The sequence below is a fragment of the Choloepus didactylus genome, chromosome 18 (genome assembly GCF_015220235.1).
Source record: "Choloepus didactylus isolate mChoDid1 chromosome 18, mChoDid1.pri, whole genome shotgun sequence".
Lineage (NCBI taxonomy): Eukaryota > Metazoa > Chordata > Mammalia > Pilosa > Megalonychidae > Choloepus > Choloepus didactylus.
In genome coordinates, this window is record NC_051324.1 from 25,870,965 (window position 1) to 25,934,234 (window position 63,270).

General features: G+C 49.3%; 1 protein-coding gene, 1 long non-coding RNA gene and 2 pseudogenes across 8 annotated transcripts; 2 read left to right on the plus strand and 2 right to left on the minus strand.

The window, feature by feature from the left end:
* Positions 1 to 5,232: 5,232 nt before the first annotated feature.
* Positions 5,233 to 20,144, minus strand: LOC119513925. The gene is made up of 3 exons (XR_005212721.1): positions 19,775 to 20,144; positions 9,000 to 9,162; positions 5,233 to 5,345 (listed from the first exon to the last, which is right to left on the minus strand). It is a non-coding gene; the product is annotated as an uncharacterized LOC119513925 (long non-coding RNA).
* Positions 20,145 to 35,568: 15,424 nt separating this feature from the next.
* On the minus strand, positions 35,569 to 54,499 carry LOC119514182 (NAD(+) hydrolase SARM1-like). Of its 7 annotated transcripts, none has more exons than XM_037809819.1 (2): positions 53,613 to 54,499; positions 35,569 to 37,030 (listed from the first exon to the last, which is right to left on the minus strand). In XM_037809819.1, the coding sequence occupies exons 1-2, from the start codon at positions 54,080 to 54,082 to the stop codon at positions 36,922 to 36,924; spliced, it is 579 nt and encodes a 192-aa protein (XP_037665747.1). In that variant the 5' UTR covers positions 54,083 to 54,499; the 3' UTR covers positions 35,569 to 36,921. The 7 variants fall into 7 exon arrangements, 5 of the variants coding, with proteins under 5 accessions (XP_037665747.1, XP_037665750.1, XP_037665748.1 ...); XR_005212754.1 differs by lacking the exon at positions 53,613 to 54,499 and adding an exon at positions 37,467 to 37,685 and having other exon boundaries at positions 36,913 to 37,030; XR_005212755.1 differs by lacking the exons at positions 35,569 to 37,030; positions 53,613 to 54,499 and adding exons at positions 41,981 to 43,694; positions 48,752 to 48,817.
* A 1,292-nt stretch (positions 54,500 to 55,791) lies between these two features.
* Positions 55,792 to 58,686, plus strand: LOC119513944 (annotated as a pseudogene).
* A 1,150-nt stretch (positions 58,687 to 59,836) lies between these two features.
* Positions 59,837 to 60,993, plus strand: LOC119514701 (annotated as a pseudogene).
* Positions 60,994 to 63,270: the final 2,277 nt, after the last annotated feature.

Below are 63,270 nucleotides of genomic sequence, written 5' to 3' on the forward strand. Positions count from 1 at the left end.
AGTGCATCCCTATACACACACACACACACACACACACACACATGCACCCATGCACACACACACCCATGCACGCACACTCGTGTGTGCACACACACACCAGCCCCCTGGCCCCACACAGAAGCAGGTGGGAAAAAACTGAAAACAGAAGCTGTGGGAGACAGACAGATCCGGGGGGAGGGCACTAGACCTCCCTCTCCCAGAGATGCCGAGTTGGGGGTGCTGCAGAGGCCCCCCAGAGGGGCCATGCATGTTGCACCAAAGCCTCACCCAAGCTCCCTGGACAGCCTTTCCCTCAGACCATTGTTTGTTCTGCCAAACTTGGAAGGTGGGTTTGTGGGGGAGGGGATAGACCATTCCCCAAAAGTGCTGAGGATTCCCTGGTCCTGGGCTGGGTCAGGGGATGCAGTGAGGGCTGGTGGGATCTCGGCGGGGGGAAGTGGCAGTTTAGGGAGCCCAGGTTGTGCCTCTCTTCTCACTCTATCTCATCCTTTCCTCTCTGCCTCAGCTTCCCATTCTCCTCCATCTCTGTCTCCCTATCTCAGTGTCATGTCTACTTTCCAAGAGCTGACCTCAGCCCATCTTCTTGCCCCTTGCACCCCATTCTCGCAGCTGCCAGGATTCCAGGAAAGGCAGGGGGAGGGTAGGAGACAATTTTCCTGGGAGGGGTTGGGGAGAGAGTGAGGTGATCCGAGAGGGGAGCAGGTGGAAGGGGCAGTCAGGGTGGGTCTTGGGCAGAAGAAGTTGAAGTGTGTGAAGTGACTGCCTGGAACCCGGATGGAACCTGCAGGAAAGACTGAGTCTCTTGGGTGGAGAAAAATGTCCAATGTCCAGAAGGGCTTTAAGGGACACCAGTGGAGGAGGACAGAACCTTTGTCTGCTGACCCTTTCTGGGGTATGAGTGCCAAACATGGGTAGGGGGTGGGGTGCTGTTTTCCACTGACACCCAAATCTAGAGTCCCTGGTCTTGACTCCCCAGAACGTTGCCTCCCCATAGCCACTGGCCCTTCCCCCCTCCACCCATGGAAACCGAGTGCTTTTCTGTCCCCTTCCCCTGCCTGGACTAGCTCCATTCGAAACAGACACACCCTCGAAATGCTAGGGCTTCGGGCCCTGAATGCTGTAAACAGATGCCCCCCACCCACCGAACTGGGGCAAAGGAGGGTGGCTGGGGAACCCCATGATTCAGACACGGACACCAATGCCCAGCCCTTTGCCCCAGAACAATCCCTATGATCCCATTTTCCCCACACCCCAATCCTCTGTGGCTCTCTATACTTGTAAATCTGGCAAAGCATGAAGAGATCGGTGACGTCAGGCAGAGACAACTCGGGCTCTGAAAGGGCACTGGGTGATTTTTCCAAAGTAACATGAGGCTCAGGCTCACTGAGGTTACCGTGGGGCTGGTCAGGGGAGCTTACTGGGTCTTTGAGACTTCCTTCATTCTTGTTTTGGTGGAATCACATCGTCCCGGGACCGCATGTCCTAGGCAATCCTGCCAGGCCTCCGGGACCTCCAGCTCTGGAAGGCAGATCCGTGAGTAACAGGATTCCAGGTCCAGTTGCAGCTCCGGCCCGGTGCCGTCCAGCAAAATTACTGGCACCAGGAGCGTCAAACTGGCATTGTAGTGAGGTCCCCGGGTAAAGGGAACCAGGGGTGCAGGTCCCGCCATGAAGCCTAAAGAGCTCAGGTCTAAGAGGAGACAAGGGATCATGGGGGCAAGGCCAAAAGCTGGGGCAGGTATGAGGCGTGGCTCGGAGCTACGTGTTCCTGAAAGCAAGGAGGGTTATTTACCAAGCAATGAGAAGACAAACTCCTTGGCCCGGAGGAGGTCTGGCTCCGGCTTCAGCGTGTTACTTCAGCTCTCCTACACCCCCAGCTCCTGAACCAGCTGGCTCAGTCCCTGAAGCTGTGCCCCAGAGCAGAAGTCGATGTCTGTGAGCGGCCAGGCTGGGGCCGGTGACGGTCGGCCCCACGATGTGGACCCCGCGACCCCAGACCGCGGAAGGAATATGGGTGTATTGTTTTTCCAAGGGGAAACACTGAAACTGAGAAGATTGGGTGAATGGTGTGTTCTTCTGGAGGTCAGAGGGTTGGGTGAAACCCGGACTTCTTAGGACAGCAGCATCTGGAGCAGGGCCTGGGCTCTTCTGGGGTCTGGACTCTTGGGGAAGCTCTGGAGTCCTGTGAAGGTCAGCGACTTGGGGAGGGTTGTGGCTCTTACAGAGAGAAGATCCTTGGTTACGGCTAGAGTTCTTGGGGAGGCCTGGGTTCTCTTGAAGGCTCAGGTTCTTTTGGAGAAGTGAATCTTAGGAAAGACCTGGGTTCCTGTGAAGGCCTGGATTTTGGTTAGGGGCTGGGTCCTTGTGGATGTTTGAGTCTGTTGAAGGACATGGGCTCCTTTGGGGACAAAGGTTTGGGTGAGGCCTGGACTCTTGTGAATTTCAGACAACTGGGGTCAGATGAGAGTCTCTGAAATGGTAGAGAACTGGGGAGACATGGGAGGAGGCTTGGAGGCTGGAAGAGAGGCTGGGGGTTGCACTGAGGTGGAGGACTTCTGAGGGCTGGTGGACTGAGAGAGGACAAAAGCTCCCGGAGGAATGAGAGGCAGGGACAGAGTGCATGGTGGAAACACAGTAGACGGGGAACTCTGGGCACTTGGAGAATGAAGGGAAGGTTAAGCAGATGCAGCCTCCTAGGAGTAGACCAGGAACTTGGGGTACACTGGAGCCTGGGTGTCCACGTTCCTCCTCTCAGAACCGTACCAGAAGGTCCTAGGCTGTGAGAACTTGTCCTTGCCATTCTCTGGGATCTTGTGTTCCAGATTCCTCAACCCCAGGTAGCCCAGTCTGGAACCTGATGTGGAGTTGGCACCATCCCCAATGTGCGGCTTTGATGTCTCCTCCAATGTACCAGAGCCGTGTCTCTCTTGGGGTCTGGAGGGGGTACAGAACTCTTTTCCGGAATAGCTGGAGTTTTGAAGGCTGCCGAGATGCCAAGAGTTCTTTCCCTTCCTACGGGCGTCATATACGATGTGACCCGGGCAAGTGCCATGGTTGAAGGCAGCCAGAGTAGAGGGAATAGGGGATAGGATGTGGGTGCGGGTGGAGGCCATGAGCGGAGTGGTTTTCAGGGCCATGATGTGTGCTGGGGCAGGGGTTGCAGCAAGGGTTGGGGTACGGTCCGGGATAGGAAGAGTGGCTGAGGCAGGAGTGGGCGGAGGAGCTGGGGCAAAGATTGGGGCAGGGGCCGGAGTGTGGGCGTGGGTGAGGTTTGGACGAGCATGTGCTGGGGAACGGGTCTGGGCCTGGGCTGAAGGACGCACAGGGAACAGGCCTGGGGTCTGGCCTGTGGTATATTCTGGAGACTTAGCCTTGCTCCCTTGGGGCAAGGACAATGGAACAGTGACCACCTTGGTCATCTTTTGCTCATGGGCCTCGAGCCTCTCCCTGGGGGCTTGGATCCGGGAAGGGGTCTCTGAACTGGAGAAATCGGAGGCTGTACCCTTTAAGGTGGAGTTCCAAGAGGCCTTCCCAGCTCCCATCATCTCCTCGTTCCACCGTCCACATGGAGCTCCCATGGGAGCTGAGGTGTGCCAACATGGAGGTGGCACCCAGGAGTCTCTGGAAGCCTTTTCCACCTTCCGGGCTCGGACCGAGGAGTCCCGGTGTTTAGAGGGCCTCTTCCGGAAATTTCGCCGGCGATGAAAGGGACAAGAGTCTCTTGAGCTCTGGGCTTTGGAGTCTACGGAGCAGCGCATCGGCACGGGATGGCTGTGTGTACGGCTAGGCTGCGTGTCTGCAGAGAGAAGTGGGGTGGAAAAAGGCCTGCGACCCTGAGGGGCTGAGGAAAGGGACAGGGATAGAAGAAAAGGGACAGGCCCACATCCCCTGGAGCACATCCCCTGTGGTCACTTACCTTTGGGGGAAAAGTCAGTGAAACGGTTACACAAAAAGCTCTTCAGCTGCGTCCAGAAGTGAGGGGAGCAGAGAAGAGAGGACAAAAGCAAGGTGAGCCCTGAAGTCCCGCCCTTGCCTGACCACAACCCGGCAACCCTCCCACCCCAGCCCCTGCCACCCCGGGTTCCCCCCACCCTTCAGCCCAGGCCCCGCCCTGACCATAGTCGCCGCGTTGAGTCCCACGTTGAGCAGGATGATGCTGCCCAGAAAGAAAAGTATCGAGTCTCCCATCTCCTGGCATTTCCTGGGGATGGTGCCAGAGCACGCCTCGGCTCTGCGGTTGATTTCCTCATCCATGGCTGGGGGTCCCAGGACAACCTGGGCCCCTGGCCCACACACGCTTGCCACAAATGGACTTGGACTTTTCAGTATCCCGGAGGACTGTGCCCGTCCCTTCGTTGGCAAACACTGCCCCTGCCCTGCCCCTGCCTCTGATTTTGCCCAGGGTTGGGAGGGGCAGAAGCAATGGGTCACAATTGGGGGTGTGACAGGGTCACAGTGAGGGAGGGGGAGGAAGAGGAGGCTGCACCTGGAGTTGCCTGGTAACTGGGCTTGCGTGACCTCAGTCTGGACAGTCAGATGAGGCCTGGAGCCCAGCACACTTCCCCTCTCCCATCCCTCCATCACCCCCTCACTGCCCACTCCCTCATTCAGTCATTCCAGCACTTTCCTTGAAAATACAGTGCCCCTTCATCCACTGACCACCCCTGAATCTGGCAACATACTGGCCTTGACGTTTTGGGGTAGGCCTGTGTGCCACTTTGCAAATATGTGTTATGTCCCCACAGTAAAATCCATATTCTTTAGGACAATATTGTGGAGGGCAGATGCATTAGAATTGATTAGGTTGGAATCCTTTGATTGAGGGTTTCCATGGAGATGCGAGTCAATGAAGTGTGAGTGAAGTGTTTCATTGGATTATTTCCATGGAGGTACGGGCCCCACCCATTCCTGGTGGGTCTTGATTTAATCACTGGAGTCCTGTAATAGAGCTCACAAACAGAGGGAACTCAGAGCAGCTGAGAGAAACATTTTGGAGCTGGCCTTTGAAAGTAGACTTTTGCTAGTCTGGAGTTTCCCTGGGAGAAACTAAGAGAACACGCCCAGACACCTGGTGATAAACGTCCTGGGAGAAAACCACTTTGAGACCACAACCCTGGAGCAGATGCCAGGCACATGCCTGTGCATTCCAAGCAGACAGAGGTTTTCCAGACACCATTTGTGTTCTTCACTAACAGTAGCCTATTGTTGATGCCTTACCTTGGACACTTTATGGGCTTAAATTGAAACTTGGTACCCAAGGAAACCCCCTCTATAAAAGCCAATCCAGGACTCGGGCAAGATGGTGGCATAGAGAGGACTGGAAGCTGAGTGGTCCCCCTGGAACAACTACAGAAAACCAGAAACAACAAGTAAATCATCCAGAATAACTGCAGGGGGACAAACGAGACCATCCACTCATCATACACCAACGTGAATTGGGAGGAATGCCCGAGAACACAGCATAAAATCTGTAAGCAAAACCTGCGGAACCAAGTCGTGAGACCCCCTCCCCCACAGCCCGAGCTGCAAAGCCTCCTGGTGCCAGAGAGAAGCTCTCTCCCAGCAAGCGAATATAGCTCAGCTGAGCTCCAAATGGCGTTTTAAGTAGCGAGTGTGAACTGCTCACTACAGGTACGCATCCCCAAAAACAGACAGAGGCTTTGGGTGACGACTGACCTGGGAGAGCCGGAGGGTCGCCTTGGACTGGGTCTGCAGGGGACTATCTGTTTCTTTTTCGGCTCAGTGGAGAAAGCCCCAGCCATTTTCAGTTTCCAGGGCTGTGACTCGGGGAAGGGCAGAGACAGCACAAGCAGAGAGCGAGACCATTGAAATGCTAATGACCTCCATCTGGGGGGTCTGTCTTCTCTAGGAGGAAAGGGGTGGGGCCCTTTCCATTCAGAACCAGACCCCAGAGCCTGGGGGAACACAGCCATACCTCCTCACAACAGTCAAGAATTATAGGCTGACAGGTGCCAACTGCTGGGCAGAAAAGCACAGTGACCCGAGGCATCAAAGGGTGGAGCAATTTTCTAAAACACACCCACAGGGAAACCAGATACTGAATATTTCTTCCCTCTGGGACCTGAGCCTGTTCTGGTCTGGCAAAACCTGATTTGGATAACCAAGGAAACCATGCCTAGACAACAGAAAATTACAAACTACACTAAGAAAAACAAAGTTATGGCCCAGTCAAAGGAACAAACGTACACTTCAACTGAGATACAGGAATTTAAACAACTAATGCTAAATCAGTTCAAAAAGTTTAGAGAAGATATTGCAAAAGAGATAGAGGCTGTAAAGGAAGCACTGGACATGTATACGACAGAAATCAAAAGTTCAAAAAAACAACTAGTAGAATCTATGGAAATGAAAGGCACAACACAAGAGATAAAAGACACAATGGAAACATACAACAGCAGATCTCAAGACGCAGAAGAAAACACTCAGGAACTGGAGAACAAAACATCTGAAAGCCTACACGCAAAGGAGCAGATGGAGAAAAGAATGAAAAAATATGAGCAACGTCTCCGGGAACTCAAGGATGAAACAAAGTACAATAATGTACATATCATTGGTGTCCCAGAAGGAGAAGAGAAGGGAAAGTGGGCAGAAGCAATAATAGAGGAAATAATTAATGAAAATTTCCCATCTCTTACGAAAGACATAAAATTACAGATCCAAGAAGCGCAGCATACTCCAAACAGAAGAGATACGAATAGGCCTACGCCAAGACACTTAATAATCAGATTATCAAATGTCAAAGACAAAGAGAGAATCCTGAAAGCAGCAAGAGAAAAGCGATCCATTACATACAAAGGAAGCTTAACAAGACTATGTGCGGATCTCTCAGCAGAAACCATGGAGGCAAGAAGGAAGTGGTGTGATATATTTAAGATACTGAAAGAGAAAAACCGCCAACCAAGAATCCTGTATCCAGCAAAGCTGTCCTTCAAATATGAGGGAGAGCTCAAAATATTTTCCGACAAACAGACAATGAGAGACTTTGTGAACAAGACACCTGCCCTACAGGAAATACTAAAGGGAGCACTACAGGGTGATAGAAGACAGGAGTGCGTGGTTTGGAACACAACTTTGGGAGATGGTAGCACAACAATGTAAGTACACTGAACAAAGGTAACTCTGAATACAGTTGAGACAGGAAGGTGGGGAGCATGTGAGACACCACAAGAAAGGAGGAAAGATAAAGACTGGGACTGTGTAAATTGGTGAAATCTAGAGTATTCAACAATTGTGATAAAATGTACAAATATGTTCTTTTATGGGGGAGAACAAGCAAATGTCAACCTTGCAAGGTGTTAAAAATGGGGAAGCATTGGGGGAGGGATGCAATCAGCATAAACTAGAGAGTGTAACTAACAGAATCATTGTATTATGCTTCCTTTAATGTAACAAAGGTGATATACCAAGGTGAATGCAGATAAGAGGGGGGTATAGAGGAGGCATGTTAGACACTTGACATTGGTGGTATTGTCTGATTCTTTATTCTACTTTGATTTAAGGTTATTTTTCCTTTTGCTGCTTCCTAGCTGTCATTTTTTTTTCCCTCTTTCTTTTGCCTCTCTACCTTCTTTGACTCTCCCTCCTGCCTTGTGGAAGAAATGTAGATGCCCTTATATAGATAGTGGTGAAGGTGTGAATACATCAATGTATGACCATGCAGAAAACCATCGATTATTTACTTGGAATGGAATGTATGGTGAGTGAACAAAACCATATTAAAAAAAAAAAATGGGTTGATGACAAAACCTTGAGGGCAATATACTGAGTGAAATAAGCCAGACACATTAGGACAGTTATTACAGGGTCTCACTGACAGGAACTAATTATAATATGTAAACTCATAGACATGAAATATAAGGTACCAAGATATAGGATGAGGCTTAAGAATGGGGAATAGTTGCTTAATATGAGGAGAATGTTGAATTAGGATGAACTCAAATGTTTGGAAATGAACAGGGGTGTCGGTAGCAAGATGTGAGAATAACTAACAGCGCCGAATGGTGTGTGAATGAGGTAGAAAGGGGAAGCTCAGAGTCATATATGTCATCAGAAGGAAAGTTGGAGGTCAAAAGATGGGAATGTATAAAACTGAGTCCTATGGTGGGCAATGTCCATGATCAACTGTACAAATACTAGAAATCACTTCCATGAACCAGAACAAATATATGACAATACAATTAGAAGTTAATAATAGAGGGGCATATAGGGAAGAACTATATACCTATTACAAACTATATACTACAGTTAGTAGTATTTCAACATTTTTTCATAAACAGTAACAAATGTACTATATCTATACTACGAGTCAACAATTGAGGGGGGTTGGTTAGGGATGGTGGGGGATTAGAGTTTCCTTTTCTTTTTTTCTTTTTTCATCTTTCACTTTATTTCTTGTCTGGAGTAATGAAAAGTTTCTAAAAACTGAACAAAAATTAAGTGTGATGGATGCACAGCTGTATGAGGGTACCCAGGGGCAAGTGATTGTACCCTTTGGATCTTTGGATAATTGTATGGTATCTGAACAATCTCAATAAAAATGAAAAAAAAAAAAAAAAAGCCAATCCACTTCTGGTATTTTGCACAATGGCAGCATTAGCAAATTGGAGCAGCCTGGCTGGAAATGAGAGCCTGACTTCTCCCTGCCCAGGATCTGCCCAGACATAGAAGCCCCAGGTCTGGGATCTGTCCTCAGGGTCTTGGGTGGGGCTGAGACCCAGGGTGGGTGCCCTGCTTGTTGCTTTGGAGTCTGCACGTGCAAAATCTTCTGAGCTCAGGGTCCAGGCCCAGGAGGGGCCTGATGGCAGGGGCCCAAGGGAAACTCCTACCAAGAGTTTCCAGAGGCCAAGGGGAAGGGCTAGGGCTGGCAGAAGGCCTGGCACTTCCAAGCCACAGACCACGACAGTGCTTCCTGGACTCCATTTCTCTTTATTTCCCCTTCCATGACCTGTCCAGCCCCTGTGAGAATGAGTTTAAGTTTACCTTTCACACAGGGTGGGGGCCACTCGGGGAGATGGCAGCGGGTGAAGAAGCCAAGCCGTAGTCTGCAGCCGGTCCTCCTGTTTATCTGCCCACTGTCCTTGCAAGGTGGAGACCCGGAGTTGGAGGCTCCTGAAATAGCCTCATAATTTGTTCCCAATTGGCTCTGCAGGTAAGGAGCAAAACAAAGAGGCCACGTGAACATAAGAGTGGTGTCTGTGCCTTGTATGGGCTGTAACAGCTATAGTGAGAGGTGGAGACTTGTTTCAAGTGTTTCAAATTTGGGCAGGAGACTTAATTTCAATTGTTTCAAATTTTGTCGGGTTAGTTAGACCTGTGAAACTCTAGTTTCACAGGTCTAAGAGTTAGTTAGACTCTTCTGAAAAGTGGTAAAAAGTAGCTCTTGGTTCCCTCCAATGGGATTCAGTGGCCAGTCCCTGCAGGGGCCCAGCGATTTCCTTTAGCTACTTCCCTTTACCACTTTTCAGAAGAGGCTTATGGTCTGCGGCTGCCCTCTCAGGGGAAGCTGCAGAGTGGGAAGAGGGTGTGTAGAAGGATTCAGAATGTAACTTCTTCCTCTTGCCCACCTTCTCCGCCCCTAGATTACAACCATGCCCCTTTGGGGTGAATTTCGGGAGTGTTGCCGGCCCGGCCCACCTCGGGTCCGAGTGCACCCTCTCCTGTCCAGGTACTGAGATCTCGTGCTGTCCTGGGATTTGTACTTTGTCTCCCGCACTCCCAGGGTGTTGGAGTCACGCCCTCGCATCCTCTCCTGTTCTGTTGAAGCAATGCCTGGTGGAGGTTGTAGTTTCTATGGAGATAGACCACTCTGCATCTTTCCAAAGCTCCATCCACCCACCGAAGCATGCCCTGGAGCTGGGGAAGGGGCTTGGTAGGATGGACCTGGATAGCAAATAATAGGAGATGATCCTAGGGTCCCTGTGTCCCCTCTGTGAGTAGAGGAGCTCTGGTCACTTACGCCTGGGAGGGCTCTTCCATGCAAATATAAGTCCCTCACTTTGGAAATAAGGAAACTGCAGCCCAGAAAGGAGGCACATGATTTGCCCAAGGTAACAGAGCTGAGCCATGGAGGTGTTGAAAGGGGATCTCCAGCTAGGTGGGCAGGCATCTTTGGGATCAGTGGTGGCATTGTTAGGCAGGAACAGTCAGGAAGTGACTCAAGAGGGACTTGTGGCCCAGAGAAGAGACACACGTATTAGATGGCAGAGAAAACACTTTTGAGCCATACATTTATGTGCACACTGGGAAGGGTCATCAAAACTGAAGATCAAATCCAGAGGAAACTCTCGGTGGGTTTGGGGCAGGGTATTGGAACACTATGAAGGGCAGGAAATTGCTTTCAGTAATCTGCTATCAGGGACCAGGACACAGCTGAAATCCAGGGTGGGACCAGGAGCTAGGATAATGGGGAGAAAGCCTAAGGATAGGTGACAAGTAAATGAACCAGACCAGGCCATCGCTGGGCCAGAACATCATACATTCCCTTTGCCCAGGGACGGTCTCCAGTGTAGGGCAGGCCGAAGTCCATGGGCAAGAGAGTTCAGCAGGGACACAGCTAGAAAAACTAGAGGCCTGAAGAGGAGGGGCTCTTTGACTCCAGAGCTCCATTCGGGGCACCTAGGCCTCAGAGGTTCCTAGGCCTCACTGACAAAGGAAGTTCTTCCCCTTCAGTGACCAGGGCTGGGGCTCCTGGGGTACTGAGAGCCCCAAAACTCAGCCCAGAACTGAAGATGCAGGTTTCCATCAATCTGGCTGTGACCCGAGAGGCCAGAACAAGAGAACTGAATGAAGATTGGGTTCCTTTTCATGGCCTGGGGTGACCAGACATCCCTCCATCTCACCTCCTTCTCAAGGGTCGGCCTCTGAGACACCCTAAGAGAAACTGAGCTCTCTGGGCTCTCTGAGAGCTTTGAAGATGCTGGAAGTGGACGGAAAGGGACTGTGGGGACACAATACATATTTGCAAAGTGGCACACAGGCCTACCCCAAAACGTCAAGGCCAGTATGTTGCCAGATTCAGGGGTGGTCAATGGATGAAGGGACTCTGTATTTTCAAGGAAAGCGCTGGAATGACTGAATGAGGGAGTGGGCAGTGAGGGGGTGATGGAGGGATGGGAGAGGGGAAGTGTGCTGGGCTCCAGGCCTCATCTGACTGTCCAGACTGAGGTCACGCAAGCCCAGTTACCAGGCAACTCCAGGTGCAGCCTCCTCTTCCTCCCCCTCCCTCATTGTGACCCTGTCACACCCCCAATTGTGACCCATTGCTTCTGCCCCTCCCAACCCTGGGCAAAATCAGAGGCAGGGGCAGGGCAGGGGCAGTGTTTGCCAACGAAGGGACGGGCACAGTCCTCCGGGATACTGAAAAGTCCAAGTCCATTTGTGGCAAGCGTGTGTGGGCCAGGGGCCCAGGTTGTCCTGGGACCCCCAGCCATGGATGAGGAAATCAACCGCAGAGCCGAGGCGTGCTCTGGCACCATCCCCAGGAAATGCCAGGAGATGGGAGACTCGATACTTTTCTTTCTGGGCACCATCATCCTGCTCAACGTGGGACTCAACGCGGCGACTATGGTCAGGGCGGGGCCTGGGCTGAAGGGTCGGGGGAAGCCTGGGGTGGCAGGGGCTGGGGTGGGCGGGTTGCCGGGTTGTGGTCAGGCAAGGGCGGGACTTCAGGGCTCACCTTGCTTTTGTCCTCTCTTCTCTGCTCCCCTCACTTCTGGACGCAGCTGAAGAGCTTTTTGTGTAACCGTTTCACCGGCTTTTCCCCCAAAGGTAAGTGACCACAGGGGATGTGCTCCAGGGGATGTGGGCCTGTCCCTTTTCTTCTATCCCTGTCCCTTTCCTCAGCCCCTCAGGGTCGCAGGCCTTTTCCCTCCCCACTTCTCTCTGCAGACACGCAGCCTAGCCGTACACGCAGCCATCCCGTGCCCATGCGCTGCTCCGTAGACTCCAAAACCCAGAGCTCAAGAGACTCTTGTCCCTTTCATCGCCGGCGAAATTTCCGGAAGAGGCCCTCTAAACACCGGGACACCTCAGTCCGAGCCCGGAAGGTGGAAGAGGCTTCCAGAGACTGCTGGCTGCCACCTTCATGTGGGCACACCACAGCTCCCATGGGAGCTCCATGTGGACGGTGGAACGAGGAGATGATGGGAGCTGGGAAGGCCTCTTGGAACTCCGCCTTAAAGGGTACAGCCTCCGATTTCTCCAGTTCAGAGACCTCTTCCCAGATCCAAGCCCCCAGGGAGAGGCTCGAGGCCCATGAGCAAAAGATGACCAAGGTGGTCACAGTTCCATCGTCCTTCCCCCAAGGGAGAAAGGCTAAGTCTCCAGAATATACCACAGGCCAGACCCCAGGCCTGTTCCCTGTGCGTCCTTCAGCCCAGGCCCAGACCCGTTCCCCAGCACATGCTCGTCCAGACCTCACCCACGCCCACACTCCGGCCCCTGCCCCAATCTTTGCCCCAGCTCCTCCGCCCGCTCCTGCCTCAGCCACTCTCCCTGTCCCGGACCGTACCCCAACCCTTGCTGCAACCCCTGCCCCAGCACACATCATGGCCCTGAAAACCACTCCGCTCATGGCCTCCACCCGCACCCACATCCTACCCCCTATTCCCTCTACTCTGGCTGCCTTCAACCATGGCACTTGCCTGGGTCACGTCGTATATGACGCCCGTAGGAAGGGAAAGAACTCTTGGCATCTCGGCAGCCTTCAAAACTCCGGCTATTGCAGAAAAGAGTTATGTACCCCCTCCAGACCCCAAGAGAGTCACGGCTCTGGTACATTGGAGGAGACATCAAAGCCGCACTTTGGGGATGGTGACAACTCCACATCAGGCTCCAGACTGGGCTACCTGGGGTTGAGGAATCTGGAACACAAGATCCCAGAGAATGGCAAGGACAAGTTCTCACAGCCTAGGACCTTCTGGTACGGTTCTGAGAGGAGGAACGTGGACACCCAGGCTCCAGTGTACCCCAAGTTCCTGGTCTACTCCTAGGAGGCTGCATCTGCTTAACCTTCCCTTCATTCTCCCAGTGCCCAGAGTTCCCTGTCCACTGTGCTTCCACCGTGCACTCTGTCCCTGCCTCTCATTCCTCCGGGAGCTTTTGTCCTCTCTCAGTCCGCCAGCCCTCAGAAGTCCTCCACCTCAGTGCAACCCCCAGCCTCGCTTCCAGCCTCCAAGCCTCCTCCCATGTCTCCCCAGTTCTCTACCATTTCAGAGACTCTCATCTGACCCCAGTTGTCTGAAATTCACAAGAGTCCAGGCCTCACCCAAACCTTTGTCCCCAAAGGAGCCCATGTCCTTCAACAGACTCAAACATCCACAAGGACCCAGGCCCTAACCAAAATCCAGGCCTTCACAGGAACCCAGGTCTTTCCTAAGATCCACTTCTCCAAAAGAACCTGAGCCTTCAAGAGAACCCAGGCCTCCCCAAGAACTCCAGCCGTAACCACGGATCTTCTCTCTGTAAGAGCCACAACCCTCCCCAAGTCGCTGACCTTCACAGGACTCCAGAGCTTCCCCAAGAGTCCGGACCCCAGAAGAGCCCAGGCCCTGCTCCAGATGCTGCTGTCCTAAGAAGTCCGGGTTTCACCCAACCCTCTGACCTCCAGAAGAACACACCATTCACCCAATCTTCTCAGTTTCAGTGTTTCCCCTTGCAGAAACAATACACCCACATGCCTTCTGAGGTCTGGGGTCGCGGGGTCCACATGGTGGGGCCGACCGTCACCGGCCCCAGCCCTGGCCACTCACAGACATCGACTTCTGCTCTGGGGCACAGCTTCAGGGACTGAGCCAGCTGGTTCAGGAGCTGGGGGTGTAGGAGAGCTGAAGTAACACGCTGAAGCCGGAGCCAGACCTCCTCCGGGCCAAGGAGTTTGTCTGCTCAGTGCTTGGTAAATAACCCTCCTTGCTTTCAGGAATGCACAGCTCCGAGCCACGCCTCATACCTGCCCCAGCTTTTGGCCTTGCCCCCATGATCCCTTGTCTCCTCTTAGACCTGAGCTCTTTAGGCTTCATGGCGGGACCTGCACCCCTGGTTCCCTTTACCCGGGGACCTCACTACAATGCCAGTTTGACGCTCCTGGTGCCAGTAATGTTGCTGGACGGCACCGGGCTGGAGCTGCAACTGGACCTGGAATCGTGTTACTCACGGATCTGCCTTCCAGAGCTGGAGGTCCCGGAGGCCTGGCAGGATTGCCTAGGACATGCGGTCCCGGGACGATGTGATTCCACCAAAACAAGAATGAAGGAAGTCTCAAAGACCCAGTAAGCTCCCCTGACCAGCCCCACGGTAACCTCAGTGAGCCTGAGCCTCATGTTACTTTGGAAAAATCACCCAGTGCCCTTTCAGAGCCCGAGTTGTCTCTGCCTGACGTCACCGATCTCTTCATGTTTTGCCAGAGTTACAAGTATAGAGAGCCACAGAGGATTGGGGTGTGGGGAAAATGGGATCATAGGGATTGTTCTGGGGAGAAGGGCTGGGCATTGGTGTCCGTGGCTGAATCATGGGGTTCCCCAGGCACCCTCCTTTGCCCCAGTTCGGTGGGTGGGGGGCATCTGTTTCCAGCATTCAGGGCCCGGAGCCCTAGCATTTCGAGGGTGTGACTGTTTCGAGTGGAGCTAGTCCAGGCAGGGGAAGGGGACAGAAAAGCACTCGGTTTCCATGGGTGGAGGGGGGAAGGGCCAGGGGCTATGGGGAGGCAACGTTCTGGGGAGTCAAGACCAGGGACTATAGATTTGGGTGTCAGTGGAAAACAGCACCCCACCCCCTACTCATGTTTGGCACTCGCACCCCAGAAAGGGTCAGCAGACAAAGGTTCTGTCCTCCTCCACTGGTGTCCCTTAAAGCCCTTCTGGACATTGGACATTTTCCTTCACCCCAGAGACTCAGTCTTTCCTGCTGGTTCCATCCGGGCTCCAGGCAGTCACTTCACACACTTCAACTTCTTCTGCCCAAGACCCACCCCGAGTGCCCCTTCCACCTGCTTCCCTCTCGGATCACCTCACTCTCTCCCCAACCCCTCCCAGGAAAATTGTCTCCTCCCCTCCCCCTGCCCTTGCCTGGAATCCTGGCAGCTGAGAGAATGGGGTGCAAGGGGCAAGAAGATGGGGTGAGGTCAGCTCTTGGAAAGTAGATATGACACTGAGATAGGGAGACAGAGATGGAGGAGAATGGGAAACTGAGGCAGAGAGGAAAGGATGAGATAGAGTGAGAAGAGAGGCAGAACCTGGGCTCCCTAAACTGCCACTTCCCCCCGCCGAGATCCCACCAGCCCTCACTGCATCCCCTGACCCAGCCCAGGACCAGGGAATCCTCAGCACTTTTGGGGAATGGTCTATCCCCTCCCCTACAAACCCACCTTCCAAGTTTGGCAGAACAAACAATGGTCTGAGGGAAAGTCTGTCCAGGGAGCTTGGGTGAGGCTTTGGTGCAACATGCATGGCCCCTCTGGGGGGCCTCTGCAGCACCCCCAACTCAGCATCTCTGGGAGAGGGAGGTCTAGTGCCCTCCCCCCGGATCTGTCCGTCTCCCACAGCTTCTGTTTTCAGTTTGTTCCCACCTGCTTCTGTGTGGGGCCAGGGGGCTGGTGTGTGTGTGCACACACGAGTGTGCGTGCATGGGTGTGTGTGTGTGTGTGTGTGTGTGTGTGTGTGTGTGTTGGGATGCACTGGATGCACTGGGAGGAAAGGGGCTGTCTGCATGGGAAAACACGCATCCACATGCAAGAACACGTGTCCACTCAGCAGCATCTCCTGGACCCACGGGAACACGAGTTCCCAGGCAGCACACAGGTGCTCGGATCTGTGCCCTCCTCCCGCAGGAACCCTGCGTCTACCATCTGTGGAAGGTGGGCACCTACCTGGGGAACGTCCTTGGCCTGACCTGTGCCATGGGGGTAAACACACTTCAATGTTGGGGGGGGGGAATGGGGGCTGTGGGGTCCTTGCTGTGTTGTCTGGTGTCCAAGGGTCACTGTGAACACGATGCTTCTAGGGTCCCCATGGGGTCAGGAGTGGGGGATGGGGTGGGAGAAGGCATGAGGGACAGGATTCCGGGGTACAAACCCCTGCAGAAATTCAGGGGGCCAACATGTGTCCAGGGTGGGAAAAAACACCTTACCCTGCACATGGGAAAACACTCCCCCCATGAGAACGTGGACTTTCACTTGGGAAATACCTCCCTGTTTCCATACACCAAAGACTGGGACCCAGATGGAGGTGGCAAGAACACCCCCAGTTATCCGGAGGCCCAGGTTCTTGAGGTGGCAGCCAGTCCATGTGTCTCAAGCCCACCCAGCTCCCATCCAGAGTTCCCTTCAGGGAGTCGCCTCCTTCTCCCTCTTCCTGTGACCCCTGAGACGTTGGGTCCAGCCTCGGCTCCGTTCCCACCCTCCCTCACCATGGAACCCCGGGGTTCCACCTCCCCATCCCCCCAACCCCCCGTTTCCCAGCATCTCCGTCCCCGGGAAGGGGGGGTGCTGCCGCCACTGCTCCTGGTCCAACCTCCAGGCCCAGGGCGCTGACTTCGCTGGACCAGAGTGCTTTGCTGAGACGCTCTCGCTCCTTTCTAGGGATTTGGGGAGTCCAGGTGGGTGCGGGGGAAATGCTCGGCTTCCAGAGGACAGGGAGGGAGGAGCCTGAGTCAGCAACACCTGTTGATGGATCAACAGGACAGGAGAGGTTGAGGGGTATCGTGAAGAAAGAGGGGTGCTATAGGCAGCATCCAAGAGGAAGCAGGATCATAGGAAGCTCCGACGGATCGCTCTGAGGAGGGGGCCTGTTCACATTTGTGGACCAGTGACAATGTGGGTGCACTCCTCTTTGGGGTGGGTGTGGGTGGTTTCCTGTGTTGGAGGATGTGGGATCTAAACAGCACCAGCTGCCCCTGAAGAAATTTAAGGGCAGACAGAAGAAAAGGATCCTCCTTATTTCAAAGTGACAGAGAGAACCACCTGGTGTTTCCGCTGGGAAGAGCGGTTTTGGAGGTGACTTGGAAAGGAGTGGAGGGTGACAAGGTGAGGAAAGGGGCTCAGTAGCTGGAACCCTGGGCTACTAAAATTGGGGGTGACTTGGTGAAAAGGTATTGTCTAACGAGAGAGAAGGCCTGGGAACGTCCCAGGAAACCAGAGCGGCCTAGCAATTCCAAGCCATAGGTTCTGGGGATTTTGGTGAAAAAAGGGGGAGAATCCTCTCCATTTATGGGGTGGGAAAGGAAAAGTCACCAAGGTTGTCTCCTTTCCTGGCACTGAACAGCTCCCCAGAAGGAGGTCAGGGGAGCTAATGTCCCCAAAGCAATGAATCCACAATTTTCAGATTCTAAGAGAGGATTTGGCAGGGGTGCAGGGCCCCAAAATAGAGTGAACAGGTGCCTGGGGCTATTGGAATTGCATCTTGGAAATATTGAGGGTCTTGACTTTGTGAGAGGGGACGTGGGGACATCAACACTGGAGAACAGGGAAGGGGGAATTTTCAGGAGGGGGCAAAATTCGAGACTGTGGTCAACTGAGGGGCCAGAAGGCTGCTGAGTCCGGAGTCGCCAGCGGGGCCCAAGGATGGGAGCTGGCAGCTGCGGGGGTCTCAGCCTCAGGTCCTGTGTGTGGTGTGGGTAGTCCGGGGGCCCAAGAGGCAAGAGCATGCCCTGGTGAGTGGGCTTCTCTTCTCTGGGGGAGCCCAGCGTGCTCCGGGCACCTGCGGGTTTCGGGGTATCTTGTCTCCGGGCACCCCATGGCGGCACTGGCCAGTCACCTGATCCAGCAGAAGCCGGAGGTCCACGTGCCTGGGGATAGCCGGCCTGTGTCGGCACAGCGGCGCGTGTGTCCCCGCGGCACCAAGTCCCTTTGCCAGAAGCAGCTTCTCATCCTGCTGTCCAAGGTGCGACACTGCGGGAGGCAGCCCTTGCGGCCAGGTGGGGAGTGCGGCTGGGGCTGGGGCTCGGGTCCAGGGGCCTCTCTGTCTGGGGGTTTGAGGCCAGGACCATGGAGAGTGTGGCGCGGTTGAGGGGACACCCGGGAGAGTGGGTGGGCCAAGACAACAAAAGTCCCAGCCTGTCAGACCGTGCCTCAGTTTCCTTCCCCTTTTCCGGTAACCCGCACTCTACTTGCTTTCCAGGGCAAGGGGAAAGCTTGAGGAGCTGAGTCTGGCACCCTGAAGTCTCACAGCCCCTGCCACCACACCCCAATATGGGAGTCCCCACCCCACCAGCTCTGCCCATGTGCTGACTCTCGCGATCCTTTCAACCCTGAGCTTAGGGGGGGCGGTGGTTTCTTGATTCCTGTGTCACCCCGTGGTTTCCTGTGGCTCCAGCCACCCCACCCTGCCGCGGTTCTCCTGCTGCTCCCCGCCTGGGCTCTGATCCTTCTGGCCGAGCTTGTCTGGCTCCCAGCTGATCTCCTCAGCACTCACCCGGTGGGCCCTACAGCTAACTCATCAGTGCGCCCCTCTGTGCACCTCCTTCCAAGAAGGGAGCTGGGAACCCCCATTATCCCTGAATTCCTCCCTGCCAAGCTCCGACATCAGGTCCTACTGGCTCAGTGGGCCTCCTAGACATTAGGGGGGCTGCAGATGTGTAGGGAGAATGGGGGTCATACCAGCTAAAGGTGGGAGGACAGGGGAGATGCGGACAGCAAGCAAGAGAAAGAGAGCTGTGAGGGTTAGCATGAGGTCCCTGTCGAGATACCACAGGCAGGGAGCCCCTCTGCCCCACTCCAGCCCGATCCCAGCTCCCATGGGGGTGGAGCCTGGCACCCTCCTGCCCCCGCCAGTGATAAGGTCCACAGCCCACCCCGAGAGGGTCCCGGCTCCCATGTGACACAGCCTGCCTCTGCAGCAACCTGTCCCCCCTCGCGCTATTTCTTTGGTAAAGTACTGAATGTCCCCCACCCCAGGCGGGTTACCTGGCTGAAGAGAGAGGCTGAACCTCAGAGAGGGCTGTGGCCCCATGAGCCAGTAGGCTGACAGACAGACAGACAGACACCAGATGGGCCGGTGTCACACAGGCAAGCTCTGGGCCAGGCCCAGACCCTAGCCAGCAGGTGCTGAGTCAGCGTTGGGTCCAGTCCCACCCCCACTGCTGCAGGGGCGCCCCTACCCTGTGGTCCCCTTACTGTCCCGCCGGAACACATTCGCAAATGCATGTCCTTCAGCAGCTCTGCCTGTCCCCCTCCCTCCCCTGCCTTTTGATGTATCTCACTCCCGTCTCCCTCCCTCCCTTCTCCCCCTTCTTGTTGAGCTGTGCGGTAGGAATTAAACCATTTAAATAAGTTTCAATAGATTAAACTGAAAGTCTCTGGTTAGAGGAAGCAGAAGGGGCCCACACCGAGATTCCTCTGGAGTCAAAGAGGGGATGGAGAGAGCCTGCTTAGAGGTCCAGAGAGCTGGGCCCTGGGACCCCCTTCTTTCTCCCCATTCTCCTTCCTTCCCTCCCATCCTGCCAAGGGTAGGAATGCTTCTGGGAACAGACGTGTCATTTTCAAAGATGACTGTCTCTCTCCCCAGAGCCTCAGCTCAAAGGCGTCCTCACCAAACTGTTGTGCCGCCAGGGTTTCTACCCCAAAGCTCCCCAGCCGGGCAGCCTCAGCACTCGGGCTGCAAAGAAAGCTCAGGGCTGCTCAGCCTGCAGAGAACAAAGCTTTATTGCACAGGCCCCCTGAGACAACACACCATACAATGCAATTTGGATACAAAGTAACACCCACAAAGCCTCTAGCCTCAAACATGCATCAACACTCAAGATTCCCCTAGGACATGAACACTTACCCCCCTCAGCAGGAATTCCTCCCGTGTCCTCTTTAAAGCAGAGGTCCTCAGGGTAATGGGTCTGGAATAAAAATATTAAATGAGTTAAAGCCTTGACCCCTAGATAGGAGACCCCAATTCAACAATAAGTCCCACCTGTTTTCCATACATGTCAGGGCAAGGAGGGGGAGGGCCTCCTGGGATCTTAACCTCAAACACCCCCAGAGCTTCTAACTGATATGGAACTTGCTTTAGCTTATAACCTCAGCTGGGTTTTAGGTGCAAAAAAAAAGGTCGTGACCAGATCTTTCTAAAAGAGGTGGAGAGCTAGGGGCAGGCCTGGGGTACACCCAGAGCCCACTAGCGAGCTGGGAGGGAGACTCCCAGTTGCCTCAGACCTGGGCTGGGTGGACGGAGGAGCCCCTGAGAGAGACGCAGGGCACAGTCAGGTCACTTTTCCTCAGGCTCTTTCTACTTCTGGCTTCTTGCAGGAGGGGTGGGGGCCCCCTCACCCACACAGACCCCACTCAGGCTCCATCCGTCTCCTGGTGCTGCTCCAAGGGCTCTAGGTCTACACTCCACGCTTTCTTTATTAAAGACGATTTATACAACCAAGTGTTGTCTGTCTGTCCTCCCCTTGCCTGGAATCCTGGCAGCTGAGAGAGTGCGGGGTGTCGGAAATAAAGTGGTACCTGTAAGGGAATAAACGCTCTCTCGGTTCTGGAGGAGAAAAGAATTTATTTACGATCTTGCAAGATGGGGCGTCCAGCCAAACACGCGGAAGGCTGGCGCCCCAGAGGAAGAGAATGGCGATCTTTAAATCTCCTACTCCTAATTCGCAAGTCCCTCCCCTGTTTCCCCATTGACTGGGTACTACAGAGGTTACAGCCTATCCGAGAACACTAACTAATTCATCTTTTGAGATTTTAATTTGTACAGCCAATCCCAGAGAGCCAACTAGCTCATTATTGAGATTTTGAACTGATTAGCCAATCCCCCCCCCCCAAATTTTTATTTTATTTTATTTTATGCTGTGAGTTCCCACCTCTGATACTACCTCATGTCTCTTTACATCAGGCAGATTCTCTCTTCTCTTTGTCTGGGGCTTGTTTAAACTGGTTTTGCCTCCATTTCCCTTATTCCATGCTGTCTCTATGTGAAAACGAAACTTATTCCTTTCTTACAGATTCCCTCCTCTTTCTTTTTTAAACACTTTTAGTTTTCACATTTTAGATTCTCAAATTTGCTAAGGGCTTTTTCACATTCCTCATCATACGGATCTTTCTTATTTTTGATTCTAGTGGTTTCGATGGGTTTTTGAACTAGCCTTTGAGCACACGGGATTATGTAGCACCCAGCTGTTATAAACATTTTGGCTGGAATGATAAGGAAAATTAAAATAGATGTTGCAATTCCTTTCCATTTCTCGAACCAATTTTCCAACCATTCTATGAGTGGGTTGTTAATGCTAGAATTCTTTTCTAGTTTCTGAAATAAGGCTGTTAAGCCTTGTAGGGCTTTGGTGATAGTTCCATTAGGCGCGGTATTATAGGGGATGAATGTGCGACAATTTCCCCCAACTATAGCACAGACGCCTCCTTTTTCAGCTAGCATCATGTCTAGGGCCATTCTGTTTTCCCATGCCATTCGGCTAGTGGCATCTAACTGTTCTGCTATTTCTTTAATGGCATCCCTGGTATAGTTGATAAATTTTAGCTGATGATTGACATTTTTATTGATGGTGACCCACCAGAATAAGGATGATTTAAATTCTGCAGCTACTTGATTTTTAGCTTTAAACTCATTAGGAACTTTCTGGGGAACCCCTATACTATCTACAAACATTTTTTTATTGAAGGAACTAGGTACACTTTGTAGATTTTTCTTTTCTCCTTTGCCTTGGGTTGGTACTTTATTACTTTCAAATGCTAGGGTAAATGAGATAGCCAATTGAACCAGAGCACAGGTTCCTCCCCACCTTTCAGGTAGTGTTGGCCAGAGGATGCCCTTCCCACAGTACCACCAGAGGTCTGCTCGGGGTATAGTTAGGCTGGAGAAGTTGCCAGTACTATCCTTGCTCACATTCCACACCTGTGTACACAGAGCCATGGTACCAAGATCCTGGAGCCCTTCTTCCCATCTGGAGAGACAGGCAGAGTGGTTTCCGGGACCAAGGTGAGACGCTGGTATGGCTTTGACACTTCCCTTCTGGACTGGAGGGAAAAGGGAGGACAACGTACTACAACTTTCACCAGGAGTAGCATTTTGAAAGAGGAGTGTTATACATTTAAACTCCCTTTCATGCTTTTTCATCCCCAAGGGGAAGGGCATAATCTGAACAGTGGGTTGTTTGGTTGTACAAGCATAACAGTCACTTCTGTTTAGACTCTGGATGGTATGTTTGCCCCATTCTACCCAGGCATTTGTATTTCCATAACCTGTCTCTATTTCTGTGGTTTGCTTTAAGTCTTTGGTCTTAAGTGTTCTAATGACCTTGGGGTCAATTTGAACTGGAGAGTTAAATTCCAGCCAAGTTTCCCTTAATGGTTTTTCCTCCAACCTGGGTAAGACCCATCCCTCATACTGTGTGGTCCACCAAGCAGTGTTCCAAGAATAACAGGGGTTAGGTGTCTCATAAGTTATACTCTCAAATGTTCGCCCCCCAACAATCTTGCTTTCTATTTGAACAGTCTGCTTACATAAATGCTTATATTCCTCACTCAGTTGTTGCTGACGTTTTAGATTTTTACAGCTCATTACTTGACAAACATCAAATTGTACAGTTTGAGACTTTAAGCCTTTGACTACACTTATAACCAGCTTAGCAGAACCTGTTACTCCTTGAATATGGAACATTATGATCAGTATAAGCAATTTCATCATTAAGCTATACACAGAGCACAATGCAAACATAGGGTTTAATCCAGCCCTTCCTCCCTCCTAGTATGTTCTTTCAACTGTTGCCTATTTAAGTGATCCTTAGGGGATCTGAGGTAGGAGTCACTTTCCAGGATTCAGGTTGAGTTGCTGGATACTTATCGTCTGGTTCAGGCACCGGTCCCTTCACTCGTGTGTAATGAGTCCAGCCTCTTTCTGCCGTTCGGACTGCCGTCTCAGTTGTCAGCAAGACCTGATAGGGTCCTTCCCAGATCGGTTGAAGTTTGGATTCTTTCCACGACTGGATCAGAACCCAGCTGCCAGGCTGATGTCGATGGGCAGCAAATTCAAGAGGCGGGGTCTGAGCCAGCAGTCCACGGTGCCTGAGAGATGATTAAAGTAGAAGACAAGGCCAGTATATAATTCTTAAGAAAAGATCTTTTGTGTCTAGGGAGGGGAGCTCTCCAGTCCACCTGGGGAAAGGCAAACCAAAAAGCATTTCATAAGGGGAAATTCCCAGTTCTTTTCTAGGGGCAGTCCTGATTCTTAGTAGAGCTATAGGTAAGCACTTGATCCAAGGTAACTTTGTTTCCAAAACTAATTTAGAAAGATGTTTCTTTATGGTTTGATTCATTCTTTCCACTCTCCCAGAGGATGGTGGATGCCAGGGAGTGTGGAAGTCCCAAGTGACACCCAGGCTTCTCATGACATTTTGCAACACACGGGAGGTAAAGTGACTGCCATTATCAGAGTCTATATTTTCCACTAACCCATAACGGGGAATGATTTGTTCAAGGATAACTTTAGAAGTTCCCAGTGCTGTAGCTGAGGATAGAGGGTAGGCTTCCACCCATCCAGTGAGGTGGTCGACAATTACCAAAATATATTTTAAACGACCGATTGGTGGCATTTCGGTGTAATCAACTTGAATGCTCTGGAATGGTCTCAGGCCCGGCTCTCTTCCCCCTTGTACCTGTTTTCTTAAAACCTTTTTATTAATTTTTTGACAAATTATGCACTGCTCACAGATTTGTTTAGCAACTGTATAAAGGCCTACACATCCAAATTGTCTAAGTACTACATCACACATGGCTCGTACCCCCCAATGACTCCCCTGGTGTAGGACTGCTAATATCTCCCTCATTATTTGTTTATTTAACATTTGTCTGCCATCTGGGAGAAACCATTTCCCCTGATCATTTAAGGTTGCTCCTAACTGTTTCAACTCTTTTACTTCTTGGCAGAGAATGTAGGGACCCCAAATTCCTTAGGGATAGAGGGTATTAGGATCATTATTTTTAAAGGGGGGTAGAGAGAGGCCTCCTTAGCCTTTTCATCAGCCAACCTATTGCCTTTTGCCTCAAAAGTAGGTCCCTTCTGGTGTCCATTTATATGAACCACTGATATTTCTCTAGGTAAGAGTAGATTGGTTAATACTTGTTTCACCAATTCCCCATGAACCAGTTCTTTTCCTTTGCTATTGATTAATCCCCTTTCTTCCCAGATCTTTCCAAAGGTGTGGACTACCCCAAAGGCATACTTAGAGTCAGTGTATATTGTACCATCCTTTCCTTCTAATAATTTGAGGGCTTGATTTAGTGCATACAATTCACAAGTTTGAGCTGACCACTTATTGGGCAATCGGCTAGCTTCTTTTACTTCACAAGTTATCCCATCCACAACTGCATAGCCATTGTGCCTTTCTCCTTCTAGGACTTTGGAGGATCCATCTATGAACAGTCTTTCCCCCGAGTGCAGGGGAAGATCCCTTAGGTCAGGTTGGACTCAAGTTTTGTATTCAATTAGGTCTAAACAGTCATGCTCAGGGGTCTCTACTTGCTCAGGCCCCTTCCAGAGAAAGGAGGCCAGGTTTAGGCTATGATCTGTTGTTAAGACCAAATCATCTTTTTCCATTAGGATTGCCTCATATTTTAAGATTCGGGAATCAGTTAACCATTTCCCTGCCCTTTGAGACAGAATAGTTCTCACTTGATGAGGAGTACTAACTACTAACACACCTCCAAAGGTTAATTTCCTGCTTTCTTCTACTAAAAGGGCAGTTGCTGCAATGGCTTGAACACACCCAGGCCACCCCCTAGAGATTGGATCTAAAACCTTTGAAAGGAAAGCCACCGGCTTTCTTTGGCCTCCCCAGATTTGGGTTAGGACCCCCAAAGCTGTTCCCTTATCTACTGTAACAAACAGGTGAAAGGGTTTTTCGAGGGAAGGAAGTGCTAGAACAGAAGCTTGCACCAGTGCCTGCTTGAGTTCATTTAAAGCCTTTATTTCCACTTCCTCCCATTCTATCTTGTCAGGCTCTTCCTCTAGTAATTTTTGGTATAGCCCTTTAGTTCGAGATGCAAAAGAATCTATCCACAATCTACAGTACCCTACCAATCCCAGGAATTTTCTTAGCTCTCTTTTTGTTTGAGGAAGAGGCAACTCTACTATGGCCTGGATTCTTTCTGGATGGATTTTTCTTTTTCCTTCACTTATGAGGTGGCCTAGGTACTTAACTTCCCTTGTTACAAATTGCAGTTTACTTTTAGATACCCTTAATCCTTGTTCCCCTAAAAAGTTCAGTAGATTTTTCGTAGCTTGAGCCACCACTTGCCTTTCTTTACCTGATATTAATAGATTATCTACATATTGCAGAAGGGTGATTTCAGGTGGGACTGGAAATTTTTCCAGTACCCTCTCTAACTCTTGCCCAAAGAGATTGGGGGACTCCGTGAAACCCTGAGGTAAGACCGTCCATCTGTATTGCAGCTTTTGCCCATTGAAGGGATCTTCCCACTCAAAGGCAAACAGGTCTCTACTTTCTGGATCAAGGGGACAGGCCCAGAAGGCATCCTTTAAAGCTACTACACTAAACCACTTATGATGGAAGGGAATTTTACTCAGGAGAGTGTAAGGATTAAGAACTACAGGGTGTCGAACCTGGACAATTTTATTAATGGCCCTTAGATCCTGCACCATTCTCCAGCTACCATCTGGTTTCTGAATGGGGAGAATGGGAGTATTAAAAGAGGACATACAGGTTTCCAAGAGTCCATCTCGAAGGAGACCCTCAATGATGGGTTAGAGTCCCTGTCTTCCTTTAAGAGGAATAGGATATTGTTTCTGGCACACGACCTCCCCTTCCTTTTTTAACTTGATTTTAATTGGGGGAATTTGCAACCCTCCCCTGTTTCCTTCTTTTACCCATACCTCCTCCTTAATGTCTTTTTCATCTTCTTCAGTGAGCAGGGCCAAAACCTCAATCCGTCCATTCCTTACCTCTAAATCCAGTCCCATAGGTATTATTAGGTCTCTTCCTAATAAATTACTCCCAGCTTCTGGGATGTGCAACAAGGGAGCTATGATTTGATTGTTTTCCCAACAAATGTTAGTAGGTTCAAGAATGGGAACTTTAAATCCCTCCCCTTTTACCCCTGTGATGGTGAGGGAACTGCCAGAGAGCCTGGCCCCCTTTGGAAGATGATTTACAGAGGAGCAAGCTGCTCCAGTGTCTACCAAGAATATAATTTCCTCTTGATATGGGCCCACCTTTAAATTTACTAAAGGCTCCCGGTGGGCTTCTGAGATGAGGAGCCTCTGACTCTCCTAGTCTTCAAAATTCATTAGCGGTATAACTCGACCCTCTTTCTGTAAGTCTGGGCACTCCCTTTTGAAATGGCCAGGCTTTTCACAATGATAACACCCTGCAGAGTTCTGCATTTTCCTTGCTCCTTTTTTTTAAATCAGCCCAGCCCCCTCCCCTGTCTCACCTTTGTCTGCATCCCCCATTTCCTGTTTCTAATCTTTCCTTGACCAAGTGGTCAACAGTGGCTATCATGACTTTAGCCTGCTGCTTTTGTTTTTCGTCCTCCCTTCTTATGAATACTTTCTGTGCTTCCCTTAATAACTCCTCCAATGGCTTATTCATCCATCCATCTATTTTCTGAATCTTTTTCCGAATATCAGGCCAAGATCCCTTCACATAGCTGACCTTTAACATTCCCTGGGCTACAGGGTCTTCAGGGTTCATACCTGAATATTTCCTTACTTGTTCTCTCAATCTTTGTAGATAAGCAGAGGGAGACTCATGTTTCTCTTGATTTACCTCAAAGGCCTTATCCAAATTTTGAGATTTGGGTACTGCCAATTTTATTCCCTCTACAATGAGGTCTCTGAGATCCTTCATTTGTGCCCTATCCTCTTTATCATTATTATCCCAATCAGGGTCAGTATTTGGAAATTTTTGCTCTGCTGCCATCACCCCTTGCCCTGGCGGGTGTTGCCTTTCCCATTCTTTCATAGCAGCCCCTCTTATCATTCCTCTCTCCTCTTTCATAAAGAGGATGTTTAATATGGACATAAGTTCAGACCACGTGTATAGGCTAGAGCCTAGGAACTGATCTATTTGCTCAGCCAGCCCCATTGGGTCCTCTATTAGCGATTTCATCTCCTTCTTAAAATTTTTTACTCCTGCACTTGTTAATGGGGCATTTACATACCCGACTTCCTTTGGCCCCATAGGCACCTCCCTCAAGGGGTAAAGGGATTTAACGGGGTGATGTTCCCTTACTCTTTTTCCTTCAAGAGTTTTTGGAAATGGAAAATTCTGTACATCCTTTTTGCACTGTGTTAATTCTTTCCTCAACCATTGATGTGTCATATCTGGTGGGGCAGTTGGTGCCGATGGGCCTCCTGATTCCCCTGGAACCTGTGTGGACTTTCTTAGGTCCCCAGACTCTAACAATCTCTGCCCTGGGGGAGGAGGGAAATAGTAGGGAGGAGGAAGGCTTAATAAGGGGTCCCAGGGTTTAGATTCTACCAACTCATCTTCCAAGTTTGGGTTTTTATCTTTCACAGGGTAGAGGGGAGTTTTTTTGTTCTTTAGCCAGCACGTGGCATAATCAGACTCCTCCTTAGAAAAGGGTTTCTTCTCATTAACATAAATTACAAGGTTGGCACAGAGTCAGTCCTTCTCTGTCCCATACTTTGGCCAGAATACATCTGGTGGTGAAATGCTTTCTTCAGTCCAAATGTAACAACAATATTTAATCATTTTCTTTTTGTCCTTTCCCTTGGTCCGATCGCTATCAGTCCAATATTTTAACATCCTACCTAGTGGGCTATCTGGAGGGATGTCCCCGAGGGACTCTATAGGTGCCCCCTTTTCTTCTTCCCCGGCCGGCCAACTGCCTCTATTTCCCATCCTGAGTCTTGTCTGGGCTTCTTTCTCTCAGTTCCTTTCGCTTTGTCTGTCTCTGGCCCTTTCCCTCGTGGGAGAAGGGAACTGCAGATTGGGACTCCACATTCGCTTCGTGCAGTATGTCGCACGTCTCAGTCACACACAAGCAGCTCCATCCAGACTCATCAGGAATTCCCGACCACCAAGGCAATATATTACTTTCCTTACCTTGGTCCGTGCACGGAGTTGCCTGGTCAAACAGAGGCAAGCCTTTCCTTTTCCCCCTTTTATCATCCACAACCGGCAGATCCAAGCGTCTGGTCTTGGGCCCTTTAGCTGCCAGAGATGGGCCCCCAATGGCGGAGTCCGAGACCACTCAATCAGCGGGGCGCGCCTTCCCTTTGTCCACCTTGGGGGTCCCCCTCCGAAGCTTTGGATCCCGGACGAGCCCCCAAGTTGTCGGAAATAAAGCAGTACCTGTAAGGGAATAAACGCTCACTCAGTTCTGGAGGAGAAAAGAATTTATTTGCAATCTTGCAAGATAGGGCGTCCAGCCAAACACGCGGAAGGCTGGCGCCCCAGAGGAAGAGAATGGCGATCTTTAAATCTCCTACTCCTAATTCGCAAGTCCCTCCCCTGTTTCCCCATTGACTGGGTACTACAGAGGTTACAGCCTATCCGAGAACACTAACTAATTCATCTTTTGAGATTTTAATTTGTACAGCCAATCCCAGAGAGCCAACTAGCTCATTATTGATATTTTGAACTGATCAGCCTATCCCCCCCAAATTTTTATTTTTTTATTTTTTTCTTTGCTGTGAGTTCCCGCCTCTGATATTACCTCGTATCTCTTTACATTACAGTAACTATGGTCACTTTTCCATATAAGGAGCAGGCAGATTCTCTCTTCTCTTTGTCTGGGGCTTGTTTAAACTGGTTTTGCCTCCATTTTCCTTATTCCATGCTGTCTCTGTGTGAAAACGAAACTTATTCCTTTCTTACACACCTGTCCCACAGTTGCCTTGTTCTCCCCTCCGAGGTGAGGAAGCTCTTCCTTCCCACAATGTCCCATCTCTTTTTCACCTTTGAAGAAGAAACTAGGAGCAGCCAGTGCCCGCTGTCTATACCCAAGGAGAGCAATCCTGTTAGAGAAGCATAATCCATCCATTTGGGCAAGTTCAACTACTCATCCCACAAAGTTCTCTTTGCCATTTCTCTTAGGGTACTTCTTGGGGTTTCACTGAATCAAGTATTTCTGGAATTTGTTTGTGCATCAAAGATAGGTATATATTCAGATTATCACTCCTTCCTCAACCCTCCTATCCCTAATCCAAACACTCAGGCATTTGCTTCATGTAAAATCGACTGAAATTATTAGAATCCAGAAAATAATCAAATCTTCTTTTTCTTTGGATAATTCAGAAGCACAGCACCTATTCTGTGACATAGTAGAAAGAGAATTCTCTTCTTCCAGTTCTCTCCCTTCTCTCTTCATCTTCATGACACCCTTAAGGCTTAAGGACAACTGAAGCCCCTTCCCCCTCCCAGTCCCGGCCTCCTTGCTCCCCCTCCCTGCCCCCCATCTATCACCTTTTCCTGCAGAAATAACCAAGCCTCGATTCCCATCACTCTCCCACTCTGTGTCTTGCAAATTTCACAAGCTTCTGATGTCAAAAGGGTGATGATGGCCTTTCTCCTCTGCCCAAGTTATTTCTAATTCTGCAGAGGGGGCATGTGGCTTCCTGGAGCTCAGTATGCCTCGGCTTCCTTGGGAGATGGGAAGGGTGAGCTCTAATTTCAAAGATGGGGGATGTCTTGTTGGGTGGGGAGATTCTACGTAGAGCTGCAGCTGTTTTCTCCTTGTGTCATTAAAATCAAACACATCTTGCCTTAAGGAGGATTAATACCTCCCGCCGCCACCCCCACCCGCAGTCTGGTCTACAGGAGAAATTCATATCCCTGCTATTAACACAGCTTTGATCCTGTTTGTTGTAAAACTAAACCCTTAAGTCTCATGCTTCGTGAGCTTGTACAATTTCCTTACCTGTAGTTGCATGACAAAGCATCCTACCTTGACTGCCAGTGGTTGCTGCAGGCCCGAATTGCTATTAAGTTTTCTCTTTACTTAGATCTGATGTCTGGGAGGTGGGAATGGGATAAAAGTTCAGTTCTCCCTGCTCTTGAAGTCATGTTTATTACTCATGCCTCGGTGCCCCACCCCACCCCAGGCTGAGCGAGCCCAAGGAAGCAATGTTTGCTAATTCTTTAGAAACTGAGTCAGCAGTGTATGACCTAAATAGTAAATCTCTATTGAACAGAACTTCAGTTACAAAATCAACAGCAACAGCAACACATCTAGATTTCCCGTCTATATTTTTATTATCTAGGTTAGTCAGATAACCAGATCAACTCTACAGACCATTGTGAAGTGACAGTCCTGCTGTTTTCAGAACACATCCACACCATAAACACTGTGAAGTTCCCATTTCTGAGTTAGCATTTTCCCACTGAACTCTGAGAACTACTCCCGTCATGAAGGCACATTTGTGTGTTTTCCTAAAATGCAGCAAGAAGCATCCTAACAGTGATATTTCAATCCAAGACCACTGGGCCATTTTGACTACAGGAAATCATATGATGCTACATTTAAAAAGCCAAAAAAATTTTTTAAGTCTGTGAAATGCTTCCCTTTGGTGACTTCTTTAGCTCATGACATTTGATCAATTCCACATTTGTGTCAGGTATTAATTAACCAGGGTCAAGCCCCACCTCTGGGCTTAGAAAGTAATCACTGAACACTCATTTGATTATTTAAAAAAAAAAGAAGAAAAGACCATCGGCAGGAAATGAGTATACAAAAGCAAGCAAAATTGGGAGCCATCTGGCTTGGGGTTTTTTGTTTTTTTCTTTCTTGGTCCAATCCCAATCCATCGAAGTGTGCAAACAACACATACAGGGACTATCTGTAGGGGTTACCTGCATTTCCCCCATTTGCTTAGGGAAGAAACAGCAGCAGTCAGGATTCAGAAGCCTGCCAGCCCCAGCTTTTCCAGGTGGAGAGCGAGATGCTAGCCCTCTGCCTTAATCCTAAATGCCTTACCCATGCTTCCCACACCTCTAAAGCTCCCCCTCCATTGACTATCAGATACTTTAATAAGGAGGTTGATGAAGAAATTAAAATACATCTCAAAAAGTCAAATGCTTAACTTGCTCAATTTATGGCTTTAGGTTTTAAGGAACTTTAGACAATGAACTTGAAATTTATATTGAGTTCTCATCCAGCCAAATAGTGGACCTTCTTGCTGTTGACTGAACTTTTTCACCTGGGAAGAGGGGATGTAACAAGGTTCCCGAGCTAAAGCAGGATATCCTGCCTTTCCCCCCACACTTTTCTCCACACATGTGACCTCAGCATTCCCACCTCCCATGTCAGGTCAGCCTGCTGCTTCTGCAACAGGCCAGGCTGGTTCCTGCCAGGAGCAGCCCTGGGGCCACCACCCCAATGGCACCCACCACCCCAGTGGCAACCATCACCCCAGCAGCATCCACCACCCCAGTGGCAACTGTCACCCCAGTGGCACCTGCCATCCCTACGTCACCCGCCACCTGCACAACCTGTCCTGCTGCAGATGCCTCTTCCACAGAGGCTGAAATTGCCAGGAGCGGGGGCTTGTGGCCTGAGCCTGGCTGGTGAGATTTGGGGAAAAGAGTTTCTCCTAATGTGATGGGACTGAGGGGAGCAAACGCCTTCTTGGCAAGAGGTGTGAGTGTCTGAGATGCCTGCAGGGAGCGATGCTGCTGACAAGCCTAGGGCGGCCAAATGGAAAGATGCAGAGCACCCAGGAGTTCAAGGTCTTGGTGGAACCACTGCGTCTCCCTGGAACCCACTGCTTTGCCTTTGACCCTCAGGTCATGTGAGATACTAAATCCCTGTGCTGTTTAAGCCAGTGGTTCTCAAACTTCTGACCTCAGGACCCCTGTAAGCTCTTAAAAATGATTCAGGAACCCAAAGAACTTTTGCTTGGGTGTGCTACATCTTGTTATTTTCCATATTAGAAATGAAAACAGAGAAAAATGTAAAATACATGCTAATTCATATCAAAGTAATAAATCAATTTCATGTTCATATAAACATATTTTTATGAAAAATAATTATATTTTCCCAAAGAAAAAAATTAAGAAGAGTGAACTTTTTACTTTTTTGCAACCCTCTTTAATATTTGAATTAACAAGAGATGGCTTCTCCATGCGCTCTGTTGTGCTATCACACATCATATAGCCACTGGGAAACTACAATTTACACTCTCAGAGGAGGGTGGTCTTGTATTATTATAAAAATGTTTTTAACCTCTTGGATGCCCTGAAAGGGTCTTGGGTATTTCTGAGGGTCCTGGATTACACTTTGAGAACTGCTGGCTTAAGCCCCCCTGGTTTGGGTATCCTACAACCTGGAGCAAACCTATGGGCACACAGATTCAGCCTCTGGATTAGGGCACTTCTCCATAGACATGATCTTCCCTCCAGATTCTGGCTGGTTTTAGTGTGGCTCCCTCTCTGGCTTCATGAAATCGTCATCAGAATTTCATATGGTAAGGAAGGCCCCTTGCATTTCTCCAAAGAAGATACAAGGCTTACAAACATGAAAAGATGCTCAACATCATTAGCCATCAAGGAAATGCAAGCCACAGTGAGATACCATTTCACACCCACCAGGATGGCTAACTATTAAGAAACAAAAACCAAAGGTAAGTATTGGCAAGCATATGCTGAAATAGGAACCCTCCAGCATTGCTGGTGAGAAGGTAAAATGGTGCAGCTATGTGGAAAACAGTTTAGCAGTTCCTCAAAAAGTTAAACATAGAATTGCTGTATGACCCAGCAATTCTGCTGCTTGGTATATACCCAAGAACTGACGGCAAGGACTCTAATGGATACTTGTACACTGATGTGCAAACAACCCAAATGTTCAGCAAATGAACAGATAAACAAAATGTGGAATACATATACAATGGAACAGTACTCAGCTGTAAAAAGGAATGAAGTTCTGATACATGCTACAACATGGATGAACCTTGAAAACATTATGCTAGGTGAAATAAGCCAGATACACAAAGATAAATATTGTCTGATTGTATTTATATGAAATATCTAGAATAGGTAAATTCATAAAAAGAGAAAGCAGATTAGAGGTTACCAGGGACTAGGGGGAAAGGGAATGGGCAGTTATGTTTAATTAGTACAGGGTTTCTGTTTAGGGTGATGAAAAATTTTGGAAATAGATAGTGGTTGCACAGCATTGTGAATGTAATTAATGCCACTGAATTGTACATTCATAATGGTTGAAATGGCAAATTTTATGTTATATATATTTTACCACGATAAAAAAAAATTTAAAAAATGTCACCTGCAAACCTTTGTACTTGAACCATCACAAGGAGAAACTACCTTCAATACAGCTCACAACTAAGAGGCTGTATGTCTACTAAAACACTGAATTATTTTCATCATCAACAACACCCTGGGCCAGGTGATTTTTGGAGTCATTTGCAAAAATTTTCACTTATAGTCACTTATTCACAAATGAGTCCCTCAGGGAGGAAGAGATCATCTATTTCCATGAAAGCAGAGGGAAAACAGTGCCCATACCATGCACTTTTGTGTTTCATACTATCACAGAAATAAAATCACAGGTCATTGTTTCTGCAAAGGAGAGGGTAGGCCTCCCTATAATTGTGCCTAAGAGCCTCCTCCCGAATGCCTCTTTGTTGCTCAGATGTGGCCCTGTCTCTCTAGCTAAGCCAACTTGAAAGGTGAAATCACTGCCCTCCCCCCTACGTGGGATCAGACTCCCAGGGTAATGAACCTCCCTGGCAACGTGGAATATGACTCCCGGGGAGGAATGTAGACCTGGCATCGTGGGATGGAGAACATCTTCTTGACCAAAAGGGGGATGTGAAAGGAAATGAAATAAGCTTCAGTGGCAGAGAGATTCCAAAAGGAGCCAAGAGGTCACTCTGGTGGGCACTCTTACGCACACTTTAGACAACCCTTTTTAGGTTCTAATGAATTGGGGTAGCTGGTGGTGGATACCTGAAACTATCAAACTACAACCCAGAACCCATGAATCTTGAAGACAATTGTATAAAAATGTGGCTTATGAGGGGGGGACAGTGGGATTGGGGGGGGCCATAGGGATCACACTCCCGTTTGTCTAGTTTGTGGATGGATGAATGGAAAGGTGGGGGAAGGAAACAAACAAACAAACAGACAGACAAGGGCGCCCAGTGTTCTTTTTTACTTTAGTTGCTCCTTTTCACTTTAATTATTATTCTGGTTATTTTTGTGTGTGTGGTAATGAGGGTGTCGGGGATTGATTTTGGTAATGAATGTACAACTATGTAATGGTACTGTGAACAATCGAATGTATGATTTGTTTTGTATGACTGTGTGGTATGTGAATATATCTCAATAAAATGAATAATAATTAAAAAAAATCACAGGTCAGGCCTCACCATACACACACAGACACACACACACACACACAGCATCAGGAAACAGCCTGTCCATTTTGGCTGCAGAGGCAGGGTTTGGGTTTCCCTGGCTTCTGAGCTGTTCTTGGGGCCAGGCCATCTAGGGAAACTGATCAAGCCCATGGGTCCATCGAACTTGGGCGGCACCCATCAGGAACACAAAACATAAACTATGCAGCCCTCTCCCCCAAGTGGGGCAGACAAGAGTGCCGTTAATGCTGAGGCTGTGGAAAGCTCCGGAAAGCCCCATGGGAGGAAGCTTGGCATGGGCAGGCGAACGGATGGGACTGACCCTGGAAGGCAGCACCGGTGTGGCAGGGAGAGCCAGCCTCCCCTCGGATCCTGCCACTTACATGCTGCACTTTTTCAGTCTGTGGAGGAGAGACCCACCCTCCGCTGCAGGCTTGGCCTGGTGGGTTTCCCCCAATGTCTGAGGAATTCTCCCAAAATATGCTACCTATGGAAAAATGCTCATGATAGAACATTAAACAGAAAAATCCAGATTAAAAAAAAAAATTTCACCTAGATTAATTTTTTTAAAAAAGCATGCATCGAAAAGTAAGACCAGAAGGAAATAACATTAGAATACTACCAGTCATAGCCTATAGGTCCTTGGACAACAGGTAATTATTTTATTTCTTCTTTTTCTGTGGTTTTAAGCTTTCCTTCAGTTAGGATGTGTTATTTGATAATCACAAACACATTTTAAAATAACGGGCACCACCCCAAACTCCATGGAGCCAGTAGCTCCTCGGCATGGGGGAAGGTGTGGGCTATAGAAAAAAGGGTGGGGAGTGTTTTTCTGAAATATTTGGCAGTTGCCACACGCTTGCTGCCCAGGGGGAAGTATCTGGAAGGCCAGAACGAAAGCACAGCCCTGCCTGTTTGCCTTCTAGTTTCCCTCAAGTTTCCTCTGGTGTCTCTGATTATTGGCCTATTCAGCAAGAAACACAGTAGCAGATGTTATTTTTCCCAGGAAAATGTAATCCAAACTCCTGGAGCAAAATGAGCTTCTCATTTCTGCTCCCTGCCCCGTGTCCTTCACCTGATAGTCCAGGAAGACCCCAGAGTGGCTTTCCTCACAGGGATTTGCAGCTGCTCAGACCTCATCCTTCAACACTTCGGAGACAGTTGACCTGGTTCCAGAGGCCTCTGGTTTTCCAGCCCCCACTGCATCTGCCTGGATTTAAGCAACACCCCCCACCCCCCCACCCCCCCGCCTCCTCAGCCATGGTGGGACCGCGTCACTAACACCAGCAGCCGCTGTGGGTGATGACAGATGGAGTTTGTCCTCTGGAAACATTTGGCACATTCCTCAGAAGGAAAAACTTAGTTCATCCCAAGAAACAGCGAATTAAGCTCTGGATTCAGCGGAAATCGATTTCTGGGCTTTGTATTTGTTTTTTTTTTTAACTATCATTAGATTTTTGTAGCCCCTGATGTCCCAAAGAATGAACTTTCTTCAGAGACACTTTTTCACAGCCTCCTCAGAATAGCCAACTGCTAAGCTCGCCATAACTTACTTTCCAGCTGCTTTCTCAGGACCCTCCTCCCCGGGGGGGGGGGGGGGCTGCATGGAACCTTTGAGTGTGGCCTGTGAGAGTCCCCCAGGTGCTCTGGGGGGTGGGGATGGGAGCAGGTTGGAGAACACAGCGGAGAGTCCCAGGCAGACCCAAGCAGGGGGAGCCCTGGGAACTGGGGCCTCTTGAGAAAAATGCCCTGAGAAGGTCTAGAAAGTTTCCCTGCTGCTGCTGCTGTTACTGCCTCCAGGTGCACACACACACCCAGAATCTGCTCCAGGTTTCACTACCTCCAGGTGCACACACACACACAGTCTGCTGCAAGAATCACTACCTCCAGGTGTGCACACACACACACACACACACAGTCTGCTCCAGGTATGCACGTGCATACACAGGAGGGATGGCTGTGTCACAGTTCCCCTGCCCCTCAGGTGGGCAGCCCAGGGTTTGCCTGCCCATGGAGGGGATGATAAAAGACTTAAGGAAGAATGGAAGGAAAGCTCCTTCCTGCCCACTGAAGTTCAAGCCAGAGATTCAGGTCCTCTCTGACTCCCTGCTGGGGGACAAGCACCCCACCCCTGTTCCTGCGGGATGGCCTCCCTCTTCCGCCTTTGCTTGTTGTTATCCCACCGGCTCTCGCCTGCTGGGCCCTCCATAGCCGGCCCTCCGGGCTCGGTCCCCCGCGCTCCTGCAGTCCTCCTTCCACTCCCGGGCTGCCTCCATGCTCCTGCAGTCCTCCTTCCACTCCCGGGCCGCCGCCGTGCTCCTGCAGTCCTCCTTCCACTCCCGGGCCGCCGCCGTGCTCCTGCAGTCCTCCTTCCACTCCCGGGCCGCCTCCGTGCTCCTGCAGTCCTCCTTCCACTCCCGGGCTGCGGGCGGCCCTGCGCCCAGGCTCTGGGCTCCTCTCAGCTCCCCGACGAGCCCGCGAAGGCGCCAGCAGCTGTTTCTTTTGCCCTCTGAGAGATTAGGGGGTGCGCCCGGCACATGCTCGGCGTTTCCTTCCGCGGGGAGCCGGCCGGGAGAGGGAGGGACTCCCCAGACCCCTCGTTTACCGCGCACTCACACCGTGTGCCCGGAGAGATGGCGGGGCCCTGGGCAGCGCCGCCCCCTTGTGGCTTCTAGGGGTCCTGCCGGCTTCTCCAGGAAGTCGTCTATTAGAATGGAGCGCCTTTAAACAAACAAAACAAAACAAAAACTTTTCTTAAGCACCGAATATCGGAGGGAGTGCTGAAATAATTCTAATTTCCCACTGTTTTCCTCAGTGTCTCAAAGGAAGACAGGAAGGAGACAGGAGAGGAGAGAAAGAAGCAAGACAGCTGGGGAGCAGGAGGGACTGAGGGGGACTTGAAAGCTGTTTAACAAAAGTGAGGTCAAGTTACATGTTCCCCCCACAGGACCGTGAGATCGTTTGCTCTGCGCCACCTCCTGCTCTGTCCTCTTTTAGCAAACCGGGGAATTCAGCCTAGTGATTGCCAAATATTTTCTTGGGATAGATTAATTTATTTAATCCTTATAAAAACCCTGGGTTGGGGTGTTGTTGTGGTTGTTGTTATCCCCATTTTACAAGTGGAGAAACAGGGATACGAAGAGGTTAAGTGACTTACCCAGGGGTCACAGAGCTATTAAGTAAGGAAAGCTGGATCCCTGTCTGGAGTTCAGCTATGGAAGCACTCGTCATCCCCGCAGTAGGGCAGCCAGCACGGAGGGCTCGGGGCTCAGGGCATCCCCTTCCAGCCAGCACGGAGGGCGAGGGGCGAGGGGCACCCCCTTCTGCAGGACTCCCCACACGCGCGGGCCTCTGTGTCTGAGCTCCCTCCTGAGACATCGCCATGACGTCCACCGCTGCTGCTGGTTACCGTGGGGCCGTGGACAAGTCCTTTTACCTCCCTGGACGCTGCATCTCTGTAAAATGAGGAGGCCGGACTGATAACACCTACCTGCTCCTTACAGCTCTGACACTCTCCATGAAGGCTTTTTGTTTCTCACTGTGCCATAAGGTCTTTGGTGATGCTGACTCTCTGGGAAAATTAATAATTGTAAACTTAATGAAACAAAGGCCAGAGAAATTTATCTCTGAGTGGGCAGATGAGCTGGTTCTTTCCAAAGATTGCAAACCGCCCTCTGGCCACCTTTGTTCCAAGTCATTCAAAACAGCCTGCCAAGATAATAACCCTGAACACTACTGGTTGCCATTTGTTAATTCAACAAATACACAGTGAGTTCCTACTGTGTTCCAGGCACAATTCTAAATCCCAGGGATATGGAAGGAAACAGGACAAAGTTCCACCCTCTTGAGGCAAGCAGTCTAGAAGAGGGACACAGTCAGTAAAGAAAAAATTGAAAAAAAATAAAAGGTGTGAGAAACAAGGAATGGAATCATTTCATGCAGTGGAGGTGACTTGGTGAAAAGGAAGCTGGGTAATGGGGTCAAGAGGATCTTAAGGTGGGAAACACTTTAACCAGACAGGTCAGGAGAGCCCTCTTGGAGAAGTGACATTTCAGCTGAGACCCAAGTGATAAGAAAAAGCCCAAGAAGAGCCACCCATGTCAAGATCTGGGGGGAAAGTATTTCAGGAACAGAGATTAGCACGTATTGCAAAGAGGCTGACCCCCAAACAAGCTTGACAGGTTTGAAGGTCAGGAAGAAGAGAGAGAAGAAGAGCTAGGGAGGAGGAGGAAGTCAGAGAGGTCAGCAGGGAGCGGAACATGTAGACTCTCTCTCTCTCTTTTTTTTTTTCTTGTTTTACATTTTTAAAATTGTGAAATGTAACATATATAAAGAAAAGTGGTAGCTTTTAAAGTAGGATTTAACAAGTAGTTAGAGAGCAAATTTTGAAGGTTGCTGTGGGTTTCATGTGGGCTCTTTGTGGGCCATGGTAAGGGGTGTGGATTTTACTCTCTTTGCAAGGGAAGTTGTTGGAAGATTTTAAGCAGTGATGAGGTACAATCTGACTTCAGTTTTACAAACACCACCCTGGCCGCCATGTGGAAGGCAAAGGAGGTTTGGAGAGTCCAGTTAGGAGGCAATTGTAGACCAGGCAGGATCTGGCAGTGGCTTGCGTCGGGGTGCTGACAGTGGAGGTGGTGGGAAGGGGTCAGATGCAGGATGAAGCGGGGTGCACTGGAGACAAAGCTGGTAGGCCTCGCTAAGGGATGGTATGAGAGCAAAGGAAAGGGAGGAGCCGAGGATGGCAGCTGGGATTTTGCATAAACAACTTTGTGAATAGCTGTGTCCTTTCCTGAAATGTGGGAGACCGGGAAGAAGCAGGTTAAGGGGGAAATCAAGAGTTCTGTTTCAGGCATGTTCTGTTTGAGTTGTGTCCTCTATCCAAGTAGAAATGAGTAGACAGTTGGAGAGTGAGATCCAGGAGAACGGCAAGGGCAGAAGATGGTGATTTGGGAGTCATCACCCTGGAGTTGTATTTAAAGCCATGGGAGGACTGGATGAAAAGGAGAAGAGGGCTGGAGAGATCCTGGTGTCTTCAACAGTGGAGCTCTGGTGGCCCTGAAGTAGGAGTGGTCACTGAGGTAGGGTGTGGTGGCAATGGTGGCATGGAGCCCAGAGAAGGCAGAGTTTCAGTAAGGGGGTGGTTAACCAAGCTAGATGCTGATGAGACCCCAGGATGGGAACAGGACACCCCACCAATGGATGTGACTTGATGGTCTCCTTCAAAGAGCCGTTTCAGAAGAACAGTAGCGATGAAAGCCAGATTGCATGCACTGAGGAGAGAGGAGGTGAGAAAGTGGACACAGTGAGGAAAGCGATAGGAAATGTGCATCAGAGTCTGCTGTGTGTTGGGTGCTGTTACACTCCCACCCCTCTCTCTTTCAGAAGAGCAGGGAGCTGGTCTGCATTTGCTATTTTCCATAGTTTACAATCCTAACAACTCACCTTTCTATTACGACAATGATCACCAGGAAGGTGTATTAATCAGGGTTCTCCAGAGAAATAGAACTGACAGGATATATATGTACGTAAATATTATGAGATTTATTATAGGACTTGGCTCATGTGACCATGGGGATGGGCAAGTCTGAATTTCACAGTCCAGGTGGGAAGTTGGGACCTCCAATGAAGGTTCCGGTGAATTCCCCAGGAGAAGCTGGCTGGCTGAAGTAAAGATAGAAATTGTTCTAACTGCTAAAATCATAGTTCTCCCCCTAAGGCCCTTAACTGACTAGATGATACTCTCTCATTGCTGAAGACAATCTCCTTTGTTGATTGTAGATGTAATCAGCCATAGATGCAATCAACTGAACAATGATTTATATCCACAATACATTCACAGTCACAAACAGGCCAGTGCTTGCTTGACCAAACAACTGGACACCATAACCTAGCCAAGTAGGTGCATACACTTAACCATCAGTTTTACAGGTGGCTTAATTTAAAGTCAATATAATCATGTGGAAAATACCAATTGCTTTAGCCTGGATTACCAAGAAAGGATGGCCTGAAGCAAAGGCCTTTGTGCTACTAATTTATTAGGGAGTACAATCCCAGAGAGTGGGGGTGAGGGACCAAAAGAGGGAGGCCATGAAGAAGGGAGAGCCACTATGGAAGATGCATTATCAAATCGGCCACTGCTAAATGTGGCTGATTGTTCCATCCCGCAGGGTTGTCCTCTAAGAAATCACAAACCTACCTCCTAGCACAGTCTGTCTAGTGGAGCAAAAGAGGAAAGCAGCAATCCCTCAGCTCCCTTCTCCCATTGGTCAAAGACTCACCCCAAGGGATGTTCAGCCCCCTCCCTTTCGGTGGCCCTGGCTTGTGTGGGTGTGGAGCTGGGGTCCCACTCTGTCCTAGGTCAACAGGGAAGCCCAGGGCAGGAGGAGAGAATGGCATGCAGACCCGAGGAAGACACAGTGTGGCCGCACCTGCTTGAAATCACTTGGAATCTACAAAGAAATGGTCACTGCAGGGCTGGCTGGAAAAGAGACAGATGAGGCTGAGGAGATCTGAAGTGGTGCATGAGGGGTGTCTGATACATCATCTGAATGACAATCTGAACTGTCATTCTAAAAAATGCAATAGCCAGAAACTTCAGTAAGGCCATATGTCTGTAAGAGAACAGCTGAACCAATATATGTGCTCAAGGATGTTTACAGCAGCGGTTTGTAATAGGGAGAAAGAGAAAAATCAAAATCAAGAACAAAAACAGGAAACAACCATTCAATCATTGCAGACTGGTTAATGAATGGCGATATGTAATACAATAAAAATCTACGCCTCCATTACAAAGAAAAGGGGAATGGGGAGGGGCAGGAAGGCGAGATTACAAAGAGACAACAGGAAAATTTGGGGAGTGACAGGTTCACTATCTTGATTTTGTCATGGGTGTATACAAATGCAAACGCTTATCAATTTGTACACTTTAAATATGTGGTCTATTTTATGTCAAATAGCCCTCAATAAGCTGTTGAAAATACTAAAAATCATTTTAAAAATTAATAACTAAAAAACCTGGAAAGACCATTCAGTCAGTCAGTTTAATAAATGATGGTATTGAATACGTTGAAAATCTATGCATCTGTTCTAGTTTGCTAATGTTGCTGGAATGCAAAACACCAGAGATGGATTGGCTTTTATAAAAGGGGGTTTATTTGGTTACACAGTTACAGTCCCAAGGCCATAAAGTTTCCAAGGTAAGTCATCAACAATTGGGTACCCTCACTGGAGGATGGCCAATGGTGTCCAGAAAACCTCTGTTAGCTGGGAAGGCATGTGGCTGGTGTCTGCTCCCAAGTTCTGGTTTCAAAATGGCTTTCTCCCAGGATCTTCCTCTCTAGGCTTCAGCTCCCCAAAAATGTCACTCTTAGTTGCTCTTGGGGCATTTGTCCTCTCTCAGCTTCTCCGGAGCAAAAGTCTGCTTTCAAAGGCCATCTCCAAAATGTCTCTGTAAGCTGAAGCTCCCCTCTTGGTTCCAGTGTGTTCTTCAAAGTGTCCCTTTTGGCTGCGGCTCATCTTCAAAATGTCACTCTTAGCTGCACTGAGTTCCATTTGTCAGCTCATTTATATGGCTCCAGTGATTTAATTTAAACCCACCTTGAATGGGTGGGGTAACACCTCCATGGAAATTATCCAATCAGAGTCATCACCCACAGTTGGGTGGGGCACATCTCCATGGAAACACTCAAAGAATTACAATCTAATCAACACTGATACCTCTGTCGACACAAGATTACATCAAAAATAATGGAGTTTTGGGGGACATAATACACTCAAACTGAGACAGCATCCGTTAAAAAGAAGGAAGTAGATCTGTAGAAGGAGATACGAAACATCTCCAAAATATATTAAGTGAAAAAAGCAAAGTATGTAACAGTATGTATAAATGGTCTCTTTTGCATGCTTTTTTGGGAAAGATTGCATATGTAGGCATGTTTGGGGCTGCAAAATAACAGAAATCTGAACCTCAAAATGGCTTAAACCATAGCATTTTCTTATCTCTTGTAACTTGTAAGAACAAAGATGAAATGTGTTCCAGGTAACGTCTAATTGGTGGCTCCAAGACATCATCAAGAACCCAGATTCTTTATGTTTCTCTTCTCTACTATCTGCAACATCATCTTTCCCCTCAGACAGTTCTCTGGTCACAAGATAGCTTCCAGTGTTGCCTGGAGCTTTGTGCTTCCATGTCCTCATCCAGCAGGATAGAAACCATGGGATAGAAACAGCTTCCCTTTGGTTGATTGGGCCAACATAGGATCTACTTGAAACAAAACCTTGAGGTTGGGGATGGGGTCACATTCCTGGGGAGAGGAGAGTGAATACAGGGTGGGCAACAAATGGGATCCACTGCATATTAGTTATATGTTTAAATTTTTTCTGTAAGAAATTCAAGGAACTGTTAAAGGTGTTTCCCTTTGGAGAGAAGGCTGGGGTTGAGGACAAGGGATAGGATACTTTTCTTTCCATTTTATACCTTCCTGTATTATTTAATTTGTTTTATTCTTGTTATTGTATCTAAAAGAAAAGAAAAGAAAATATCCCAGTCAAGAAGAATCATGAATGCCTGGATTTTAAGAAAAATTTTGGAGGCAAGGATCGGTGTGTAGTCTTCTGAAGATTAGTATTAGAGTTATGTAATAAATAAATTACCCAGTAAAGTACAGTATTTCAGTTGGTCTTTGTTGCATAACAAAAAATAGCCCACCAATGTATTGTTTCAATAGCAATTTACTATTTCTCATTGAATGTTTGGCTGAATGATTCTTTTGCTGGTCTCCCCTGGGCTCACTCAAATGGCTCCTTTCACCTGCTGGTCAGTTGGGAGCTGGGCTGAGCTGGGCTGGCCAGGAGAGCTGGGCCTCTCCCTCCGTGTCAGGGCCTGTCTAGCCTGGCAGTGTCCCAAGAGGTTGAGCCTCGGTACACAAGTACTTATGGAGCCTCTGCTTATGTCACATGACTGATGTCACACTGGCCAAGCAAATCACATGACCAAGCATGGTTGATGTGGGCAGGGCCTAGCCTGGGGTTCCCTGGGCCAGGAAGGGGCGGGGGCTGGTTCCCTGGGTGGGAGGGCCATCACTGCAACCCTCCATTTAAAAGGACTCCTCTTCAAACAAAGGAGAAATCCAGTGTTGGGAGACATTTAAAAAATTATACACTCTGTGTTTTATTTTGACCCATGTGATCACTGAATCTGTGGTATGGTGAAGTATTTAAAGCAGATTTACACAATGAACATTGTAAGGGGAGAAAAAAAACTCTAATGTGAACATTAAAACAATATTAACCTCAAGTGTTCCAGAGATAAACAGCTAGGACTTATGATTGTCTAGCCCAGAGTCTACTTTCTCTTCTTCATTGCTGCAGGTCAGTAGTTTGCCTGTATGAAAAATGAAGGGGTGGAATGAACAGCTCATCAGAATGTACTCAATGTGAGCAGCTGATCTGAATTAATTTGGTCTGAACCCATCACCTCCCATCCTATCTTTATTTCACTGCAAGACTACACTGAAGGAGGAATACTGGGGACTAAGTTATTCAGCTAATTCAATGTAAGAAGTGTTTCTATGAAACAAATGAAGCATATAGCAGTACTTCCCCTCAAGAAAGGTAAGTCCAATAGGAAAAATGAGACTTAATAAACACAGACAATAATGAGGCAGACAGATGCTGAAAGGGTAACAAGAGGCAAGTCTGAATTATGAAGAATCAAAAAGTGAGAGTAAGATGAGAAAGTAGAGGCTGAAAAGATATGCAGGTGGTTCATCTATGAAAATAATTTGGCAGCTCCTCAAAAAATTAATATATAGAATTACTATATGACCCGGCAGTTATACTTGTAGGTAAATACCCCAAAGAACTGAAAACAGAGACTCAAAATAAACACATGTCCACACATGTTTAGAGCAGCGGTATTCACAATAGCTAAAAGATGGCCAAAAACGAAATGCCCATCAATGGAATCCTGGATAAAAACATGGTGGTATATCTATTTAATGGAATATTATTCAGCCATTAAAAGGAATGTTTCTTCAAATACAGATACATGCTACCACATAGATGCACTTTGAAAACATTATGCTAAGTGAAAGGAGCCAGACACGAAAAGGTCACATGTTGTACAATTCCAATCATAAGAAATGTCCAGAATAGGCAAATCCATAGAGACAGAAAGCAGATCAGTGGTTCCCAGGGCCTGGGGGTAGGGGAAATGGGGAGCAACTGCCTAATGGGTACGCTGTTTGCTTTCCGGGTGATGAAAATGTTTTGGAACTAGATTGAGGTGGTGGTTGCATAACATTGTGAATGTTATTCGTGCCACTCAGTTGTACACTTAAAAATGGTTAAAATGGAAACTTTTTGTCATATATATTTATTACAATTTTTTAAAAAAGCAAAGGAGATGCAGAATAGAAGGGGAGGGAGTTCAGCGTCTAGCAAGAACGTAGCCATCTCACAGAAACAGATAAAAGACCACCTGCTGTGAAGGCAGGGGCACCTTCTTTAATTATAATTGCTTCCTGTGGCTCATGTACAAGAAGGACACCCAATGTGGCTGAGACTTGACCTGAAAACTCTAACCACGAGTAGCTCCTTTCCCACTGGCTCTCGGTCACCGGGTAGCAGGTACAAGAGAACAGGAGTTCTCATGGCATTTGTTTTCATGGTCAGTGGGATAAGATTTAAAATAATTTGTAGCTTCCTGGTCTTCAACATTACTCCTTTGCACAGAAACAATCTCTTGGTTTTAAAAACCAATATACAGAGACTATTAAAGGTAACATGAGAAAAAGAAAGATGATAGCAAACATTTTTGGTCAAATTTATCACCAGTTAAATAAAATTAAGTTTCCCTGACATAGGACAAAACCAAGTTAACAACCTGTCTCAACATATCCCTCAAATATTGAATTTAAAATTTCATTTTATCTTATATTAAATACCAGACTATTGCAGGAGAAAAGAAATTCCATAATTTACAGAGGAACTCCATCACATTTAGCCCAAATTTAGACTAATTTGATCTTCAATCATTAAATTTAAATTGGAAATGGAGAGAGGGCTTTCTTAGAGATTCAGCAGTGTTCAGTTTTCAAAAGGAAGTCGGCTTACAAAGTGAGTTTGAAGCATTTTCCAGATAACTTAGTTGTTAATTTACACAGGATGTCACTATCTTCAAAGAAACTATAATATGTTTTTAAAGTGTTTTATTTCAAAGTTTCTTCACACATAAAGCAGGAAATTATCCACTTAGCTACCTGAGTTCTCTTTTTACTGGGTTAATGCTGAAGGCCAAAATGATTTTTCCATAAAATGGGGACCACTTTGATCCCCAATTTAATACCTAAATTCATTGAGGGGTGAGGGAAGAGAAGCAATTCACTACAGCTCAGGTTACCAAGTTCTTTATTTTCTAATTAATATCCTTGATGAGCTTCTCTAGTTCTTCAAACTAAGAGCCATTGCCTTATTCCAGCCTATTATGGTGTTTGCTTGTTTGTTTATTTTTTGGTCAGGTTTATTAAGGTATAATTCTCATACAATAATGCTTTTTTGCATGCATGTGTAGTTTTCTGTTTTATTTTTTTTAATTTAATTTTATTGACATTTATTTACATACCATACAGTCATCCAAAGTGTACAATCAGTTGTTCACAGTATGGTTATATAGTTGTGCATTCATCACCATGATCAATTTTTGAACATTTTCATTACCAGAAGAAAAGAATAAAAATTAAAGCAAAAAAGAACACCCAAAACATCCCATCCCCCATCCCTCCCTATTATTCATTTACTTTTTTTCCCCCATTTTCCTACTCATCTGTCCACACACTGGATAACGGGAGTGGGTGACACAAGATTTTCACCATCATATGGTCACATAGTGTAAACTATATAGTTACATAATCATCTTCAAGAATCAAGGCTGCTGGGTTACAGTACAACAGTTTCAGGTATTTCCTTCTAGCTATTCCAATACACTAAAAACTAAAAAGGGATATCTATATAATGCATAAGAATAACCTCCAGAATGTCCTCTCAACTCTGATTGAAATCTCTGAGCCACTGAAACTTTATTTTGTTTCATTTATCTTCCCCCTTTTGGTCAAGAAGTCTTTCTCAATCTCTTAATGCTGGGTTCAGGTTCTTCCCCAGGAGTCATGTCCCACGCTGCCAGGGAGATTTATGCCCCTGCGAGTCATGTTCCACATAGAGGGGAGGGCAGTGTGTTTACCTGCTGAGTAGAGTTAGAGAGAGACAGGCCACATTTGAGAGTTTCTCTGGGAGAGACTCTTAGGCACCATTATAAGTAGGTTTAGTCTCTTCTTTGCTGCGACAAGCTTCATAAGGGCCAGCCCCAAGATTGAGGGCTTGGCCTTTGAAATTGGTAGTCCCCAGTGCTTGAGAATATCAGTAATTTCCCTGGTGGGGAAGTTTAATATTTCCACATTTTTCCCCGGTCCCTCAAGGAGTCTGCAAATACATTTTTATTCTCTGTCCAGATTACTCTGGGATGTATTGGGGCTTCACACTAACTTGTACAAATCAGTCAGATCTCACTCCCTATTCAAAGTTCCATGTAATTATGGTGTTTGAATAAACTAACCATGCAAGTTAAATAATGTGCTACAGAAAATAAAGATTTTGCACCAAATAAACATCTCTTCCTTTGGTCTCACACAGAAGTTAAAGTTTTAAAGCACAATCAATATTGTCCTTTACCCTTTAGTATGATTTACCTTAGTCCTAACCAAATCCATTTTGTTCATATCTCTAATTGAAGTCTTATCTCTTTTGCAGTCTCTTTAACATTTGCTATATGGGGTGATGCTGACATTCATAGCTGCTGAACTCTGGTTCTGAGTCTCAGGTGTCACACAGATAACCTGAAGTTCCAGGAACTGACCAGGTTATACACAAACAGCTCAGCATCTCAGAATTTAGAAATAACCATTACAACTCATGAATAGATGTAACTGCTGTAAGAGTTTACAATCCAGGAACCTTTACGATAAGCCTTCCACTGATAACCTGTGTTCTCAGATTCAATTCTCAGAGTTTGCACATTATAGTTAGTCCATATTAGTGAGGCATTATAATGTTTGTCTTTTCATTTCTGGTTTATTTCACTCAACATGCTGTCCTCAAGGTCCGTTCACCTAGTTGCATACCTCACAACTTCATTCCTTCTTGTAACAGCTCAACATTCCATTGCATGTATACACCACAGTTTGCCATTCCATTCATCAGTACCTGTGATGGTTAGGTTCATGAGTCAACTTGGCCAGGTGATAGTGCCCAGCTGTCTGGTCAAGCAAACACTGGCCTAACAATTGCTGTGAGGATGCTTGTGGCTGCTTAATAAACCAACAGGCTGGTTTATTAAATCATCAGTCAATTGACTGCAGCTGTGACTGATGACTCACCAAAGGGCGTGTCTTCTGCAATGATAGAATGCAATTGGCTGGATTTAATCCAATTAATCAGCTGATGACTTATAAGCAAGACAGATAGAGGACCTTCACTTCTTCTTTGGCTGCCAGCAAAGCGTTTCCTGAGGAGTTCGTCGAAGTTGCCGGTTCGTTTCCTGAGGAGTTCATCGGACATCTTCCTTGGAGTTGACAGTTTGCTGACTGCTCTACAGAATTTGGACTCATGCATACCCACAGTTGCGTGAGTCACTTTTACAAATTTGATAGTTACAGACACCTCTCATTGATTCTGTTTCCCTAGAGAACCCTAACTAATACAGTACCCTTGAGCCACCTCCATCCATTGTGATTCTTGAAAACTGCCACCATAAACCCTGCTGTGCAAATGTCCATCTGTGTCCCTGTTCTCAGTTCTTCCAAGTATATACCCAATAACAGTGTTGCAGGGCCATATGGCAATCCCAAACTTAGTTTCCTGTGGAACCACCACATGCCCTCCAGATGGACTGCACCATTCTACTTCCCCGCCAACAGTGATTAGTTACACCCCTCTCTCCACTTGTATCCCTCTGTTTATTTTTTAAACAGTTTTATTCACACACCATACATTCCCTCCTAAGTAAACAATCAAAGGTTCCCAGTCTAATCACATAGTTATGGATTCACCACCACAATATATAAGAGGAGATTTCTATATCTTCTGCAAAGAAAGAGGAAGAGGAGAAAAAAGAAAAAGGAAAAAAAAAAAAGATGACTAAAAATAAATAAAATAAAATAAAAGGGTCAGACAACACCAACATCAAGAATCTCGTACCCCTCCCTTATATCCCCCTCTTATAGACATTTAGCTTTGGTATATTGCCTTTGTTACAATTAATGGAAGCATATTACAAAGTTACTGTTAACTACAGACTCTAGTTTGCGTTGATTGTGCCTTTCCCAAATGGAGACCAAGTGAGGCGGAGGGGAGAGGACCAGCTGGTTTGGGATGGAAGATTCCTACCTGATATTTCATCTTTCTTCAATTCAGCATTTGCAGGGTCCTTTGCCAGTCTATATCCTCCTCCAGAGTTTCAGACAATTCAGAATTGTCCATTTTTTCATTGAATCTCTGAAGTTTTCAGTAATGTCGCCATGTTGATGATGTCACTCAGCAATGCTGTTTTTAAATGTACATTTACATGAGCTTGACAAATGTAAAAAGTCATAATCATCACTCAAATCAAGTTTTTAAAATTTGTATTTGAAGTCAGGGTAATGTTGACTTTAAAAAACGAGTAGAGAAATACTCTCTCATCTTCTGTTTTCTAAGAGTTTGTGTGGAATTGATATTATTTTTTTCTTTAAATGTTTGGTAAAGTTTACCAGTGAAGTTATCCAGGCCTGGGATTTTCTTTGTGGGAGGATTTTAAACTGCAAGTTCAATTTCTTTAATAGATATAGTACTATTTAGATTATGTAATTTTTCTTGAGTGAGTTTTCATAGTTTGTGTTTCTCAAGGAATTGGTCCATTTCATCTAAGCCATCAAATTTATTGGCATAAAGTAATTAATAATATTTCTTATTATTCTTTTTATTGACTGTAGGATCTAGTAATGGCTCTTCTTTTATTCCTGATATTGTTCATTTGTGTCTTCTCACTTTTTTCATAATCGCTCTGGCTAGAAGTTAATTTTATTAAACTTTTCAAAGAATTATCTTTGGATTTCATAGATTTTATATAGTGTTTTTCTGTTTTAGGATTAAATGCTTGCAAAGGCTTGCAGAGGTCTGAGAGCTGGTGCACTTGGGGTACTGCCACACTTCAGAGGAGAGTGGGGAAAGAGGAGATCAGTCCTGGGAACCTGTTGAGATATCGCAAGACATTTGTACTTGATCTTAATGGCCAATGGAAAGTGATTGAAAAGCTTCAGGAAGGGTCATGACCCAATCACGTGTGAGTTTTAGGAACCTGAATTCTGGCTGCCATGGGAAAGACGGGTACAAGGGCTAGGGCCTGGAGGTCAGCAGAGCAGGCAGAAGGCATTCACTACACTCCAGGCAGAGGTAAAGGTTTCCTGTCTTCCTGACCTCCACAAATGGTGTCCTCCACAAGTAACACCCCCAAAGGGATACAGATCCAGTCAGCCATGGAGTCCTTGCCCAGTGGGCACTGCAGTGACAACAGTGCCTGCACTTTGTGTCCACTGCAGGGCCCAGCTGAACATAGAACAAGCCAAAAGGAAGGCCAGGGCAGCTTTGCTGACCTGATCACTCAGCTTCTCTGTAGCCTATCCCCAAGGGAACACATCCACTCAAGTTCTGGCCCTGTCTCAGGCAGCTGGTATGACAGTTATTCCTTTTACAAATGAAAAAGCCAAACAAAGCTCAGAGGGGTTATATGATCTGCTCAAACAACTGGTGAGAGACATAGCTGAGATTCAAATTCAGGTCTGCCTGTCTACAGGGCCCAAGATCCCTCCTCTGTACTTTGTGCTACCAGAACAATCTGGCTACATAAACTCCTAAAATATCAGAGCCAGGATGTGTTTAAGAAATAATCTAATCAAACACCCTCATTTTCAGAGGACTTAACTCAGGCCCAGTGAATGGAAGGTGTGCCAGTTCAATGTATTAGGTCTTCCAAAACGCCATTATCTTTGATGCCATCTTGTGGGGCAGACATATTAGTGGGGACTAAGTTGGAACATTTGGATTAGGTTGTTTCCATGGAGGTGCACCCCACCCAACTGTGGGTGATAACTCTGATTGGATAATTTCCATGGAGGTGTTGCCCCACTCATTCAGGGTGGGTCTGAATTAAATTACTGGAGCACTATATAAGCTCAGACAGAAGGAGTGAGCTTGCTACAGCCAAGAGGGACACTTGGAAGAATGCCCAGGAGCTGAGAGAAGAGCTGCAGATGAGAGACAGTTTGAAGACGGCCATTGAAAGCAGACTCTTGCTCCAGAGATGCTAAGAGAGGACAAACACCCCAAGAGCAACTAAGAGTGACATTTTTGAAGAACTGCAGCCTAGAGAGGAACGTCCTGGGAGAAAGCCATTTTGAAACCAGAACTTTGGAGCAGACACCAGCCACGTGCCTTCCCAGCTAACAGAGGTTTTCTGGACACCATTGGCCATCCTCCAGTGAAGGTACCAAATTGCTGATGTGTAACCTTGGACACTTTATGGCCTTAAGACTGTAACTGTGTAACCAAATAAAACCCCTTTATAAAAGCCAATCCATTTCTGATGTTTTGCATCCTGGCCACATTAGCAAACTAGAGCAGAAGGGCTTGCACAGGAACATCAGTTCAGAGCCACAACTTTATTCTAAGTCTCTTGAGCCCCCAGCCCTAGCTTTTCCCTATGCACCTGACAACTCCACAGAGTTGATCTGTGTGCTTTCTGTGAGCACTATTCACCCAGCTACCAATTCTCCTATGGCCTGAGAGGCTGTGGGCCTGGTGAAATGGGCACACACTTTGGAATCACAGACATGGGTTCAAATCCCAGCTCCAAAGGAGGAGGAAATTGTACATATAGACAAACATGTACATTTCATATACATATATATGCAGGTGCTTGTATGTGCATAGACTCTTTCTAGGAGGACATATAAGAAACTTGTACCTGGTTTGCCTCCAGGGAGGGAATCCAGGAGAGAAAAAGACCTTTTCACTGTAATCTTTTTGTCCTTCACGCTTTCAAAATTTTTGTGCAATAGTTTCTTGTTGTTCTCCACTTATTCATTGTATATTCTCAGGAAAGCCACTTAACCTCTTCAAGGCTGTATTCATTAAGGTTCCCTGCTAGAGGTGGACTGTGAATTTAGAGAGCTAGCAGGTGGTGCCCTAACTGGGAGTTGTGGGGCCAGGTTTGGAGGACCCTACGCTGTTGGGCTTCTCCTGGTATTTGGGGGTGAAGGCAGCTATGTCCTAGGCTCCTGGGAAGAAGAGAGCTACAGAAGGAGGGACGGCAAAAAAGGGGTTGAGAGCACTGATGAAAGGACCTTCTTTAAGAGGAGGCAGAGGAGGGCTGGCTGGTGGAGCAGAGAAAAAGTTTCATAAACATAAATTCTCAGGGTGTCGCCCCTTTTCTCCCTTCTGGCTCTCCTGCCTTCTCGGGTGCAGAGACCCCGCCTCTCTTGGAAAGGATTTTGATCACCGCGGGGCTCGTTGTGCTCTGGCCTTGGTCCTGAAGCGATGCAGGCACCTGGACGTTGTTTCTTGGGACAGGGAGACTAGTTGATGCCTCCTCTCAGTAATACTGAACCAGGTGATGATTGTTATTTTCTACTTTGAAAATATCAGTGCTGTTTGCATTTTGCAGCATTCCTCTTCCTAGGGTGCTGACTGCACCCTTTCCCTGGGGGTTCTAACTGTAGCTGCACCACCCCCACATACCAAAAGTATGAGACATGGCCTCCAACCTGGGCCCCACCACACCCAGTGAACATTCACTCCATTTGCTAGCCCTCCAAATTCATGTTCCATCTCCATCAGGGCACCTGATGTTAATTGGGAGGTTAATTATTTGCTGAATAACTTGCGGAATCCTAACTTGGCCTCCCACCTAAATTGCTCCATTTATATATTTTTTTCCTTAAAATATTACGTTTCATTATCCTGTCTCCAGAAAAGTGGTTTATCCAGAAAGTAAGGAAAAAAATCAACTGGAATAAACTAAAAAAAAAGAAAGAAAGAAAGAAAGAAAGAAAGAAAGAAAAGATAAAGGAAAAGGAAAGGAAAGGAAAAATAAAAGGAGCAAAATCATCAACTAACAAGCAACCAGGCCAACAGCCCACTCTCCACCTCAGAAGGTCCCAGAGACCCATGCCCAACAGAAGACAACAAAGAGAAAACTCAGTAAAGGGGCTGGGGAGGGAGAACAAAAAACTAAGCGTTCGTTACTACAGCAAGAGAGATGACAATGCTATCGTTCAAGTATTTTTGACAGTTGTATCATTTCCACCAATTATAAGGCCATTTTTCTTTTTGGAAAATGGCAAGGAACATGTCCCTACCCCACTCTCATCCCACTTATGGGAGCTGCATAAGCTGTAAGTGATCCTCCCAAAATCCTTCTAGCCTAAGGGACTAGAATTCGGTGTGAGATTGGAGTGGGAGAGTCTGGTCTTCCCTGGCTTCGGAAGGGAGGGAAAGTGAGTCCTCAGGGGTCTTCCTATTCCACAGGAGATCCCAAGAGGTAGGCACTTAGTGCATCTTGGCACTAAGTGGAGAAGGGGGAGAGAACACATACCCTTTTTGACCCCTGCCTAGCTCTGTGCTTCAGTTTCCTCTTCCCCCACCCATTCATCCCAGCAGAAAAGCTTCTGTTCCCCATCAGCAGCTGCAGAATGAGATCATGTCTGGACCAGAATGAAGAAGGAGGAAGCAGGAGGTCGATTGTAAGGAGTTGAGCAACCCTTAAATTAGCACTCATTTCAGCCTGGGGAGAGGAGAGAGGAGGGTCCTCCCCCTTCCCACACCCCTGACCATTGTGTTCCCCTCCCCTCCCGTGTGTGTGGGGGGTGGTGGTGGGGAGGAGAGGCAAGGGGAAAGAAGGAACCACAGAAGAGCACCCAGGTCCATGGAGAGGCGGCTGTGGATTTAGGGGGGCATTGGCAATGGGATCCAATCTTGATCCACAGGACCAACTCCAGTCCTCCTCTCCCTGTCCACGTCCTCCACCCCTTTAGCCCTAGGAGTGAATGGCTGCACCATTAGCTCACTGTGTGGTGCTGGGCAAATCACTAATCTTTCCCCAGCCTCAGCTTCCTCATTTGTAAAATGGACTCGCTGATCCTAACGTGTAGTGAGGTGAGGCGGTCTGGGCACAGTGCGAAGCACACGGGTCCCCCCAGCCTGGCGCCCTTACCGGTTCTCAGCCACCAGGATCTGCTCTAGCAGACGCGCGGCCTGAACGCGCGTCTCCAGCTCCGACGCCTGCAGCAGCCGCAGCAGCAGGTCGAGGCCGCCGTCCAGGCGGATGGCGTCGCACAGACCCTGGGCCACCTCGCGGCCCACGGCCAGCAGCAGCCAGGCCTCCTCCACCAGCTGGAAGACCTCAGCCAGGCCGGCGCCCATGGCCCGCGCGCCGCCCGCCTGCTTCAGCGCCGACAGCGCCTGCTGCAGCTCCGGCAGTGCTCGCTCCAGGGCGCCCTGCACTTCGGCGCCCACCCCGGGTGACACCTCGCGGGATCCTCGGCAGCCGGCGGCCCACCATGGGCCCGCGCCGCCGCCCCCTTCCGGCCCCGGCACAGCCAACCGCTCGGCGCCCGGCCGTGGGCCCGACATGGTGAAGACGCGACACAGCTTGTAAGCGGAGAGGAGCAGCGTCAGGACCATGGGCGCGGGGCTGCCAGGGACATGCCCGGCCTGGGGGGGCGGGGCCCGGCGGAGCTACCCGGGGCCTCGGGGCAAGGAAGGCCCGATAGGGGACCAGGGGGAAGAAGACGCAGGAGAAAGGGAAGGAGAGAGAGTACTAGGCAAGGGCGCTGACCAGAAGTTTGGGGGAGGGATGAGGTCAGGATCGAGGACGGAAGGGTTGGGGAAGGGGATGCAGGCCTGGATGCAGGCGGCGGGCGGGAAGAAAGAGCAGAGAGGCGAGGGATGGACGCAGCGCCAGAGGGTCGGGTTGGCTGTGGCAGGAACAAAGCGCCGCTCCCGCTCTGGCTCTGCCCGGCGGAGAGATGCTCTGCAGCGGCCGGGTCGCCGAGGAGCAGCGATCTGGAGTCCACACCCCGCCTTGCGGTCTCGCGGGGCTCCTCCCCCGCAGCCTGCGAAGCCCCGCCCCCTCTGCCCCAGCCACGCCCACACCCTGACCAGACCTCCCCCCCTCGCCGAGTACCCCGCGCTCTACGTTGAATAAGGGGCGGGGCGCGGAGGGGGGTAGGGAGGGAAGGAGAGGGTGGAGCGGGAGAGGATTGTTTCCGCTGAGTGTGCCGCCTACCCCCCTAGTGGCTAAAACGATCATAAGAACGACCTTGTACAACTCTCAATGCCCTTGTTTGCCTGTTTCTCAATTAACACTCACATCCCTAAAGGGTGGAGTTCGGAGTTCCCATTTTTCAGCTGAGGCGACTGAGGTCCATAGAGAAGAGATTGCCCCAAATCACACTTCTCTCTGATTACAGAACAGAAAAAGTCAGTTGGAAGCCCTAGGGAGGGCTTTAGGAGGTCTGCCACCCCCTGAAATTGTGCACAAAATCATGTGTTGTGTTCCAGAGGGCATTTTCTGGGCAGAGGGACTGTACTTTTCATGAGTGTCTGAAAGTGTGCTGAACTAGCCTAGCCCCCTTCTTTACAGATGGGGAGACTGAGCCAGGGAGGGAGGGAGTGGCCTGCCCAGGATCAGGGACTTACTGGAAGTCTCGGAAATAAAATCCTGTCCAAAGGGTTAATATTCCACAGTTTCCTGTGTTGTGAAAATCAGCTTGGGGAAATCAGTGTATCCAAGAAAAGAACTCAGAAATGAAACACTGTTCTTTTATGATAAAACAAACAAAATTCCCCAGAGTATTTACCATTTGTCCTCCCACCCCCCCTTGCACTGCCCTAAATACACAAAGCAGCCATTTGTGTGAATCACCCAGCCAGGGTTGCATCTGATCAAACAAATCATGGATCAATAACCATTTATGGAGAATGAATTTGGGGCTACTCCAGACACTAGGCATTTTGCCTGCTGTAGCTCATGTCATCTCCCAACACACCATGAGGCAAGTGTTATTAGTCCCATTTTACCAGAAAGAAAACGAAGACTTAAGAGAGGTAAAGCAGTTTGCCTCAGGTCACGTAGCCAGTAAGAGGCAGCGTGGGCCCACTTTTTGCCCTCCAGATCCACTGTGCTATTCCCCCTCCTGAAATGACCTTGAGCTTGGCAAGGATCTCTTTTCCCAGCTGTTCCAGGGCCAGGGTTTTTGGAATGTGACCCTTTACAGCAGCAGCCTCTGGGGTCTGGGTCCTGGGGGCTGGGCTGGAGGTTGAGCAAACAGCAGCAGAGAGGGCAGCTCTGCTTCTCTAGTCCCCTCCCACTGCCCCTCCTTCCCTCCCAGTGTCCTCCTCTCCTTCCCTTCCTCGGGCATCAGAGCTGAGACCTCACGGAGCTCAGAGCCCAGCTCACCAGGACCTCAGCTAGAGGGCCTGCCATGGCACCCCCCAGGCCCCTTCTGCTGCTGGTCCTGCTGGCCCCGCTAGTTCTGGCTGATCAAGGTGCAGGGGTGGGGTGGGGGAGGCAGTGGTGTTGGTGGCCACCTGGGACAACATGGGGTGGGCTGGGTAGTCCAGGCCTGGTCATGCCAATTGGCACCCCCCTCCCCACAGAGTCCTGCAAGGGCCGCTGCACTGAGGGCTTCAACTTGGAGAGGAAGTGTCAGTGCAACGAGCTCTGCTCTTACTACCAGAGCTGCTGCCCCGACTACACAGCTGAGTGCAAGCCTAAAGGTGTGTTTAGATCTGTGGCAGGTGGGCCCGGGGTCCCTTCTGCAGCTGGAGGCTCAGCACCCCCCATTCCCCCACCCTGCCTGCAGTGACGCGCGGAGATGTGTTCACCCTGCCTGAGGACGAGTACGGGACCTATGACGACCACGAGCAGCCCAAAAACGCCAGCGTCCCTGAGCAGCCCGTGAGCCCTGAACTGCAGGTCTAGCTTGAGGGGAATCCTGAGCAGGGGGAGCATGTACAGACTGGGGGGGAAACCCTAGAACCTCCCACCTCTGATCAAGAGATCTTCGAGACCCCAGCCGAGGAGGAGCTGTGCAGTGGGGAGCCCTTTGATGCCTTCACCGACCTCAAGAATGGTTCTCTCTTTGCCTTCTGAGGTGACTCTGGGGACGGGTCTTGGGGGTGGGGGTCTGTCCCAGGAGCATCCCCTCCCTCACACAGCCTCCCCCGCCCCAGGGAAGTACTGCTATGAGCTGGATGAAAAGGCAGTGAGGCCTGGGTACCGCAAGCTCATTCGAGACGTCTGGGGCATTGAAGGCCCCATAGATGCTGCCTTCACCCGCATCAACTGTCAGGGGAAGACCTACCTCTTCCAGGTGCCAGTACAGGGGCTGTGGGTGAGGGTGGAGGGCTTCTAGGGAGGGGTGGAGAGCTGCTGTGCCCAGGACCGGGGTGGGGTCTGGGGCTCCGTGGGCGCCTGGCTGGGGGTCCGTGAGGACAGGGCAGTCAAGGTTCCAGGTTCTGGGCAACAAGCCTGGAGTTGGGGACAGCTGCCCCCAGGTGGGGGGTTCTGCCCAGCCGCCGCCTCCTCACCCCTCTCCCCCTTCCCTGTCATTTAGGGTAGTCAGTACTGGCGCTTCGACGATGGTGTCCTGGACCCCGGCTACCCTCGCAACATCTCCGAAGGCTTCAAGGGCATCCTGGACGATGTGGATGCGGCCTTCGCCCTTCCTGCCCACAGCTTCCGTGGCCAGGAGCGGGTCTACTTCTTCAAGGGTACTCAGGGGGGTGGGTTGGAGAATGTCCAGGGAGGGGAGCTGCCTCGGTTTCCCTCCATACTTCCTGGGGGACGGGCCTGGCTCATGCCCACCCCTGCTGATGCCGGCTGCCCTGCGCCCCAGGGGAGCAGTACTGGGAGTACGAGTTCCACGAGCAGCCCAGTCAGAAGGAGTGTGGAGACAGCTCCCCGTCGGCCGTGTTTGAGCACTTTGTGGTGCTGCAGCGGGACAGCTGGGAGAACATCTCTGAGCTTCTCTTCTGGGGCAGATCTTCTGGTACAGAGTGGGGAGCAGTCGTGCTTCCCCCTCCCAAGGGCTGTGGACCCCTGGATGGGTGGGGGGAGGGCTGGCTGGCCTGAGGGGGCTCTGATTGTGGAACTATCAATCGAGAGCTGTTTGCTCAGCCCAGACTTTGCTTCTGTTGACCTTTGGGGGTGGCTTGGCTCAGCCTGGCCCCCACACCTTGGACTTTGCCTAGCAGGGCACAGCCAGCAGAGGGAGGGGGCTGTGGAGAGAGGACTAGGGAGGTCTCAGGGGGTGGGGAGGAGACACACGGGGTAAGGCTGAGAGAGGACAGGGGAAAGAGCATTGAACGGGGAGTCAGAAGCCCTGAGCTGGGCTCTGCCACCATCTTACTATGTGTCCTTGTGCAAGGCACAGTTCAGCCTTGGACACCAGATGACTTTTAAAGGCCCTACTGGGGGGGGGGCAGGGCCCCTCACTAGCCCCTTCCTTGCCACAGGTGGTACCAGACGGCCCCAACTCATCAGCAAGGGCTGGCCCAGGGTGCCCAAGCAGGTGGATGCAGCCATGGTGGCTGCATGTACATCTCGGGCTTGCCCACCCGCTCCTCCTGGGCCCAGAAGCTCAAGTCTAGGAGTCGCAGCCGCAAGCGCTACCGTTCCTGCCGTGGCCGTGGCCGCAGCCAGACCCCCCGCCAACGATCCCGCTCATTCTGGCTGTCCTGGTTCTCCAGTGAGGAGAGCGGACTGGGAGATGACAACTATGACCACCTCGGGGTGGACTGGCTTGTGCCGGCCTCCTGCGAACCCATCCAGAGCGTCTACTTCTTCTCGGGAGGTGGGATCTTCTGCCACCCCTACAGATGGTCTAGCCTGGGTCTTCCCCGCTGTCCTGGGCTCCACAGACTGAACACAGTTCCTGGGCAATGGCCCCAGAAAGCCAGGCCAGGGGTCCTTGGGTGCATCTTGGATGTTTACTTCCCCCTCCAGGAGAGACCTGGGTTTGCTTTCTTGGGGCAGGAGTGGCAGGACCGGGCTGGGTCTCACTCACCCTCCCCATCCTCTCTTCCAGACAAGTACTACCGAGTCAACCTCCGCACGCGGTGAGTGGACACTGTGGACCCCCCCTACCCACACCCCATTGCCCAGTACTGGCTTGGCTGCCCAGCCGCTGGCGGCAAGTAGGAGCCGGAGCCCACACAGCTGGGCCCTCCATAGCTCCCCCTCCAACTTCCTTCCCCACCCAATAAAGGTTCCTTGGCCCTGAGTTCAAGACTATTGTCCTGACTGGGGTAGATAAGCAGGAGGGGAAAGCAGGGGAAGCTGGGCATCAGGATGGGTTGGGTAGGGGACTGGGAAGGGATTCACTGTACCCCACCCATGAACCAGAAAAGCTGTGGGCCAGGGAGGACCTCATGTGAGCCAGCCTTCCTCCCGTGCTAAGCATCCCCAACACTCACCAGCAGCTAAGCTGGAGCTTGAACCCTTCTGATGATGGTGGGGGTTACCAAGCTGCCCCTCTCAGTCCTGGGCTTGCTTTACCCCTTGGAGTTGACTAAGGTCTTGGAGGAGAGAGGAGGGGAAGGAGGTGGTGGGTTCTGATTCAGCCTTTCTGCCCACCCTTAGCCTGAAATCCTGCTTAGCTTAGATGGCCGGGCCTCAGGGAACTGGTCACTGTGTTCTCCCAAACCCACCCCTAGGGTGCACCTTTCTTTGAGGTCTATCTTGGGTCTGGGGTGGGAGGCAGTGAGGTTAGGAGAGAGACGCCAGGGCAGAAACTGAAATTCAAATGCACCCCCTTCTCTTAGAAAAGTGGCCCAGGGGACTCTCATGGAAGAGAACACTGCAAAACAAACAACTTTCTTAAAACACCTCAGATGTACCTGTGGAGCCTCCTCAGGGTTCTCGAAAGGGCAGGAAGGACAGATTAGATGCAGGCAAGGTGCTAAAGCAGACTCGAGGGCGATCTGGTGGTGACATCTGTTCCAGCCCTGCTGAGGGCCTGGTGGTCCAGCACATCTGCTGCCCCCCTCTCCGCCAACACCCTCCAGGTCCTGTCCAGCCTCACTCGCCCAGTCCTCTGTCATGGGAAAGGGCTCCAACTTCCCTGAAGGCAGCTGGGGTCAGAGCACCGAGGGCTCCAGAGGGCAGCTGCAGCACCAGAATTGGAGATGCATCTCTTAGGCTTCCTAGAAGCAGCCCTGGGAGGATTTTCATGAAGTACAGGATTTGGACACAGGGTGCCAGAGTTTAAGGTTTGAGGAAGGAATCTGGGATCAGAAAAGCTGGCCACAAAGCTTTTGTCCCACACACTCCCCCATAAGCCCCATCTCCACGTCTGCCCTCTTTAAACTGAAATCTAAACTGCTCCTCTCCTGGAGGCAGGGCCAGCCATGCTGAGCTGGATAAAACCCCAAATGGAGGGGTCTGCTGTGGGCACGGCCCTGACATGGCCCTTCAGCTCCTCACCCTCTGCTAGCTCCAAGGCCAGCCCCATGGATGCAGCCCCAGCAGGTGCTCCAGTGGTGAAAGAGTGGGCAGGGGGAGGATGAGGGGAATGATGTGGTGAGGGAAGGTCAAAGAGGGGTGGGGAGTAGGGACTTCGGAATCTGTTGATGGCTTTGAGGCTTGGTGGAGGCAGAAGGCTCTTGTGAGGGTCCCTGGCTTGACTCCCACCCCAGTCCCCAGCTCATGCCCCCAGGCTGGGTCCTCACCTGAGGAAGTGGACCACCTTCAGCAGGGGCAGCTGCTGGAGCTGGAGCGGGCATTTGCAGCACAGCCGTATCCTGACATCAGCACCCATGAGCACCTGGCCTGGGTGCCCCGTCTCCCTGAGGCCAAGATATAGGTGAGCTGCTGAGACTACTTCTCAGGACGGGAGTGCCCCACACAGCCAGCTCTGGGCTTGACCCACAGCCCTTTCTCTCTGGGTTTCCGGACTTGAGGTTCTGCTCTCTCTGTCCCTGGAGGGAGGAGTGCTGGAGCTAGAATAAACCCCCTCTTCTTCCCTACCTGGTGTGGTTCCAGAACCGCTGAGCCAAGAGAATCAAGAAGAGGAAGCCAGGATGTGTAAGCCCCAGGCCTGAGCCTCCCCAGAGCTCCTGTTCTTTTCCTAACACACTCCAGCAGCCCTGGGATCCCCGAAGACTGGGCCAGCCTCTGCCCTCTAACAGCACACCTCAGCACACTCTGGGGGGTTGGCACTGCTCCTGTCCAGCTCCCGGCCTGGGTCCAGGGCAGTTCTGGGTAGAGGCTAAAGCAGCCCCAGCGGGATGAGCTGGGGCTTTTGGGACCCAGCCTTCTTTGGAGCCAGCTACTCCTGACACCTCACTGGGCAGCCTGTCCAATCTCATCTGTGCGTCAGCCATCGTTTCCAACCAGAGCCACTCCTAATCTAGTTCTGGAATTTGCAAGACGCTTTCTCTGGCTTGTGTAGACCCCCTCCCCTCCTTGGACTGAACACATCAGAAGTGGATCCCCTGCTCCCCTTTTTTTTTAAATTCAGTTTTATTGAGACATATTCACATACCATATAATCATCCATGGTGTATGTGCTGGTTTGAATGTATTATGTCCACCAGGAAAAGCCATATTCTCTGATGCAATCTTGTGCGGCAGACATATTAGTGGGGATTAAGTTGGAACGTTTGGATTAGGTTGTTTGCATGGAAATGTGCCCCACCCAATTGTAGGTGATAACTGATGAGATATTTCCATGGGGGTGTGGCCCCACCCATTCAGGGTGGGCCTTGATCAGTGGAGCCATATAAATGAGTTGACAAACAGAAGGAACTCAGTGCAGCTGTGAGTGACATTTTGAAGAGGGGCTACAGCTCTCTTGTATGCACTGAATCTGAGAGAGGAGCTTCAGCTTACAGAGACATTTTGGAGACAGCCTTTGAAAGAAGACTTTTGCTCCAGAGAAGCTAAGAGAGGACAAACGACCCAAGAGCAACCAAGAGTGACATTTTGGAGAGAAGCTGAAGCCTAGAGAGGAACGTCCTGGGAGAAAGTCATTTTGAAACCAGAACTCCGGAGCAGACGCCAGCCACGTGCCTTCCCAGCTAACAGAGGTTTTCTGGACACCATTGGCCATCCTCCAGTGAACGTACTTGATTGTTGATGTGTTACCTTGGACACTTTATGGCCTTAAAACTGTAACTGTGTATCCAAATAAGCCCCTGTTTATAAAAGCCATTCCATCTCTGGTGTTTTGCATTCTGGCAGCATTAGCCAACTAGAACAGTGTACAATCAACTGTTCACAGTACCATCATATAGCTGTGCATTCATCACCCCAATCTATTTTTGAACATTTTCCTCACACCAGAAAGAATCAGAATAAGAATAAAAAATAAAAATAAAAAAGAACAACCAAATCACCCTCCCCCCCCCATCCCACCCTATTTTTCATTTAGTTTTTGCCCCCTTTTTTCTACTACTCCATCCATACACTGGATAAAGGGAGTGCAATTCACAGGGCTTTCACAAACACAGTCACCCCTTGTCATGTTGTTATACAATTGTCTTCCAGAGTCAAGGCTACTGGGTTGGAGTTTGGTAGTTTCAGGTATTTGCTTCTAGCTATTCCAATATATTAAAACCTGAAAAGTGTTATCTATATAGTGCTTAAGAATGTCCACCAGAGTGACCTCTTGACTCCATTTGAAATCTCTCAGCCACTGAAGCTTTATTTCGTTTCATTTCGCATCCCCCTTTTGGTCAAGATGTTCTCAATCCCATGATGCCGGGTCCAGATTCATCCCCTGGAGTCATATCCTGCGTTGCCTGGGAGATTTACACCCCTGGGAGTCAGGTCCCATGTAGGGGGGAGCCCTGCCCCTTCTTTTATACGAAGGAGTTCTCTTGAGGGAAGGAAGTTTAGCCCGAGGAGCCCTCCCTTCCACTAGCCTCCAGGCCAGCTTAGACGCAGGTCCTATGCCGTGGCTGGGCTTGACTCCTGCTACCCAGCACGCTGTCCCTCTCAGACACCTGCAAAGTGATGAGGTAGGGAGCCATGTTTTCCATCTCTCCAGCCAGGCCTGGTCCCCAATTCTTCTCACCCCATCTGGCACTTCCTCCCTCTGAAAGAGAATGGGCAGCTGCCCCTCTCCTGGGAGCCCTTCAGGCCGTTACCTGAGCTAGACTGCTGGGGACCAATACTTTCATGGTTCAGGGCCCCTCTCCTGACCACCAACCACCTGGACGGATCTGAAAATAACAGTGTAGAAATAGGAGCCTGGGGCTTAGGTTGATTTCATTTTCACAAGGATCAGACGGGCTGCCTTCTGACCCGGGGCTGTGAAGACCACCTGACAGATATTGGATGGGGTAGGCGGATGGTGTGGCAGCATTGGATTTTGGTATCTCTGTCATCTGTAATACCAACTAATCTCCACATGAAATCTGAATTCCGCACCTTAATCTGGATTGTTGTGTGCTTCAAATGAATGGGGATGGGGCCATTTACTTTTGAAATACATCTCCATCACTTAATCCCTAAATAGGGCCAGGTTCTACCCAGATTCTGGGTGGAGGTGTTGAGCAGGCTTCTGCTGGGGCTTAGAAGTATAGTTAATTAATCGGAAGGCTCAGAGCTTCAGCTGACATACCCTGAGGGGCGGGGGTTGGGATCCTCTGTAGCTCCCCTTGCTCCCAATCCCACTGGTGCCAGGACACTCTAGCCACCTCCAGTTCTGGAGCTGCTGTGTTTTAGGCAAAAAACCAGGGGGACAGCAATCAGTCTGCACTGGACTCAAATCCTGGCTCTGCTGGTAATCTTGGTGAGTCTCTGAAATTATATGGGGATAATACTTTTCTCCGTTTTGGGAATCAGAAAAGATAACGTAGGT

What these genes read in the sequence shown, in the direction of transcription:
- LOC119514182 (XM_037809819.1), bottom strand. Translation starts at nt 54,082, where the DNA reads ATGGTCCTGACGCTGCTCCTCTCCGCTTACAAGCTGTGTCGCGTCTTC. An exon ending in ATCCTGGTGGCTGAGAACCG is followed by an intron (nt 37,031 to 53,612) that starts GTAAGGGCGCCA and finishes GTTTGTTTAAAG; the next exon opens with GCGCTCCATTCTAATAGACG.